Source organism: Saccopteryx leptura, chromosome 4 (assembly GCF_036850995.1).
Source record: "Saccopteryx leptura isolate mSacLep1 chromosome 4, mSacLep1_pri_phased_curated, whole genome shotgun sequence".
Taxonomy (NCBI): domain Eukaryota; kingdom Metazoa; phylum Chordata; class Mammalia; order Chiroptera; family Emballonuridae; genus Saccopteryx; species Saccopteryx leptura.
In genome coordinates, this window is record NC_089506.1 from 32448562 (window position 1) to 32520037 (window position 71476).

The 71476-nt window shown below is 49.4% G+C and overlaps 1 protein-coding gene across 1 annotated transcript; it reads right to left on the reverse strand.

Annotated features, from left to right (window-relative positions):
• Nucleotides 1–9855: 9855 nt before the first annotated feature.
• On the reverse strand, nt 9856–51729 carry SFRP1 (secreted frizzled related protein 1). The gene is made up of 3 exons (XM_066380394.1): nt 50906–51729; nt 44377–44454; nt 9856–10547 (listed from the first exon to the last, which is right to left on the reverse strand). Exons 1-3 carry the CDS (start codon nt 51447–51449, stop codon nt 10225–10227), a joined length of 945 nt encoding a protein of 314 aa, XP_066236491.1. The 5' UTR covers nt 51450–51729; the 3' UTR covers nt 9856–10224.
• Between the last annotated feature and the right edge of the window lie 19747 nt (nt 51730–71476).

The following is a 71476-nucleotide window of genomic DNA, read 5'->3' on the forward strand; positions in this document are numbered from 1 at the left end:
AACTGTCCAGAAAGATAAGAGTTGAAAGCATCTTGTAAGAAAGTGCTCAGCGTTCAGGGTCCTGGCTCCGTGCTTTATGAGCCCTCATTCTGGTCCACTGTCAGTTGCTGGGTGCTCTGCCAAAGAAATACTGGAAAATCAGCTTTCCCCTCATTTCACTGGTATGTCAGCAGCTGACGGACACCATCTGTGAAGTCAGACCGACCTTTAACACATTCAGATCTGCTGGCATGGATTCCCCATTTTCCTCTCATAATGGGAAAAAGAAAAGCCAGTTTAATTGAAGACCTTCAACCAATAGTGCCCACAGGAGGTGAGGAGGGGGCTGGCAGGCAGGGCAGCGTGGGAATGCTGCCCGACTCTTCACCTTTTAGAGCTTTCCTGTCTCCTGATGACCCCACATAGGCCACCACCGGCAAGACTTTGAAGTCTGGCTGTCCCCACCCACCCCTCTTCTTTCTTAATCATCTAACACAAGTTATTTGCATAGAAGCCATGTGCAAGTCACAATGCTGAGGTCAAAGACGGCGGTGACGTGGTGACACACTAGTAGTATAGTGGTATAACGCTAGCACAGGGTATTATAATGTATAGTGCATAGTATACTAGTATTACAACTCACGGTGTCTACAAACAGGTTGAACTGATTATAGCATCCCAGAAACAAGAGTAATCAATTCAAGACAGACTTGGCACCACGCAATTTAACATTTTCACATTCCATTGTACTCGAGTATGGTGGGTGCTTGCAGAAGAGGGGCCCGATTTTGGAATTGCTTCACACACACAGACACCAACACAGACTCAAGCACACACATCCCAATGCCAACACCTACACACAGGGACACTGACAGACACCCACACCCGTACACAATGCACATGCACACGCCCTGAAGAGAGATGCACTCCTGGCACACAAGTTCAGGGAGAGATTTTTTTTTTCTTTAAGTTTCTCTCCTGAAATAAATGAGAAATGAGCAAAAACTCAAGGCCTGTTGGGTGGCCCATGAAGGCACGTGAGGCTGAATTTCTAGTATGTCATTATCCTCTTGCCCCATTCCAATCAGGTTTATGTGCATCCCACAGGAAACGTACCCCCAGTTCCAGGAAGGGCTGGGTTTCTAAAAGAGTAACAGAGTTCATGGGAGGTGGTCACTGGAATTTCAGGTGAAGAAGAGGCAACACAGGGTGTTTATCCCCAAATTCCAAGCACTCTCTGTAGTCACACGTTAATTCCTGTAAACAGATGATGGGCTTTCTTTTTATGTGCTCTGGCTCCTTGTCAGCACAGGTCAAGTTCAGACGCTCTGTGCTGCCTGGAAAGTGACTGGGCCGTGAGGAAGTCCAGGTGGTTCTGATTAGGTCTAGAAGCACATGACTTGTCCAATATAGAACCCAATTGATTCCAAAGGTCTATGCTCCTGTCCTCTCCATCCAACTTTTATTCCTGATGGAATGCAACTCCCCAGTTCAAAGAAAAGCTTTGATTTCTTCTTCCCATCTACCCTATTCACAAAAAGTCGTAAGGAAAAAAAAAAAACAAAAAAGAAAAAAACAAATGGCTGGCTTGAAATAGAGGCCCTGGAGGTTTGTTTGGACATCATTCGCCCTTTGTATATCAACATTTTAGTGAGCTGAGTGCACACGAATCAGAAACACAAGGGCCACACTTCCTCTGAAATACTTGGGTTGGGGTGCAAAATACACTCGGAGTTTAGCCTAATCCAAAACCAGGGCCCGGCCAGGCCCTAGTCAAGTCTCCCTTGTCCTAACATTTGGGCCGGCAGCCAGGAAGCCCAGCTGGGTAGAGGCTCACAGGCTAAATTCCTGTGGCCGGCCCGGACAGCCCAGCCACCCGCCGGACTGCCTGCAAGGGGACCCGCACTGAGCCCCATAATCGATACCAACCGTACCAAAGGCGCTGTGATGGGCCTTCTCCAGCAGGCAGAATATGAGGCAAGCGATAATGAGAACAATGAAAGGGTCTGACATGGAAATTTCAGTAGGAAACAAGCAATTACATGAGAACAAACATGCCCAACGCCACTCACAATCATCTGAACACATAACAGTGATTAAGGAAACGAGAGCACAAACGCAGACCCCGAGCAGCCGGCACTTCGGGAAGAGTCCTGGGGTGGGGTGCGGAGGCGGAGCAGGGACCCTCCGGGCGCACGTACATGACAGTGTGTGGGTGTATGCGCGCGCACGTGTGTGAGTGTGTGAGTGTGTGTGTGTGTGTGCGCGCGCGCGCGCGCATGCATTTGAAACACGTGAATTTCATTTGACTTGATTGAAAGCTGGATCTCTTTCCCCTGCAGTGGAAACCACTTCTCCTGAACAAACACATTTCCATCCACTAGGCGGGGAGGAAACAGTGAGTCAGAATAGAGAGGATTTTCTCTGGACCTGCTGAAGATGCAGTCTGAGGGGTGCTGGGGGGGGGGGGGTGCAGACCTGGAGAGAACAGTCTCCCCATCCACCCACCCTCAGGGAGAGCTGTGCTCTCCGGCTCGGGACAAGAGCTAGCACGGAAATGAGGATGGTCTAGCATGCATATGTTTTGCTAGGAGTCCCACTGACGGGAACACACAGCTGTCCTTTTTGGCTGTCAACATTTAGGGCACAGTCAAGCCAGTTCTGAGAGTTTTAAAGGTGAGCTCTTTCTTTCCAGCCCGTGGAGTGGAAATAAAAGCAAGTCTGGGTCCTGGTGTACATCTAAGCTGTCCCTACTTCGTCTCCATCGTGGGATGCCTTCATCACCCATCTTCAGTCTCCGTGTCATAAGAGCTGTCAGCCCTGGCACTGCAGAGAGGAGGCATCTGGAATAAGGACCCAACTTGAGAAAATTAGGAAAGGACGCAGAGAATTTACACGTGGTGGTCAGCAAGTTGGGGGCAGAGCTAGGAAGGCTTCGTGCTGACATTAATTGCAGTTTACAGGCTGGTCCGTGTTTTTTCTCTAGCCTACTACAAGCTGCCTCTGCCCTCGTCCCCGTCCTTCCCTGCCTCTTCTTCAGGGGCTTGGGGCCTTCCCCAGGCCTGGGGCAGGTGCAGGTCAGGGCCTGATTTGCCATGCCAGAGGGAGAGACTGCATCTTAAAGTCACTGAGTCACCTGCCAAGACCAGCAGCCAAATTCAGACTTTTGGTGGCCTCAACTGCCAGCCTTGGGCGGCAGTGCTGACCCCGGAGGAATCCAGCTAATTCTGTGGAACCCACCCTGGCTGTCCCTGGGCAACATTGTGAAATAGGCACTTGGGTTTTGGCCTGTTAGGCCTTTGTTCCATCAGATTATGGGCTTAAATTTCTAGGTCAAGAGACAATATAACCCAGATCTGCATAAACTCTCCAGAGAGCTAGACAGCAAAAATGGAACCGGAGGCCGTTAGCCCACCTCCTACCCCCAATCCATCCCAGGTTCAAACAGTAAGAGGTGATGCTGGTGAGAATGAATAAAAAGTACCACATGGATGGGGTTGTACACAAAGCATTTCAGCAAGGGTCTCCTCTTTTCTTGCTCTTTTTTTTTTTTTTTTGAAAGGACATCTAATGTGCAATTCTGGGGTGTGATTGCTTTATCTTTAAGTCTTGACATCTATAGACTCTCAGAGAAGCCGTGGCACAGGACCCCAGCCGGCTAGCCAATGAGCAGGCTTCCCGAGCTAGCACGGTTCTAGAGCCCAGGGCGCAGGCCCTCCAGGGAAGAGAGGAAGTGAGACCCTTTCCTTGGAGCTCACAGCTGCCCATAGCAGAGCCTACCTGACCCCAAGGACAGGACCATGAGAATTCCACATCCTTGCCCCCGGCTCCCACCCACCCATTCTGGCATTCAGGTGATAGGAAGGTCATCCTAATTAAAACCACTTGGTGGGGTTTCAGCCATGGAAAATTGCTGGATCCTTTCTCCTTCCTCCCACCTCCTCTTTCTCTCCTTGAACACACACATGCAACTTTCCCTCCCTTTATTTAAGCAAACAACTCCCTCCATGATTAAGTACAGCCCCTTCTTATCTAAATAGTCCACAGATGTATAAAGACACAGGAGCTTTCTGCTCCTATTTGGAGCTTGTTCTGGGACCCATCTTCTCCAAGCCTACAGAAAGGCAGCCTTCCTCGGCCTTCGCTGACAGAAATTCCTAATGCCTGTCCCCCCAGTAAATCAGCCTAGCTTGGCAGGCTGTCCTCAATTTATCAAAGAGGTGGGATTTCCCCTCCAAATACTTCAGTCCCCCCCCTCGCCTTGTCTTGGCTTCTCCCATAACCTGAGCTTGAAACTGCCCAGATGTGAACAAATGGAACATGAAAAGTCCCAATTCTGTTGTCAAAGTCTGATATTACTTTAGCGGTCAAGATAAATACCACCAGTTGGTTAACTCCAACGACCCCTGGTGGTCCAGGACAAGAGACTAAAAGTAAAGGGCAGAAACCGAATTCTAAAAGTTTGCCAAGGAAGAAAAAAGCAAGGGATTCTGTGAGTTTCCTAAATAAGTAGAGTCTGAGGAAAAGAGAACCGACCCTCAAGACCAGGACAACAGTGAGATGTAGTGGGTGGGCTGAGGGATAAACCCCAGTCTCGGGTTTCTAACTGCAGCTCTTCCAGTTTGATCGTTTTCTTTCCAACCCAAACCTTGGTTAGTATTTTGAGCCCCTAGGATGTGGGGACCCCAGAGATGGCTTTATTACAACAGGGACAAGGACACTACTGAGCCCAGGCAGCCCTTCTTGCTTGCCCCTTAGTCTCGCCACTCAAAGTGTGCTCTGTAGACCAGCAGGTCAGCCTCTGCCCTCGCCAGGAGCCTGTCAGAAATGCAGGACCCCTCAGACCTGCTGGATGGGTCAGCCCTACCCCAGGTCTCCGGTGACTCATATGCACATTCAAGTTGGAGAAGCGCTCCCTGGTCAGTCAGATGTACCCAGCTATGAAGGAGTTAGGCTCTGTCCCTCCCTCGTGTACCTAACTGACCTCTATTAACTAATACTTAGTAAGAAAGCTCACAAAACTTCCCAAAAGGCTGCAGTAATATGTGGGAAGAGGGAAATGCCAAAAGGATCTTATTCTCATTCCCGAGCCATTCATGTCCAATTAGAATGTTCTGCAAAGTGAGATCCAGTGGACTGTAGGTGTCCGGGAAGCCTAGAGCACTGATTCTAAGTCCAGAGCCTAGGGCCCCACGGCAAACCTTGTGAATCTGAAATTCTGGAGAGTGGAAGCCCACAATTGCATGGTAGCAAGTTCCCCTCAGTGATACATACTAAGATTTGAGAATGACTCTTTATTACTCTTGGATGATTGATACAGATTTCTCTTTCTCACAAGCGAAAATGAAATGCTGGCCCTTCTGATTCATTGTGGGGAGATAGCGTTAGAAGTAAGACCAGCCTTAGTTGGGTAACATAGTGCCTGACCCTTCCTCTCCTGCCCCTAAATAGCAGCACACCGGTATGGTTCCTTCAAGAGGCATGGATGCTCTAAGTTTGGAGCAAGGCTGCTTGCTACTCTGGTGTGGCCAGCCTCACTTAGGCACAAGGTTCAAATGGTCCTGACCCTTGGACACCCCAGACTCCAGGGCAATTCCAGCAGCTGAAGCCGAGATGCCTTTGCAGACACTTCATCAACCTTTTGCTGATTTTTTTTTTTAAAAATCAGCTTGACCAGGCAGTGGCGCAGTGGATAGAGCATCTGACTGGGATGTGGAGAGCCAGGTTCGAGACCCCGAGGTTGCCAACTTGAGCACGGGCTCATCTGGTTTGAGCAAAGCTCACCAGCTTGGACCCAAGGTCGCTGGCTTGAGCAAGGGGTTACTCAGTCTGCTGAAGGCCCACGGTCAAGGCACATATGAGAAAGCAATCAATGAACAACTAAGGTGTCGCAACGAAAAACTGATGATTGATGCTTCTTATCTCTCCATTCCTGTCTCTGTCCCTGTCTATCCCTCTCTCTGACTCTGTAAAAATAAAAAAATAAAAAAATAATTCAAATAGCAATGGGGAAACCATGGGTCACGGCGGTGGGGTGTCAGTGGGGCAATAATGACCTCTACACCCAACCTAAAAGAGATTTTTTCTTCGTATTAACCACAGGAGAACTAACAGGAAATGCCGGTATTTCCTTTGGCTGGGCCAGCGTTATCACTAGTGCACCAGTCAGGTGCATCGGTATGGGAAAACCTGTCCATCTCGGAGCACAGCTTTAATGGAATTTTTACGTCCTCATACCATGCCTAAAAAATGGTGTCTCTGTGGTTAGGTGTGCTTTTGTGTGATGGGAGAATCTGCTCATTTCAAGGTAAAATTGTCTGAAGTTTGAAAGTGCCTGGTTAAATCAGGGAATGACATCAACTGAAGGCGTCATTGTAATTGCTTATGGAATTAAGTCACACCGAACAATTCCTTAGGCAAGAAGCATATACCCTGACACAAAACGGCGTGGGCCTGCCAAGGGCCACACTCTGGATCCAAAGGGAAGTTCAGTGGTAAGCCGGACGATGTTGCCACAAGACAAGGACTTGGGAGCCCCGGATTCCAGTTCCAGCAACGCTATTGACGTGGGAGCCCCAAACTCCTTAGGAAATTCTAGCCCATCTCTCATCTTAGCTTCTCCACCTGTAAATTAAAAGATCTCCTTTAAGGTCTCATGTGGGTCAAAGACTCCAGATACCACAGAGTTTTCAAGTTTTTTGTCAGTAATTTTAACAGTGAATTGGCCGGGGGGGTAGGAGGAAGAGCATCTGAAACTAGAGAAAGAAACTCAGGCAGGGAAAAACATGCTGGTAGAGCAAGTGTTCAACCTTTCCGATCTGAAACACACAGCCAGGAGACACACTCCTGGAACTTATTCATGGAAGCAGATGGTCAGCGTGGGATGGGGGTGAGGGTGGCCTGCGGTGCCTCCAGGTGCCTCCCCGGCCCGCCTGTGCCCAGTTACCCCTTGAAAGCTATTAAACTGAGACCAGAAAACATGACTGAAAAAAAAATCAGGAATAGGGTATGTGTGCAGTGGAAGGGGGTGAATGGTGTATTATTGGGGGGGAAAAAGTCACAACTCACATTATCATTGATTAATTGAGTGATTTTAGTCAAGTGAATATTGATACATGGCAGGAAAAGCATGAAAATAAAATGAACACACAGGAATTACTATTAACATAAGTGATAACATCAAAACATCTGGTAAAATGCAGTTTAAAAAAACAACACAAATGAAATGGAATGTAAAATATTTTCACAGTATTCAAAGCTTTTGTAAAAGATTTAGACTCTAAAAGAGGAGTGCTACAGGAAGGAACTAAAGGGAACAAGAATCTTGCCCGTGTCTTATGTATCTGCTGGTGACAGGTTGCAAGGGCCAGTCCAGTATTCCATGGGAGTTACCTAGGGTGCGCTTCTAAAACAGGTTGTCTGAGCCCATCACAGACATCTAGCAACTAGTTTCACCTGGAGTGTGGTGAGAAACATGGGTTCTAGGTTTGGGGCAAAGGTGTTTCTGTAATTTACAGATGCAGATGAACACTGGCGCTCTGATTGGATTCTGCCTTGGGGAGAGCTTGGTGCTAATTCAGTGTTACACAGAGGATAGTCTAAAAAGTTCTTGGAATTCTCACCTCCCTTTCTATCTTCTACAATAACTACTAATATTTTTTCAAAGATTGAGCGGACTTCTGCTAATGACCTCACAGGATGCTACCCAGAATGATTATTTTAAACCTTTACACATATGACCTTTGTACTGGCGATAATTACCAAATCACATACACACCTCCTCTTTTGGAAACCAATGACCAAGCCAATGAGTCTGCACATTGGTTTTGTTAAAGCCTTTGTTGAGCGAAACAAAGGTTTGTGATAGCAATGCAGCTTTGGGCCCAGAGCCTCCCTCTTGGCCCTGAAATTGCTGATGTGTTACACAGAGCTGGCGGGTGTCTCAAATCCACTGTAACACTCCAAGTCCTAGGCCGCTGCGGCGGGGTTAAAACCTATAGCTGCAATTCACATTTTCAATTTATTTTGAATTTTCTCTGAAAATATCACCTTCTACCTGAGAATTTCCATTTAGAGAGTTGCACAACACGGCCACCTATTATTCTTCCATAACCTTTCTGCAGTAACTCTTAACACCCCACACAAACCCCTCTCCGAGGCCCCTGCCTTACAATGAGGGTCCAGTTGTACGATGCGCTCTTGTCAAAACGAGCAGAAACGTCAGATACATGGGATCAATGAACTTGAGTGAATCAATCAAAACCAAGACCCAGATCCATGCACTCATGTAACTGCTCTGAATTTCCGTTGACAATATGAAAGAATATTTCTAATTAACTAATATATATACACTTTTTTAACCATCCAAAATTACAGGCAACTCACTTAAGATCCCCAACACTTTATGAATAAAAGTCAGAGAGAACAACAACAACAAAAAAGGTGTTACAATGATGGGATCACTAAATTGTGAGAGGTTTAATCACATCAGGCTAACCCTCAGGTAGGTAATAAAGTTGGCAGGCTGATTTTCAGACTGAAGTCTTCAGAACTAACAGCATCTTCCAATGTTTCAGTGTCCGGCCAGGGCCAGGGCCATGGCCACGTGGGTGACACTCCCTGGCCTCTCTGCAGCATCCATATTGGCTATAACCATTCACCCAGAGGGTCCTCGAGCTGTTACAGAGAATCAGGAACCAAGCTTGAGGAAGAACATACTTCCTACACACTGAACAGGAGGAATGAAGTTGCATAAGTGAACAGGTTTATGTACATACATCACTTATTAAACACCAGGGCTTTGAAAAATATCTTAGGGCACTTGGGAAAAACTGCAGAGATGGGTTGCCTTTGAAACTCTCTCCTTGGACGGGGAGACACTGTGGCTTAACATTCTCTCTGCAGAAATAGAAATAAATTTTTTAAATGCAGATGGACAGGCAGAGTACGTGTGCCACATTTCTTTGACCTGCAGGCAATCAAGTTGAAAAAACTCTATTTCTTCACAGGAAGGAAAAGCATGGAGAGCACTGTGAGTTTTGATTAGCGTTGTGTCAGAGCCACAGCAATCCCGAATTCCTCGGGAAGGAGGACCACACCCTATGCTACCAGCTGGACCCACCTCCCACTCAAAATGCCTAGTGATGGCGTTCTCTATAGAAAGCAGCCTCGGGTGCACCAGGAGACCCTGGTCCTAACACACTTTTCAAACGCTCAATGGAGACTCTAAAAAGAAATCTTAAAAAGTAAGTGGGTTTTGGATTGTTGCTCTTTTAAAACAATGCGAAATGAACAAACAGATGACATTAGAATGTTCAGCCCTTCACCAATTACAGTTCGCTCTGACTAGCAATTTGCTGGACTGTTCTAAATTTTTTTTATTTCTTCTTTAACTATGTTTTTTTGCAAACCACTAACCATTGCCTCCTGGGTCTGAAAATCATCATCTCTCTCATGCCGGCGGTCTGGTACCCACGGTGTTTCCTTTTCCTCACACAAAGGCAGGCACGTGCCACCTTCCACGTGTGTGGAAGTTCCATCATGCACTGAGGCTGATGTCAACTGCCACTCACATGGCATCTGAGACTGGCTGATTCCCAGCAAAAGACAAGCACATGGAGGGGCAGGGCGGGCAGACCTCCCTCTGCTGTCACTATTGCCTCCTGCCCTTGTGCTTCTCTCCTCACACCTGTCACCTCTGGGACTGACCCTAAGTTGTAAGTGTGCTGGGCGTCTCCGTCTAAAGCAGGCAGAACGCAAAATGACTCTGAGACCAAAAGCAATGTGTCTTCCCAACAGCATTTTCTAATTTCAGAGGAACAGATTAGCTGATCGACCCACGGGCAATTTATAAGGACACAAAGAGAGTTCCAGGAATTCATTTTTGCTGCTGTCTTTTACTTTTTGCCTCCACCCCACCATTTATTTTTTTCAGTGAAAAAAAATGTTCTTTTATAGCGAGTGTGTCTCTGGTTGAAATGGTTTCACACCTCCTCGTGCTCAGTGACATGCTGTTCCGGACTGTAGATCTTACAAGGCTTCCTAATCTAACTGGGTTTCCATACCTGGGTGTGCGGCCTCAAATACTGCTATCCTGGGGTCTGGAGCGTGGCTGTGGAGGGGAGGGGGGCGCTGCAGGAAGAAAGCCGGCGGGGTGACAAGGTCCTCCGCCCACAGAAGACGCGCAGTGAGCTCCAGGGTTGCCCGCTCAGCCCCCCCCCCTCACCCCCACCCACCCCGGGAGATTCACTTAAAGACCGACTGAAAGGTGGGACACTCGTGGTTTTTCATCTTCTTCATGAAGTTTTTGAACTCCTTGTCTTTCTTGTCCCACTTGTGGATGGCCGTCAGCAAGTACTGGCTCTTCACTTTCCGGCCCATGATGAGGAAGTGGTGGCTCAGGTTGTCCAGCTGGTGACAGGGGCAGTCGGCCCCGTTCTTCAGGTACAGGACCAGCTTCTTCAGGTCCTTCTTCTTGATGGGCCCCAGCTTCAGGGGCTTCTTCTTCTTGGGGACAATCTTTTTGTCACCATTTTCTTTTTTCACTTCTTTTATTTTCATCCTCAGTGCTGGAGACGGGGAGGGCAGGAAGGGAGGAGAGAAGGGGAGAGAGAAAGCATTTTAGAACACAGCTCTGCATGCCCGACAGTAACCCAAACCTACGGCCGAGGAGTTGGTTTCAGAAATAATACAGAGGTCTCGGTTTACCTTCACTCACCGATTTTGCCCCCTGGCTCTGCGGTGCCCCATGGTATCTCAACAGTTGCCACAAGGTGCCACGAGCCTCAAATACATTTTCAAAACCAACTCATATTTCTCTTTTTTAAAACTCAGTGACTCAGTATATCACACCATGCTTTCAGAAAAGGGGACTGTATAATCCAATATAATCCATATAATCTAAGACTTTAGACCTCTGCATTAAAAAAAAAAAAATGCTTACCCTGGGGTGTTTTTTAAGAGAAAGTTATTGAGGTTTTTTTAAATTGGTTTTATTTATATTTTTTCACCGTCCAAGGGTTATAAAATTCCTTGAAAGCTGTGTCCACTAAGTGAGACAGACAGACTACGTGTACACACCCAGCAAGTGGTAGTTACAGGATGCTTCAAACTGTCATGTTCAAGTGCACTGAACATCAATGCCCAACTTCTACACTGAAGTAATCGGGAACCCCGCCGGCCTACCCGTTAGGGAGTTTTGACAGCAGGTACTGCTAGTGCTTTATCAACCACTATCAGCCAGGTGCCACAAATGTTCAGTCCACTGAGTAGACCCACACGGAACCAAACTCTATTTTGACTTCCTGATAGATTAGAGCAAGTCCCAGTGAAGTCCTGACAGGTAAATCCAGGTGCTGACCCCTCTAGTCTAATGTGCTACATGAGCTCCTGTTCTGAGCACAGCCCCCGCAGAGAGGGAAAGCCCGCATGTCTGCCGACTCTGCCTTCTCTTCTCTTTGTCTCTACAGACCCTGAGTTAACGTATGTCAGTGTTAACGTGTGGACCAGATACTTTGACGATGAAGACAAATCAGTGTGGAGGCTTCTAGAAGCTGTCAGTGCATTAACACCCCACCTCGAGTCCCAGTCCACTCCCTTCAGACCAGCCAGCCCCGGGCATGTCCAAAGGGGTTGGAAACCATCTTCTAGACGCTAGTCACCAGATACTTTCTACATTCTCTGAATTCTTCTGAATTCAAAATTACTCAACCCCTCTTAATAACACAAAGCTTCCACCCACCCTCCATGAGGAAGGGCTGGAAGCTGGACTAAATAACCAGAGCTAACGATGAGGAAAGCATGTGGCATCCCAGGGAGCGTGCTGAGCACTGGCCGTGCCGTTTCCTTAAGCAAACCTCACAACTCCATGAGGAAGGGGCGATTATTTCCCCCAACGAACAGATGGGGAAACTGAGGCAGAACGGGTTAAGTTTACCTGCCCGAAGTCACTAATCCGACGTTGAAACCCATGTCTGAATGGGTACATTTAATCACTGTGCGGCCCATGCTGACTCTAGTGTTGCAGGTTCTTTATAATGAACCCAAGACTTAAGAGTGCTGATTAAATGGGCCAAGAAAACGAGGGGCAGGAGCTTGGACTCTCTTCCCAGTGTCACCCACCATTCCAAACGACTTTACTTATGAAATGGTGCAAGAAGAGTTCCTCCTGGCAGAGGAAAAACATGCATTTGTGAAGCCTTTTATAATTTAATATTTGGCTGATTAGAAAGCACACCCTTGGCCTAACCCAAGAATGAGTACGGAGAAAATGTCCTAGGAACAAACCTTTAATGAATGAGTCAAAGTCAGTAAATTAAACATGTTCCCACTGATTCTTTTTTTTTTTTTTTTTTTTTTTTACAAAAAGGGCTCCAGACGTTGCAGCCTACTTAACCACATAAAGTACCCTAGACCTGGTGTCCCTTATGAAATGCCTCGCTCCCAAGGCTGGCAGGGTTCCGGAGCTGGGCACCAATCAGCAGAATGCTCTCGCTGAGGATTAGCACTGCCCTCGCAGCTGGCCCAGGTTCCACGCACACGTGGCAGTGAGCTGAGCACCTTCCCAGTGGGCTCCTTTCTTTAACTCTCCCCCAGACTGAACCAGCCATTGCCCAGCGCCGCCGCACCACCAGTTATGCTGCAGTCCCAACCCCACTGCGGACAGAGTGTCATGAGACCAGCGGGGTGGGGGATGGGGGGCGGTGCAGAACAGAAGGCAGCAGAAACCAACCCTTCCAGGACCTCCCCCCAGACATGCCCAAACAGGCCCACACCTGGTGCTTTAGCCTCCCTTGTTGGCTTAAAATCTCATGCCTGGGGTTCACTTGAGAAAAGACTTCAACTGTTCTAGTCGGGGGCTCGCTAAATGAACAAGGTTCTCAGCGGGGCTGCATGAGGACTGGCAAGAGGAGACTGACTGCTCAGGCCCAGGCAAACCAAGTCTCCATCTCTGCCTCCCCTCTGCCAAGCAGAGCAAACGGGACCAGGAGAAACCACAAAGAAAGGCAGTAAAAAATGCTGCAGGGAGGCAAGGTAGTCGGAACAATTCTCCTTCCACAAGAGCTTCTAAGAGCTGGCCCCACACGTTAGATGAGTCTCAAGCTACTTCCTAAAGTCGCAGGCTGGGAACCAAGTGTTGCCATAGGAGTGATCAATTCCATCAACAGGAAAGGGGAATGTGTGCTCAGCTGCCATTGTGGGTGTCCTCTCTGCAGAGAAGTGAGCGGTCCTTTTTAAGGTCCTCACCACGTGCCAGGCTGTCCACGGGCCCAGGACAGGTGCCATCCGTGCGGCTCCTGACCTAATGCTCACGGCATCCATGTGAAGAATCCATTACTTATTACAACCAAGGAGAAGGACACAAGTTACGTAGTGACAACATGCGGCCACCATTTGTAAGAGACGGCATCAGAGTTAGAACTCATCCCTAACCCCAAAGACCCTGCTCTTTCCTGCTATACCATGACTGGGTTTCAAATGATATTGCTTCAGTGGAAATTATCTCACTCTTTTGATTGTATAGCTTTTAATCACAACTCAAATCAAAAATTAATGGTCCTTTGCCATGACCGTGTAAAGGAATTTGGTTTACATAAGTGAGGGGGACGGCGAGGGGAGAGGGGAATCAAATGGTGGAAATGTGTTCTGCATTAGACTCTTTATTCCTTGCCATTTGGCTCACTTTCTTTTTTGAGGTGGGGAGAGTAGGGAAGGAGGCACATATGGCCAGAAATTACTAACATCTTTCCATCTTTCAAAGGTTTATTTTAGGGATGCAGATTACCAACAATGTTTGGACAGGCGATTAGCTGTCCGAGGTTGATTTCCCTGTGCCTGTGGATAGGTGGGCAACCCCCCACCATGCCTCATCCAGGTGCTGCAGGGACAGGGGTGAGTGCGGGCCCAGGAGAAGCCTGGGACTGACCACTTCTTCCTCTCCTCCTCGCCCCACCACACTAAGGCACTCCTGGACGCCAGGGGTTATGCTCCTGGACTACACTCCCAGTTTGCAATGCGCATGGTGGTGGTAGGCAAGGAGGAGAAGCCTCAGGAGGCAGCTGGTATGATGGGCAGAATCCTGGTGACCACAAAATCTGGTCTGGAGCTCCTGACTGTCTGTTTTCCATCTATAAAGTGTAGAGTGAGGTCTGCAAGCCTAGCAATACTCCCATCCAGAGGCACCATGCTGGGCAATGCCGGGACGGGGTATGGGGGGGGCAGCTGAGCTCATCTCCAGCCTCCTCACACTGCACTCACTCTTCTCTGCCCTCTGGTGAGCCCAGAAACAACGGGCAAGAGTTCTACAGTGGCCTTAGGCCCTGACCTCAGCTACCTGTCACAGCAGGGCTCTGACCTAAAACAAAACAACAAACAAAACACTTCTTTGGGGGTTTTTTCTTGCTTGTTTTTTGCAACAACTCAGCATCTTTCAAAAGTAGAATATTACTCTCACCTTTCACCTCACTGGAATTCAGAAACCTAGCAACTTTGAAAACCCAGAATTTAAGGTTACAATCAGGGGCTATGTAGGACTTTCTCGGGAATCTTAAAATAATCCCTATATTCATGTCGATCCTTAATGTTTCACGCCACTTCAGTCACCCAAGCCATACACACACACACACACACACATTTTTTTTTTTGTCGCTTACAAATTACACTTCCTTGGTCAACTTCCCAGGAGGCTTAGCCATATTTCTGAGGCTAACGTGAAAACAGGAAACTCATTAAACTCAAGACAAATCCACACTCTCTTCAGAACCATCCCTTCCTCCTAGATCTGCTTATACAAACGCTGCTGCTATTCTTCTAATAATCTAGACAGAGTGCCTGGATGTAGGACAACCATTAGGCAAGGGCCAGTCGTTTATACAACCAACAGCACAGAACTGCTGCAGGAACACAAGAAAAGTCGGATGGGAAAGGGGGGGGGGGATAGGGTTGAGTTAGTAATCAGATTTGTGACTCATCTGATTCCAGATAGTTGTTACAGTGAACAGTAAAGAACAAAAAGAATGAGGGACCCCAGGAAGCACCTTCATAGGGGTGGGAGGAAGAACAGTTATTACAAAAGTCACCACAGGCACAGATGGAAAACCAGGCAGCCCGTGTCTGAGAAAGCACATGAGGAAGGTGTTTTGAATGGACAAAATGCTCCTTGATCCCTAACGCTGCCAAGTTTAAGAATGAGTGTGAGACTAGATCCTTCGACTCGGCAATCAAGGGGTCCCTGATGACCTGTGGGAGGCCAGGATCCAAAGGGGTGCGGGTGAGTTCCAGAGAGCTCAGTGGAAAGAGAAGGTGTCCATACTGACAACCACCAAGCTTCTGGAATGTTTGTGAAAATTTACTGCTGTCCACTGCTAGCCAAACATATTAGACTGAGCACACACAATCATTTCCGCTCCTTTCCAAAGTCAGTTCAAAATTATAGGGGAAAAAAAGTTATAAACACATGCAGGAAAATGGTAAAGGGAACAAGAACATATCAACATTTAGTATGACAGGAAGTAAATGGATGGTGGAACGCGGCTTGATGGAGAGGAAAAGCTGCGACCTCGCTGCCAGTAAGAAACAAGTCAGTGTGCACGGTGGGGCCCAGAAATGTTCGTGGGCGGAGCCATTGGGTGCGTCCGCACTCCGTTGCAGAGGCTGCGTCACACGCGGGAACTGGTAAAACATCTGGATGAGGACACTGACGTCGTCCAGTCTGGGCCATAAGTCCAGCTGCCCATCCTTCACCAACTCCAGCAGCAGCCAGGAGCGCTGTTCTCTATGGGACGTTTGAACCAGGCAGACCGCGAGCTTGCAGACCCGGACGGGAGGGCAGGGTAGTTGAGGTGCTGCACTAAGTCAGTCTGCATAGTGAACAGTGAGACGGACCCTCAGGTCTCAGAACGCTACACTTATGTCTCTCCCATCAGGGGATCGAAGGGGTTCTCTCTAAAGGAACTAGGAGCCCAAAAGAAAAGACCTACAGCTCTCACAATGAAGTCTAAAGGGAGGCCCCACAAATCACAGGCCATGCTCACACACAGAGCTTCCAGTGTAGTGCTTCGCTATTGAATTCAAATGGCAAGACAGGCATTTAAGGAAGCCTCTAAACGCGAACAGATCCCAAAACATGCAAAACAAACAAAAAATAATAATTCAGAGACGACAGAGACAATGCAGGGAGCATTAAAAAACCCTTGTACCAAAATAATATTATGGTCACAAAAGCAGAACAGAAAGTTACTAAAAGGAATATTTACAGAACAGAAAGAGTATTTGGAAATTTAAAATGTAAGAGCAGAAGTAAAGAATGCAATACCAAGTGCTTTCAGATAAGGTTAAAAAAAATCCCTAGAAAGCTGAACAAAATGACTCAGAGATGGGAACAGGAGAAGAAGAAAGCTAAGATAGAGGATCGACCCAGGAGGCTCAACATCTGAATAGAAGACGTTATGGGAGAAATTATCAAAGAAATAATACAAGAAAATTTCCCAGAAATGAGGAACAGGCATTCTGAGCTTAAACAGTCCTCAGCTCACTCAATCATGACATTTAGAAAAACCAGTGATAAGGAGAACTTTTAAAATCCTCTAGAGAAAAAGAGAGTGTACCTCTAATACAAAGAGCAGGCATCAGAGCGGCACTGGACTTACCAACAGCAACACTAGGAGCTGGAAGATAATGGATCAGTACCTGTAAAATCCCCTCACTTGGTACTGAGTGAGCCTGACTATCAATCAGTGTGTGATTAGAATAAAAACAGTACAATAAAAACATCTTCAGACATTCAGTGATTAAAGAAAAATTAATTCCCACGTCTTTTCTCAAGAAACCACTCCATGACGTGTTCCACAAAAACACAGAACAGGAAAACACAGAATTCAGAAAACCAAAGCTCTAACTTAAAATAAAAGCAGTGGTGCCTTAGGATGTTTTTTCCAGAACAATTGTATGGCAGGCCTAAAGCTCAGCCAGTCCCAAATGAAGCAGGAAGAGGGAGGATTCAGGCCGATCACCTGCAGAAGAGTTTGGGGATGAATTTCTAATACAAACAGAAGAACTGGGAGAATGAAATGAGGCAATTGCCAACTCAAAAAAAAAAAATCAAATTTTAACCATGTTAACTATTACCAAAAAAATAGCTAAAATTATTACCTCTGGGAATTAGCAGTGGAAAGCCATGGGGCAAGGGACGGCACTTTTTTTGTTAAAAACCTTCTATTACTACTTGACTTTTTAAACTGCATTTATTTTGAAGCAAAAAACCTAAATTAAAAAATATATATATAGTCTCTAAATAATATATACACGACTCAAATAGAAACAGACATGGATACATGGGACAGACAGACAGCTATCAGAGGGCAGGGGGTTTGGGGGACTGGATGACAGAAGGTAAAGAAATTAAGAAAAAATCCCATCTGTGTGTGTGTGTGTCTGTGTATATATATAACACAGAGACACAGACAACAGTGTGGTGACAGCCAGAGGGAAGGGGAGGAGGGGCGGGTGGAGTCAGGCACAGGGGGGGAGATGAGGGAGATGGCTGCACCATGCAGCACACCTGAAACCCGTACCCCGATAAATTATACCTTTGTTATACATATAACATATATATAAAATCAGAGGTTGATTTAACAGCGGGCGCACCGGATACACGCCGTGGGCCCCAGCTTCTGAAGGGCCCCACAAAATCCCAATTTTACACTTTTTTCTAATGACACCAAGTTTGGTTTCATATGTGCAATTTTAACATTAATAGTACATAATATTTTTATTTATTTAAAAATACAGTCAATGTGTATTTTTACTTTCCCTGTCTTTTTTTTAAGGGGCCCAATATTTTCTTCTGCGCCTGGGGCCTCAACTGACCTTAATCCATCTCTGTATAAAATATGTTATATATATATATACATATATATATGTATATATATGTGTATATATATATTACAATATATATATATATTACACACACACACACACACACACACACACACACACACTACTCACAAAATGTGAGACCTTAAAAGAAACACAAAGATTACATTTCCAGGTCTTCCATTGGTCCTTCAACTAGAGCAGCTTGGCATTAGTTAGGGCTTCTCATGGGTTACATTTTTATAAAAATTCTGCTTTTTCCATTGTTTTTTAAGGGGAAGGGGTGACCTAGAGATATAATCAATCCCCTTCATGATTCAGATTTAAAAACTCAATTAGTTTAGCATTTGAATTATTTCCTTCAAGCTGGAAAGGGTGTTACAGCTGGAGGCTCCCCTAGCTCTGCTGAGAAGGGCTCCCTGCCTCCCCACTGAGCTCATTGTTGTATTCCATAGTTCCTCCAAGCAGAAAGGCAAGAGGGGAGGAATGGTGTCCCGGAAGATTCAAGGGACAGTTGGACAAGCACATGGATCCATTTTCTGTCATCCACACTCATGAAAATCCATCCCACAGCAGATAACAGAGTGCACACCCAGATTCCCTAGGGACTTGCTTTTTTTTTTTCTTAAATTGCTTTCTCCTTCCCAGAGGGCTAAAGTCCCCAAATAGATAATTTGAGAAGCAGGGGGTAAGACTGACAAACTCTGTACAAAGTGGCCTGTTTCTGGGCCCTTGGGTCAGGAGGAGCCCACAGATGGGCACCCGGGCATCCGCTCTGTGGCCTCGGTTCACACCCCTCACCCCACATAGAGCCTCCAGATTAAAAAAACAACAACAACAAAAAAAAAAAACCTGTTCAGATAACAAGGTGTCACTAAGCAACAAAAACAGAGAGGACCCGATTTGCTGCTTCCCACCCCACTGCCACAAATCTCTTGGGTGGGTATCCCTGAGGAAGAAAGCCCCATTCCCAAATCCAACTGTGCAAATGAGATTGGGTAACAGCGCTGGGTCCGGCTGGGCTGTGAAAGACCGCAGCCTCCTTCCAGCACTCAGCAGAGGGCCCGGCACCGTGGCGAGCTGGCTTTGAGGCGTTAGGGCCAAATGAGCCCTACTGACAAAGGCCCCACAATGGCAGCTTAGCAGATCTCTCTGTTCCCAGCAGGAGCCAGTGTTTGGCATCATTAATTCGTTTAGCAAAGAAAGGAGCTCCCACTTGGTCACGATAACTCAGGCTCTCTCCCCTGACCGCAAACCACACGCTGCATACTTACATGCATTTACTGACTACAGGCTGTATGTTACCAAAAAAGAGAAAAGAAAGATCGCAAAAACAAATCCCCCTCCTCAAAAAAGATTGAAAGCAGCTTTCTTCTTTTCTCATTTACAAAAACAGTAGAAAGTCGCTGCTTAGTGACTTACTTGGGGCAAATTATTTATTGACGTTGTTCTGTTTTCTGGACCCCAGACATCTTGGGGAGGTGGGCAGGAAAGTGGAGTTTTACAGGCCCTCCCCAACACACACACACACACACACACACACACACACACACACACACACACACACCACAACAGCACTGATGTTCAGCCAGCCGGGATCCTGCTGCCTAATTGCTTGATTTCATGGATTGTGTTAAGTCCCCACTGGTTTAAGCTAATGGTGCAAGATGAAAACCCCACTTTAAGAGCAAAGAGCTGCCTGGTGTGGTTTTATTTGGGAAGACGTGTGCATTGGCAGCTCTGGCAGCAGGGGCATGGGCCTCAGAATGGGACAAAGAAGAGCTCTGGGCCCCTTCTTCCAGTAAGCACTGTATCTCTCCTCTCCACCTCCCCAAGCAGGAGGCAGAGAAGAATGGGAGAATCGCTTAAATCAAGTCAATCACTAGGATTGATTGAATCTTGGCTCCAAGTCCAGGCAAACCTGCCAAGGCAAACAGTTTTTCCTGCCGCAGGGTCACTGGTTTTCCATTCCTCTCCATTCCACCCCCTGCTATTCGCACAAATGACAAGCTGGAGTGTGGAATGGTCTCTTGGAAGAAAAAAGTGGGGAGTGGGTTTCACAGCCAACGAATCGGAAAAGCCATGAGCTATCCCTAGCTTAAGAGGGGGGTTCTAGAACTTTAATGTCATCAGAATCACCTAAGGACTTATTCAAATGCAGATTGCTGAGTCAACCCTTAAGTTTCTGATTTGGTAGCAATGGGATGAGGCCCAAGAATTTACATTTCTAACAAGTTTCCCAAGTGTTACTGAGCTGCTAATCCAGGGACCACATTGGAGAAGTACTGGTTCAAAGAGTTTGAGGGGATGGATAAGGTGGGCTTTCTGACTTGTCACCTTGGTTATTCACAATGGTGCATTCTTAGGACTCTTTCTTGGGTGGTGTTTAAATACCCCAGAGGCCCAGGAGAGCCCTCCGGTCTCACAGAAGCTCAGGCTGAGGTCAGCAAGACCAACATGGGCATGTCCAAAACCCAGCAGACCCTGCGAGAGCTAGTCTAGCACTGTTTTCAGAATTGCAGAGGTCTGTGGGCCCCTATCCTGGAGTGGGGGATTCTTGCAAAGCCAAAGCTGGGAAAACAAAAGCTTTGATAGCAAGAGGCACACATTTTAGAGGAAAGTCCAGAGTCAGCAGAATGAAGCTTCTGGTTCAGACTCCATCACTCACCTTCTCTGCAAATCTGGCTAAACCACTTTACTTCCCTGGGTCACTGCATAGCCATTTGGGCCACGTAATCTCATTTTCCTTCCCAGCACTTGCAATCTTTCTGAATCTTCCTATTTCCTTTCAATGTCTTGGAATTCAATACAGAAACACTAACCATATAAGGGAAAGCATATCCCATCTTAAGTGGTAACTTGTTCCCATGGCCTGTTCACACCAACTCACAGTGAGCATAGCCCAGGACTAGAGTGAACACGATGGTGCGAGAGTCCAGTCCTGGTCATGAAGGCATGGTGGAGTCAGACGTGTTTCCATCTAACAGATGGGAGAAGAGGCTAGATGTGCCCTGACCCCTTGGCTGACAAAAGCGACATGTCCGGTGCCTGGAGCACTAGCAACAGGCACACCCAGCTCTTATCCCTTTATTGACTTCTGAGTTGATCCCTCTGAGGATAGAGGGTGCATTCCAGACTAAATTTATGTTTTTCCCACCCACTCTTCCAGCCAAGCTACAGACCGTCTTCTCCCTGAAGCCTTCCCAGCCTGATCCAGCCATGCCCAAGGGTGAAAGCATTCTAGGTACAAAAGGATTCGGAGAGGGACACACCTCCCAGTAATCACGGACTTCCCGAAAGAACCAAGCTAAGAAAGCACAAAAAAGCAGCCTACGTCCCAAATCCTTCATTCTCACCATCACAAGATTCGCTCTGAAGCAGAAACAGAGGTTCCGTATGCAGACCTCGGCCACCCCACCCTGAAATGAAGGTTTTTCCTCCCGTCTCACATTTCTGATGCTATATATCTGTCTAACTTTCTGTGCTGGCGTTTTGTTTTTGTTTTGTTTTGTTTCGTTTTTTCACCCTTTCTAGGCTTTGTGTAAACAGCAAAGAATCAGAAGACCCAGTTGCCCTGGCAGCCTGCCAGACTCTGGCCCCTAGCAGACACCGAGGTCTGTTGTGAGCCTGGGCCACAATAGACACCTTGCCTGTCTGGAAGATGGGGCAGGACCTGGCCTCGCCAGAGTCCCAGGACAGGGTGACAGAGCACATGTGGTTCTTCTATCTCCAACCCAGCCAAGCCCCACTGGAAACAGACTTGCCTCCGGTTGAATTACAATGAACAGCAAACAGGATGGAAAGTGCTGGGCAAACAAGTTTGTGACCAGTGTTTTTTAGGTTTCCTGGCTTGCATTGGGGCAGCACCATGTGTGTATAGTCTATGGAAGGCTGCGGTGCTTGCCCTCAGGGCAGCAGATTGCAAATTGTGGATCGCCCTCCTGCTTGGGAGGGGTGATTGTTTGCTGGAAAAGGGGTTTTCTCCCCCAGTCTGTTTTGCTGGAGGGTGCTGAGGCTTGCGGGGGGGCCTGGGAGTTCAGGAGAGTCCAGAGAGAGAAAGGGAAGTGGACTTTCTTGACTGTTTGCTCGTCTGCCATTACCAGACTTTAATAAACGGAATGGCCCACCATTTTCTGGCTCCACGGTTCCTTTACCATCTGCCCAAATCCAATGAGAACCTGCATGATCACGGTGGCAGCGGCTGCTGGCCCTACAGAGAGGAGTGCTGGGCCCCTGAAGGTGACATCTGTTTTGGCCTGAGGTAGGTCTGATTGAAGCCAGAAATGTAAAAAGTGAATGGGAGCCGGCCCCCAGTCCGAACTCGAGGCTGGTCTCCTGTTGCCCAGGGTGTGCACTCTGCCGGGCTCTGCCGCACACACTCGGGGTGGCCGGGTGGTGTCCACCCTGAGCCGGATGTCCTGACTCCTGCTTCTAGGTCCTCTGACCTTCACTGACTCCTTTCTCTCCACTCATCTGGAGCCTCACACGCCAGTCACAGGGCGGAGGTTCCGAGAGCCTAAGGGGTGAGGGACGCAAGGGACTCAGAGGCAGTGGGATCGCAGGCATTCCCTCTGTGCCCCCTCCTTCTCAGGAAAGCCACTTCCCGAAAGGAGACAAAAACAGAAATAAATGAACAAAGAGACTTCCCCATGACCCTGGGGGCTGAGGTGGCCCCAGAGGAGGGACAAACAGCCCCAGGCCCAGAAGAGAGCCACATGAAGTCTGGTGGATGAACAAGACTCAGGGTACCACAGAGAGAGCTTAGCAGGAAACAGGTGTCCAGACCACACTCTGGGGTCCTGTCCCCCACTCCCAAGGCAGGCCTGCCATTCAGGCAGCACCTGCTTTCTGGGTGTCTACCGAGTTCCTGACTCCAGAACTTGCAAGTTTGCTTTGAATAGGCCCTATTACTCTCTACGTACAGTGCACCCTTTCCTACAAAGACAGTCAGTCCCCAGAAGACAGGGGCAATGGCTCTGGCTTACAACTCTCTGAGAGTCCTGTAAGCACCCAGCTCCCCAGCAGGTGTGCCCATTTACTGACAGGGGTTCGGGGAGTTGGCCTCATGTCCCCAGTTCCTTTCCTCAGTTCTCGTGCCACCTGCCAAGTGCCCCTACATCTTGTTCATGGGCTTCTGCCCCACCCAGGGAGCTAGGGAGTGTCCCGTCTCCTCTCCAACCCCTCTCAGGTCCTGCGCCCGAGGACCCTCATCGCACCCTCGCCACACAAGCCTCGCCCCAGTACCAACCAAGAGACGTCCAAGAGGTTGGGCAGCTCCTTCCAGATTTGCTAAAGAAATAGAGTTTCAGCCACCCTCCCTGTCTCAGCACAGGAGGATTGAAGTGACAGCCACAAACCGAAGATGAGACGACGTCGCCTTCCATCTGACCAAGGCAGTGCAGCCACTTCAGAACGCAAAACATCTGAGCTCATGGCTACTACCATCTGAAGATTTCAGAAGAGCTGGGAAATGGGAAGGCATCATGTAGACTGTCAGGTGCTATACAACACCAGTACCGGTTTAGATTTCGTACACAGCTGTGTATAGAGACACATCATGTAATTAGCAGCAACGGTGCCAATTTGTCATAAATTGAGGGTTTGCTGTGAAACCACCCTTAACACAGCATGTGCATCGTGGCTCATTACGAGGGGGAGCTGCCGGCCTGTGTGCAGCGAGCGCTCAGAGGAAACGGTGCACCCTGCGCTGAACAAGCATCTCGGGTGCACGTCCCATCAGGAAGGACGCAGGCCCCGGCTCTCGGACCTCTGTGCCATGCAGCTGACTCTTCTCCGGACAGAGGCATGGAATAGATTCTCCCTCGGATCCTCCGAGAGGAACCAAGATTTTGGACTCCTGGCCTTCCTGAACTGTGAGAGAATAAAATTCTGTTGTTGAACTCGCCTGGTTTGTGGTGACTTGTTTTGGTGGCCCTGGGAAACCAGTACGAGCCAGGCTCAGCCACTGCATCACTGTCTCTCAGCAGATGCAGCCGGTCAGCTGGGAGAAACAGCAGGGTGTGCTGGAGCGTCCGATCCCTGCGGCCTGCCCGTGCTCCCTGTGTGACTTCCGCCTCTGCTCTGTGACTCTGAGCAAGTCACCCGCCCTCTCAGAGCTCCATTTTCCTCACCCTAGAGAGGGGATAACAATGCTTTCCACATCTCTCCCAGGTCATTGGTGGGCTCGGTAGGAAAATAAGCTCCTATTTGGGAAAGCATTTTGAAAAAGGCAAACTTACTTTCAAATCTCTACTATTTCGTACATTTTTTATCTTATACCATGTGCATATATTGCCTTTTCAAAACTAAATTACATATTCAAAGTAAATAAGTATATACACATAGATTTGTGTTTTCATTCACACTCGATTCATTTATTGTGTCCACCTAAACTTCTGCCCAGTTGGCAAGCCCGCCTCTGCCTCCGAGAGAAGGAGAAAAGTGCAAATCGTTTTCTACTGCGTTTGGGCAAAATCACTCTAGCTTGAGAATGTGGGTTCATTTCCCTATGGTCTTTCCAGAAGCTCTCTGTGACTATGGTCTCATTGTTCTTCACCCTATTCCTAAGGAGGGAGTGGGGATTCCAACTCTACTTCACAGATAAGAGCCCCGTAGAATTTCAGTCCTTGCTTCTCGTTCTGTGACCTTTGACGACGCGTGCTCCCTGCCTTGTTTCTCCCTCTCCTTCTGTTGTTTCGACTTGAATACCTTTGTTTCCTGAGCTTCAGGACACAGCCAGGTCTCTGCTTCTTTCCTTCGCTGTAACAAAATGTATGCTTCACTAAAAGGTGTCAGAATGAGAGAGACTACTGGGTGGCAGTCCCCTGTAGGTGTCGCCTCTGCCTGTCCCCCTTCAAAGTTGGTGGCTTCTCCCTTTGAAATGTGAATGGAATGATCTTCAGGCCTTTTCCCTGGAAGTATGTCAAGGGCTCCGCGTCAGACAGACCTGGGTGGCGGACGGGTCCGGACGGGAAGCCCAGTGAATCTGTCCTTAGAAAGAATGTGCAGGTCCCAGGCTGCTTTTCCAGCCGTTCTCAAGGTTCACTTCAAGACTATCCAATGCAGGGGTCCAGTCAGACCAAAATCAGCAGCTGAGCCTGTAGAAACCTCCCAGATCAACACTATTTTTTCTAGAAAGAAAAAAGTCATTCCTCCAATTTTCTTATACCTACTGATTATAGTTCAAATAATATAGAAAGTTGATAAGCGTTTGTTCCTTCACTCAGACCGACCGCTCTGCCAGCCTATCCCTGGGCACGGGTGTCCTAGTGGGGCCACAATTGGTAGCAGCACCGCCTGGCCTCCGATGCCACCATTATTACCTGTTTGCATGAGCTCGGAGAAGCTTTATGGAAAAAACAGACCCGTAAGTTTCTCAGTGAGTGGGATCCATACGCATGCAGGAACAGGCAGAGGAACTGCTGAGAGTCACATCACCGAGAGGACGTGAAGCCGCCGGGGACATCCAGGAGGAGCCAGTGTCTGGCTCGTTAGCCCAGATTCAGAAGCGGGGTCTGAGGGAAGGAAGGAATCGTGGCTCGGAGTGCAGCACAGTGCTGTCACGTGGACCAGACACACTGGGGACCATATGTGCTGTGGGAAGCTGTTAAAAAGCTCTTTCACTTGAGGCTGGAACACAGCAGGACCCAGGTAGCCCAAGTGTAGGGCTCCTCCCCCAGAGCACCCCCTCAGGGCCGAGCAGGGCCCTCCTACGCTCTCCGAGGACGGGATCCCCAACTCCAGCCATCTTCTGCAGTGACCGCCACCAGCCTTGTGCAGATGGGGGGAGAACTTCAACAAAGGCAGGCTGCCCGGCTAGCAATTTGGGTGGAAATGTCAACCTTCGTACCCACAGGCAGACCAGGGGACAACTGGTAAAGGCCCCAATGTTCCACTCAGGAATAAAGTACAGGTGTGTGTATCATTGGAGAATCCAGCCCTTTTCCCCTGAGGTCGCAGACTCAGTAACTTAAAAGAGTGTCAGATGTGCCCCAGGAGTGAGAAGTGGCCAAGCCAGCCCAGCTCTGGCCCCTCCTCTTCCAACCCAGGGGCCCGTGCTGACCAGCTTCCTGTAGTAGATTTTAGGGTAACATTTCCTTTGAAAAAAAGTTCTGCTTCATAGAATGCGTGTGTTTAAAGATCAAAAAGTTAGGACACAGAAGCACAGATTCTTAGAATGGGATTTAAGAGGCCGTCCCTCCAAAGTCATTTCAGAAATCTGAAAACAGGAAATTACCAGCCTCACCTGTCAGCCGCTGCTCAGGAGCTGAAGCCTGGACCCCGAGTCCCTGTGGCCCCCGTGTTCCCCCTCGTCCCCAGGCACTAGTCCCTCCTGTTTGTGTCCTTCACACACACACACTTACTCAGAAAGCCGAGCCCCCAGCTTCCCGGCTCCAGCCCCACGAGCTCACACAGCCTCCCTTCCCCCTTCTGCAAATGCAAGCCACCCTCTCCCTGTTCCAACGCCGGAACAAATGCGAAACAGAAAACGGAGCTCCCTCCAGGCTGAAGAAGTACAACCCAGGTCACTATCATAGAGTCACTTCCTATAAGGAGCGAGGCTGTGGGGCAGGAGGAAAGCCGGACCAGAGGTCCTCCTGCCAGCCCTCAGCCCCTTCAGGGAGAACCGGGCACGCTGCCCAGCCCCAGGTCACTATCACAGAGTCACTTCCTATAAGAAGCGTGGCTGTGGGGCAGGAGGAAAGCCGGACCAGAGGTCCTCCTGCCAGCCCTCGGCCCCTTCAGGGAGACGGGCACGCTGCCCAGCCCCAGGACCACCGCTCCGACAGAACAGTGGGCTGCAGCCCCACACGCAATCCACTGACGATCCCGGGGCCTGACCAGGGGAGTCCCCACGCTACCTTCCTCCAAGGAACACTCAGCAGTGAGGCAGGGACCGAGAAGGAAGGATGCTTGCCTGTGAGCTCACTCCATAGAGAGGAGCCCCGGCAACGGGCTCCCAGACCTCACTCCACCAGAGAGGCAGACTTGGGGATGCCAGCGATCCCCCCAGACCACTTCAGAAGAGGCTCTCTGTTGTGTCCCGTGCCAGAGTGTCTGGGGTGTGGGCCCTCCAGAACCCCCCACCTGAGGGCTCCATGGACAGGACAGGCAGCTTCTCCCCTCCGGCCTGGGTTTCTTTCTCCGGCCCCCAGAGGGTAAGGCAGGAGTATGAGGAGGGGCTGGCTGGCTGGCTGGCTGGCTGGCCGGGACCAGAGGCAGCTCACCGGCCGACCCCCAAGAGCATCGGGACGGGGCCCTGGACGGGACGATGAGCGAAAGAAAGGGCAAGTGCTGAGCTCCCCGCCAGGCTCGACTGCTCTCCGCTGGAGGAATCATTCCAAACAAGGAGAGCTGCCAGAAGACACATTAAGTCTGTAAGAAAAGAAGGCTGCAGGCGAAGAGCTGTCAGTCACACAGAAAAACCAACAACACAATCTATTGATTCTTCTCCTTTTCCAGCGAAGGGGCAGCTTCTCACTCACCACCCTCCCCCTTCACACGGTTATACAACTGTGAAGGCAAAAAGGGGTTTTTTAAAAGTCACCAGGAAAACCGACACCAGGGAGTGGGGGGTCGACCAGACGGTCTTGCTTGTATGAAAGAAAGGGAAGGACAGGGAGGCAGGAGAAGAGAGGCCCAGCCGGGGCCAGCGCGTCATTCCAGGTCCGTGGGACCTCCTCTCTGGCAACTGGAGGACCATTTCCCGAGAGTCGTGACCACCAGAGTGCTCCAAGCCATCTGGTCTTCGTCACGAAGACATGCAACCTGGGAATGAATTCGAGGCTCTGTTTTTGCACACCCAGGAGCCGGCCCTTTCCTGGCTGAAGAGTGGGTCTGCACGTGAGGATGGAACTGACCGGAAGCACACTGCCGAGGGGACGGTCCATGTCGCTGGGGGTCCATGTCGCTAGGTGAGCTCATGAGCCGGGGCCCCAGTTTATTCCTCCGCCTTCTTCGGGAAAACAACCTGATATCCCCATGAGAAGGAAGGTGCACCTGCCAACACAGCCACCTCCCAGAGGGAAAGCGAGAGCCAGCGCTCCATACATCACTGACTCGTGGAATCTGCAGGTTTGGACAGGACCACAGGTCATGCCTTCAGGCTTCCTGCCCCATGCAGCCCTTTCTGGTATCGCAGGCAGGAGACATCCAGACTTGGAGTGGCTCCTGTGGTGGGATCCTCCCTATCTCGTTGGTCAAGGTTTTATTTCCGCACCAAGCCAGGTTTATCAGACCCACGCAAGTCTGCCCTTTGCTGGACCAGTCTCGGCTCTCTCAGCTCCTGTCCTTACTTACACTTGTAGTCCTGAGGGGCGGACATCCTCAAACACACAGGCTTACCCACTGGAAGGGGGATACAGGAGAACTGCCAGGCCCCTTAGAGACTGGGAAACATCTGACCTGTCTGCAGCCTCCAGATGCAGGGCTGATGGCTTGGCAGCTCCGTTTCTGACACTTCACAGCTCCTGTATGTGAAATATCCACCATCAGCCATGACGGGCCGACAGGAGGCTGACGCTTCTGCATGCTGGTATCCGGGCAGAGGGACAGCACAGAGTGGCAGCGAGAGCACCAAGTCACTCCCAGACCGTGACGTATCTGCCCCGGGGCGTGCCATGGCCACTGTCCTCTCTTTGGGGCCAGGCCGGCATAAAAATGCCTCAATTTTCCAAGTTTCCTCTCCCACCCCTTGGGTTTGGATCTCAATCTTCTGATAATACGTGCTCCCTTGTGAGCCCAGAGATGCTTAGGGGTTAGATCAGCCTATCTGTTAAGAATCTCTAAAACTCTACAAACTCCTCTGATAGAAACATCACTCACTATTACTACCCTGGTTCAGGCCTGGTGTTATTTGTAAAATGCTTTCACTCTTTATTTTTTCTTATTAAGGAAAGCAAAGTGTGTGGCTTTGGTTATCAATGCTTTAGGGGGAAAGTGGCCGTGTTGAGCCAGCTGACAGCCCTGCTCGAACAGAAAGCCCTTCCTGGGAATGCCAGGGAGCTGGAAGACGGCACCTGTGGACCAGCTGCCACGGGGTGATTTGTGAGATGTGAATTTGCACTTTGTCATTTACAAGACACTTCAATAGAATCTCATGGGATCCACACACCAGTTCTGAGAAGGGTGTACAACTATTCCTATGTGGCAGGTAAAGAAAACCAAGGCTTAGAGAACTAAACTTGGCCAAAGTCGCATGGTTGGTACAGTGTGGAGCTGGAAATAAAACTCGATTGTAAGGTTTAGGCAATGTTTCTTAAAATCACTTGCTCCACATTTCCAATCTGCTTTCCCATCAGGCTATGTCTTCCCCATGCAAGCGAAGAGGGTCCTATGACCTCCATCCCCGTGTTTCTGAGTAAACACAGGGAAGAGCGAGAGCCTCAGAGACAAAGTCAGGAGAGGGATCCCAAATGTGGGATCGGTCCAAAGAGCTGAGGTCAGAATGTCCAGAAGCCCTCCAGGCACTGTCGGGGAATGCTCCTCTACAATGCAACAGTGCAACAATGCATAGTCCTTTGTGGTGGTCCGGCAACCCCAACTCAACTCTGCAATGAAGGCATCCAACTCCCTTTTCATCTGCTGCACACTCAGATACCGGCTTCTCTTCTACCTACAACGAAGGCCATGTGTTCCCAAGTGAACACTTCTAGGGAGCAGGGAGGTGCCAATGAAGATATTCTATCAAGAAACATGCCACATTGCCCTGGCCCTGTTGGCTCCATGGTAGAGCGTTGGCCCAGAGTGTGGATGTCCTCGGTTTGATTCTCGGTCAGGGCACACAGGAGAAGCGCCCATCTGCTTCTCCACCCTTCCCCCTCTCCTTCCTCTCTGTCTCTCTCTTCCCCTCCCACAGCCAAGGCTCCATTGGAGCAAAGTTGGCCCGGGCGCTGAGGATGGCTCCATGGCCTCTGCCTCAGGTGCTAGAATGGTTCCAGGTACAATGGAGCAATGCCTCAGATGGGCAGAGCATCGCTCCCTGGTGGGCCTGCAGGGTGGATCCCAGTCGGGCGCATGCAGGAGTCTGTCTCTCTGCCTCCCCACTTCTCACTTCAGAAAAATTAAAATAAAAAATAAAAAAAGAAACATGCCACAGAGTTTTTGCAGAAAACCATACAGTTTCAGGGCTGGAAGGCCCCGCAGGCCTGACTAATGCTGTAGCGGCCGGGTGATTACAGGGCTGGCCCCAGAAGCGCTGTCTGCTGCCGGCATGGGCCACTAACAAGGTCTGGAGGGAAGAGTCATGGCAGTTCATGGGCCTTAGAGATCACCTAAGGTAACCCCTTCAATTTGCTTAAGGAAATAGGCTCAGAGACTTGAACATAATAGCCCGAGTCACAACACCGTTTAGTGGCAGTGCTGAAATCAGACCCCAGGACTGCAGAATTTGTGCTATTGTCTTCACAGCACATGTTATCTCCTTGCACAGAATTTTTGTTTTGTGATAGGTGGATAAACTGAGTCACAGAGAGGTTAAGTGGCTTGCCTGAGCTGACACAGCAGGTGGTCAAACCAGGCCTTGACCTCAGTTCTGTATGACTCCTGAAGTCAGGCATGTTCTTTCCATTCTACTTTTTAAATCCTCGGGATTACAGCATGCCCTTTATGACAATCCCTGCTAACCACTGGCATCCGCTAAGGAAGTCACCCCTGCTCAGAGAACCAGCAGTTCTAAATGGACTTGCTGCAAACACTAAAACCTAAACCAATGAGGCCAAGCTGGTATTCGGAGTAATAAACAAAACATCAAGCCTGTAGGAGTGTTCCCCAGACACACAGGACGGGTTTGCATCGTGGCATGCTGCAGAGAAATCTTTATGGGCTTCTCCAAAGCCTTCCTGAGCCCAGGGGAATCAGGGCCACGTTCTGGAAGGCCTCCCTCTGAGGCCATGGGGCCAGGATTAAGCCTCTGACCTCACCAGTGGAGACTAAGGACCTGAGGCTAGGGGAGCTATACGAGGTGTTAGTTTTGCAAGCAGCTGGCTGCCATGGTTGTGCTTGCAGGGCAGATAGGCTATGAGCACACAGAATGTCACACCTATGTGCATATGCACATGGCCCATTGTACCCACAGGGCCACATGCTTCTACATCCACACCTCAGACCCACCCACACACAGGCATAAACACACACACACTACACACACACCCCAACCGAGGCCTCTCCCTTGTCCTGTATAGTAGCTATAGCCTCTCTTGGCTCCCTCCTCCAGAGAACTGACACCTGAGCTGCCCCAGCCCCGCAGGCCTGACTAATGCTGTAGAGGCCGGGTGATTACAGGCCTGGCCCCAGAGGCGCTGTCTGCTGCCGGCATGGGCCGCTAACAAGGTCTGGGGGGAAGAGTCACGGTAGTTCATGACAGCTCCTAATGACAACTGCTCCTGGTAATGACCAGCTCTGCGGTGACCCAGCTCTGAGTTGAAGACGAGCTCTGGCTACTGCTCCACACACCCAGAACAAAGGTTTCTTGGGGGCCCTGACCACAGCAGATGGTCTCTTCCCTGGCTGCTCAGGCCATGGGCTGACCTCATCGGCCAGCCTTCAGGGGCTCCTTCAAGGGGTGGCCCAGAGCTGGCTGGCCTTGACTGAAGAAATGTGACTTCAGGCACCCTCTGTCCACCTCCTCACCCTCACCCATACATGTCTCCTGCCCCCAACCTCTCAGCCCCGATGCCTGAGGGGCTGCTGTTGTACTTCATCACATGCACGAATGAGTACCTTCCCCTTCGCTGTCCTCCTTCTCTGTTGTACTTCATCACGTGCACGAATGAGTACCTTCCCCTTCGCTGTCCTCTTTCTCGTCCCCTCTTCTCCCCACCCAAGGTCTTCTTCCCAGATGTGAGTGACCATTAGAGTTTCAAACAGGCTCCTGATGCTTCTCCACTGCCAACAAGACAATTGCTCCATTTGTTAGCATGGCCTTCAAGACTGCCATGAGCTGGCTTCTGCCAACTTTGTTAATTTCCATCTCTAGATACTCAGCACCACAGACCTATAAGCTGATCAGAAAAAGATTCACCGCACCCCAATGTACAGATAATGTCATGCCTCTATTTCTTGATCTCTCCTGGGCCTGCAATCTAGCATACTATTCCTACACCCATCTCTTTGGCCTGGCAAACCCCTGTCGATTCCTTGGAGGAAAGCACAAGGTATCCCTTCTCTGGAGCTTCCCTGACCCCTCCCTAGGAAGAACTGTTCCTCTCTGTGCTCCCATGGCTCCCAGTCCTTACCTATTACAGGAGTCTCAGCATTTGCTAACACGGCATTATGTTTACGTTCTTCCCTCTATATGCTCTCTGGATGGTGAGGACAGGCACCACATCCCAATCATCCTGCACAACCATTTTTATGTCCAAGACCCAGTGCTGAGTCTGACACACGCTACATCTGCAATGCAATTCCGCTGGCATTTGTCCCGTCTCTAACACTAACATACAGTCGAGTTCACCGACGCAATTCCTTCTCTAGGGCCGGAAACACCACACCGGGGAGCACAGAAGGGCTGGGTGTCAGTGCCTGTGAAGCCAAAGAGAAGTACCTTGAGGAGGTAGTGACAAATGAAGCTGTGACCTCAAGCTGGCCCAGCAATGGGGAGGGCGAGGTGCCCCAGTTCCCATAAGCTCACCCACAGATATTACCCTCACCCTCACCTCTCACCTCCCCCACTCCTACTCAGTCAAATAGAGGAATGCTAAAGTGGGGTGCTCTCACCTCAACCAGGTGGCTCTGTGCAAGGCTCTCACTCAGAATCCAGCTTAATAGGCAACATGCAACAGGATACAGCTGAACCTACTAAAACTCTCCCCCACCTATACTTATGTGCCCAAGTGAGACTTATTTTCTTTTTTATGGCCAACTAAGGTCTTTCCTGCCTTGCCAAGGACTCAACTCAAGGCTCAGAGCACCTGGAGGGAGGAGGCGGTTGCTCTCTCTGGCTTTGACTATGGGGACTTCCCTCTTCCTAGACCCTGGAAAGAAATGATACAAACACTCTCTTCTGTACAACTGACGTTTCTTTGGGTGTTGATCGCAAGGTCAGAATATGCAGAATAAAGTGTAAGCTGGACCATGTGCTCAGTAGACAATCGTCTGTGGAATTAAATCTGTACAAAAAAATGCATACACCTGTTTTTAAATGAACATGTGTTTAGAGTAAAGAAGTTGTAACCCGAGAGGCTGGGTACTGGCTGGCATTTGGCACCTTGCACGTGTGCATCTCAGAACAAAGGCTGTGACTCTCCGGTTAGCCCTGCTCCCTGTGGGTGGAGGCGGCTGCGGGTTCTGGGGAGGTTAGAGGTGCCCTCATTGGCCTGTCTCGCCCTCCCTGCTCAGCACCTTGCCCAGAGCAGACAATAGTTCTCACTGACCAATCGCCTTCCCTCCTGCAGCCCTGCCCCGCCGGGTGGTGTCTCTGACTCGAGCCCATGGCCACAGTGAATGGGTGACCACTGTAACACACTTCATTCCCACTGCTGCTCATTCATAAGGAGCAGGCCTGGTGCCACTGGGACCCCGCCTCGCTCCCCGCAGGGCACACAGGCAGTGGTGAGTCTGAAGGAACAACTCATCTTCCTCGCACCTCAGTTCAGCCTTCGAGACCCCCATCTCTGGCCGGGGCTAGCCCTTACACAAAATGCTGACTTAGTAGCCAAAAAGGACAAATGGCATTCTTTACCTACATGTATTTACCCGACTTAAATTTTGTCACTCTAAGAATTACTATTTGTTGTGAGTCTTCACTGCCTTTCCAGCCCTCGTCCCCTGACACCAGGAATGCCTCTCTTTAACGTCTCCATTAATCTTAAGCCTCAAGTTAGGCTGTTCCTCTCCTCTAGGAAACTTGCCTGCATTTCTCCAGCCCCCCAAACCCCCTGCAAAAGATACCCTTCCTCCTTCAGGCCCGAGACCTGGGACTCTGTGCTGAAGCATCAGAAATCACCGGGAACAGAGACAAATCAGCATGGCCAAGGCCTGCCTCATCCATCAGAGTCTTACATTTTTGGAGGACAGGAGCTGGGTCCTCAATACAGAGCTGAGACCACATGAAGCCGGAGACACAGGCCATCTCTGCCACAGACACGGTACCTGCATCTGAGACCCGTGCGTGGCAGCTCACACCACCCCCCACGCGTGTGCCCCAGGAGGGACTTTCCTCAGGTGCCAGCTGCTTCAGAGAGTTTAAAGTGCTTGTTCCAGGCCCCCATGTCTAGCTCTGCTGCCAGACAGAGTTAGGGATTACCTTCAGCCAGAACGCCGTTTCCAGAAGCTGAATGGGCCTGTTGTGGAAGACATGCCGGTGTGAACTGATTTTCAGAGGGCTCACAAAGAGAGAACACATCAGAGGTACTGGGGCAACGTCCTGGGGAAAACGCTGACGGAAGGGCAGAGAAAAAACGAGGGAGGGAAAATCCTCCTCATAATCCTCCCTGGAGAAGCCAGAACACGGTTTAGGGAAGCTGGTTCCTAATTTCTCCCCACTGCCAAAGTACCACGTGGGCATCTCTGTGCGACTCACAGGCATCCTTTCAGAATTTGTGAGCGATTTCCCTTCAAGCCAGCCCTAAAGAAAAAATACTCCTTTATATCTGTAAGCCAATAAGCACCTATGACCTGCACATCAATCCTGGGAGCTGTCAGAACAGCCTAGCCTCACACATCCAACCTGGAAGGGCCGTTTCCTCTCAAGGCTCAAACCTGAGCACAGATGCCCTGCACATGAGCCCAACCCAAAGAGCACTCACCAGACAGACACAAATGTCACCTCTCCTCCAGGGTACCTACTGTTGCCCCTCCCTGACCCACCAGGGAAGTCGGGAGGAGAGGGGCCGAGGATGGGGCCTCAGTTATGGAAGGTGCCCGGTCCTGCACTAGGGACCCTGACCAAGACTACAGTGACCCAGAAGCTCCAGCCTCGGGGACTGTCTGAGAACAAGCAGTTTGTTACTCAGCGGTCCCTCCTTATAAAGCCATCATGAACAATGAGCACCATCTCTTCCTTTCAAAGATGGAGAAGGCTCTATTTCCTCTCTTCTCCATCATCACCTTGCATTTGTTCCCTCACTCATCACTCAGACAGGCCCTGGACACTCACTGCAGCACTCAGAGCAGGACCTACGAACGTATCTCTCACAACCACCAGTGAGCAAAGCCAGGGACCCCAGGGAGGCGTCTCAGGGCTCTTGCCACGATAACTCCAGCTCAGCAGAATTCACAGTGATTTCCCCCTCCCACCAGGCCCCGGCCCCAGCTCCCAAATCCTTCAACACACCCCAGCCCCCTGCCAATCAGGTTCAACAAATGTCTATTTTCAAAGAAACCTAAGCCGGCTGCTTCTGGTTCACCTCCTTCATAACTCATCACAGGCTGTGTGTGTGATGTCGAGGGAAGCCATCCCAGGGCTTGTCCCCTCTGAACCAGGGAGTCCCCAGCGCCAGCACTCAGTGGCCCTCGAGGCCAGGGGCCCCCACAGCAGGGGTGGTTCCTGCACACACAGGCCTTGCCAGTTCTGGCTGCCAGTGGCCCGGCCGGCCAGGCTGCAGTGCCAGGTCCTCCCAGGCACAGTCAGAGTGACAGCGCTGGTGACAGCCGGGCCTCTTACACCGCAAAGCTGTAGCTCAAATATTTATTGTATGTGTCTGGCTTTCACACGGAATTTGCAACCTGCCAGTTACCAGTGTTTACCTTGGTAGAAATTCACGGGAAATCTTAGCCTGAACAGGCCCAGAGTTTATTTTACTGCCAGATAAACAACTTTCTTTGATAAATCATCCATGTGACAGTGTTCCTGAAAGACTAAACAAAGATTTCAAGCGCAATCTATAGGCCTTTGAGAAGCCTTCCAAAGCTAATGCACGTTTAATTGGCTGCCCTAAGCCGGCTGAGGCAGCGCAAGGGCCTGACATTTCTTTGGCCATTTGTTCTCCTATTAAAAAAAAAAAAAATACAATTGGAGCTTCTGGTTCATTCCTGCAAAACTAGACAAAATTTACCAATCTATAAATGTTTGGTTGCTTCTCAACATAGCCTTTTTTTCAGTTGAAATGAATACATATCACAGTGACAGAAAATAATTTGACTTTGGGTGATGGGCATACAACACAATCAACAGTTCAAAAGCTATAGAAATATTTACCTGAAACCTACATACTCTTATTGATCAATGTCATCCCACTAAATTTAACTTTATAAATAGTATTTTTAAAAAAAGAAAAAAGAAAGGAGTACATAGCAAACATCACAAGGCAATTGCTGGAAAAGAAATTAAAAACACCCCCGGAGACACTGCTTGCGAAAAAGGGAAAGGCGAGGGAAAGCCCAGCACGCAAGACCTAAAACGCCTCTTACACAGACCCTAATAAATTATGAGTAGAAAAAGCTCAAATTAGAAATAAGATTTCAAAAAAAACACCAAAAAACATAAGAAAAAATGTCAGTGGGCCTGTCCTGTCATTGGTAGGCTCAACCTAAGCTCCCTGTGTCCTGCAGTCCTAATTATCTAATGACATCCAGCTTTACAATGACCTAAGGGTGTCATCTAACTCAGTGGTCCCCAACTCCCGGGCCGTGGACCGGTACCGGTCCATGGGCCATTTGGTACCAGTCTGCAGAGAAAGAATAAATAACTTAGATTAATTCTGTTTTATTTATATTTAAGTCTGAACGATGTTTTATTTTTTAAAAATGACCAGATTCCCTCTGTTACATCCGTCTAAGACTCACTCTTGACGCTTGTCTCGGTCACGTGATACATTTATCCGTTCCTCCCTAAAGGCCGGTCCGTGAAAATATTTTCTGACATTAAACCGATCCGTAGCCCCAAAAAAGTTGGGGACCACTGATCTAATTAAAACTGCTAGTATCTAGGGGTTTTTTTTGTTTTGTTTTGTCTGCTTTGGTTTGCTGGGTTTGGTTTGGCTTGGTTTCTTAGCTATAGCACCTTGAAATTGCATAAAGCTTTTTAAAGTTTTGCCAAATGGGCTTTTACAAAGGCTTCTTCACCCTGGGCAGTGGACTCCATGGTAGAGCATTGGCCTGGCATGTGGAAGTCCAGGGTTCGATTCCATGTCAGGGCACACCAGAGAAGCGGCCATCTGCTTCTCCACCCCTCCTCCTTTCTCTCTCTCTCTCTCTCTCTCTCTCTCTCTCTCTCTCTCTCTTCCCCTCCCACAGCCATGTTTCGACTGGATTTAGAGTTGTCCTCCGGCACTGAGGATGGCTCCAGGGCCTCTGCCTCAGGCACTAAAAGTGGCTCCGGTTGCAACGGAGCAACGGCCCAAGAAGGGCAGAGCATCACCCCCTAGTGGGATTGCCAAGTGGATCCCAGTCAGAGCACATGTGGGAGTCTTTCTCTCTGCCTCCCCTCCTCTTACTAAAAAAAATGAAAAGAAAAAGGCTTCTTCCACTTAATTCTCTGTTAACCAGAGAATTAATCAGGACATTCCATTCCATTTCCTAAAACTTTTTTGCCAAACCACACAATTTCATTAGTGCTAGGATCCTCCTACCTAGGCTAATTTCCCTCCTGAGACAGTCCTTTTGAATAAGAGATAATTATTATGGATGGAACATCCACTATATTCTAGAATCTGTACATACTTGACTAATTCAGTTCTCCCCACAGTAATGCAGGAATCGCCATCCACATTTTGCAAGTGAGGAGAGAGACTCAGGGAAGTTTAGAGACTTCCTCATGGTTGTTCAGTTTATCAGGGTGGGATTTAATCCAAGCCTCTCTGGCCCGAAGCTTACGTTCTCTCTACTCTACTACACTGCCTGCTTCTCTCCACGAAGAAAGGAATCAACAATGGCTGAGTTCTTTCTACGGGTCAGGCACAGATATCAGTCCATTTACAGCCCACAAACTCTGGCGGTAGTGAAGGAGCCGCCTACGCCCCCTTTTGAGAAAGCCTCCCCTAACCATTCCTGGCAGGACGGGAGCGTGGCGGGCATGAGGGAACACGAAGGAGGAAGGGGATGGAATCTGGACTGGCTACCCAGGTAAGCGCTGTCGGGAACCAAAGCGGGATGGGATGCCAGGCAGACCGGCCTTGGGCCATCCAGGGACTCACTCCTCCAGCTGAGCCTACTTCCCCCAGTCCCTAGGATGAGAACCTGACCTGGCTGATCCGAGGTCCGACCATGCGCAGTCTGTCTCCAGAATGACTAAGGGGTACAGGAGAGCAGGACAACGCTCAGAGAACCGGGCCACTTGTGTGGGCTGTGCACAGGCACCCGGCCCAATCTCAGCCTTTACCTCTCTTTCTCCAACCACTCCCGGCAAAGCTCCGGAGAACAGGGGTGAACTTGAGGGCAGATCCTCCTTGCTCCCCTTCTCCATGATAGTTTATATATACATCAAATGATAAAGAGGATGTTTTGTTGAGTGAAATAAGCCAGACACAAAAGGACCGATGCTGTAGGATTCCACTTACCATGCGGTACCTAGAACGAAGTCCTAGAGACAGGAAGTGGAGTGGGGGTTCCTGAGGGGGAAGGCAGGGGAGCACCGGCAGGGAGTGTTTGGATACAGAGTTTCAATGTGGAATGATAGAAAATACCCCAAGTTTGGACGGTGGTGATGGTTGACAACAATGTGAATGTACTTAATGCCACCAACCCATATACTTAAAAATGGTTAAAATGGTAAATTTTAGATTATGTATATTTTACCACAATAAAGTTTTTTTAAAAGATGAAGGCTAGGTGGGGGGGGCGGGGCGACTCGCACAGAGAATTACAGGGGACAACAAAGGACTCCCAAACCGCACTGTTTGGCAACTGATGGCCCCAAAAAGCAACCTAGTCAGAACCGGACTTACCCACGAAGAGAGAGAAGTCACGTGTCTGCCAAGCCTGAGCCGCCATGCCCGTACCCAGATCTGTCTTGAGACAAAGAAAAGCGGCCATTCCAGCTGATGCAAGCAGGGCAAAGGGCTCAGAACAGAATTCGGTTCTAGAAAGATTTCAATAAGTAAGCGCAGAGCAGAGATGCACCTCTCACTTCTCCGGTGAGTCATGAAGGAGAGGCCTCGTCTGCCCCGACAGGTCGCTGGGTTACTGCCGTCCCTGCAGAGCACCAGAACGAATGTTTAGCGAGTCTGGCCCATCTGCAGGGCCCAGGGCAGGCTCCTCACACACCATCTCATCTGCTCGTCACTGGCACCTGTACCTGGCTACCAGTCGTTGTTTCGTAGAGGGAAACTGAGGGCTGGCGAGGTCAAGAGATTTGTCCAGTGTTGTATTCATATAGAGATCAGGGGAGGACTGAACTCAGTCCCAGAGAACCCGTGCCCTATCCCTGGCTCAGGTTTCTGTGTACTTTCCATACTTAGATACACTTTCAAACATTCAAAGACGCTACTAAAGATAAGAGCTTCTTGTTGAACTTCGCTTTCTCTAAGTGTCTTCCTGCCACACGTAGAGCCAGGAAGGAATTAGAGAAGAGGCAAAACGTACCCCGCTCGCCAGAGCAGGGAATACGGCTTTCCCCGGCTTCCCCGCAGCTCCTTCTGACTTCGGAATATAAAGGGCTGCTGATACGACCTCCATACAAGCTGCCCAAGATCTGACTCCTCTAGCCAGAACCCCAGCTTTGGGGTCTAGTCAGGAACTTTCCTATGTGACACTGCGGGTGAGCCAGGAATGACATTACAACTCGCCCGGCCACCTGGAAGGCTTGATGGCTCCTGGTTCAGCTACAGTGGGCGCCCTGTCCAACCTGGCCCCATGCACAGGAAGAACAGACTGGCACTCAGGTTGTGAGCTGGCAGTTACACTTCCAGTGCCCAGCCCCACGTTCTCCCTCCCAGGAGATGCCGTAACTCCTTCCGAGCACTTACAGAGCTGCGGGTGGAATGTGGATTTTAGAGCTCGCCAGTGACAACTGTTACCCTGCGGTGACAGTTCCTTCTCCCCTGTCTATTTAGTTTTACTTCGACTGAACTAGGTTTCTGAATGTTAGGGCTTTTTTTTCTTTTACACGTGCGCTCAGTCACCCAAAACAGGGCATGTAATTATTCCTTGAACGTAATCAACAAGTGGCACATATTCACTTGGCAAGGAGCCTTCTCCTTTTATACATATATATATATAAAAAGGAAGTTCAATATCCAAATCCCTGCCATCTCCTGTCATTCATATTCTCATCTGACAAACATTTCTTTTATGTGTGTCTCCATGTCCAAGACACTGTGCCAGAGGCTGTTTCAACACAAGCCGACCTTGTTTTGTTCACAGATCATTGCTACATTCAAACACTAAGTATGTTCTTTCTGTCAGTGGTACAAAACAAACAGTGCATCTCACAATTAATGGGCATCTTACATTAGGTAAAATAGGGTTCAAGATACAGACCCTGCTCTCAAGCAGCTTACAGATGTTGCAATTACTGTGCTGGCAGCATTTCTTCTTCTGTGGGAGGAAGCTCAGGGCTTGGTTTGGAAAGGCTGAACCTACTCTTTGCAACAGATCAAACTGTCCTTCAGAGGAAAACACTGTGCCTCCAAACAGCAGCACAGCCAAGACACCTTGAAAGTGGAGTGAGAACAAATTAGCAAAGGTGCAGGAACCTCCAAAAACATTTCTTCTAGAAAATCTTCCCAAACACTACCTGTGAGCGCTGATTTTTTTTTCTTTCCCATATGACTCATTTTAGTATTACAAAGTACGGTTTTACTCTTTATGAGGAAACATATAAATGGGGAGGGGGGTGGAAATCCTTCCAGAAGGCAAGGAAAATTTCTGGGGGCAAAGAAATCTTTTTCCACAGTGAGCAAATATTGGGCTAAAAACATCAACTGAACCCTCAAGCTCAAAAAACAGGAGAAGCCAGTACAAGAGAAAGTTCTAAACTACCTTAGCAGAAATATACCTGGTCATGCACATTTTTACCAAAAGAGTTTAAGGGTGTTTGCAGATACTGGAGAAGCTACAGATAGTGGCCAGAGGTGGAGTCCTAACCTCACAGCCATTAGGAATCAGATCCTCACATCCCGAGGATAAGTTCACCTGAAGACAGGTACGGGTACTGAGTTGTTAACAGCAGGATTGTTAGTACGGCGGCTTGCAATACCTTGGTCTGTTTAAGAGAAGAGAGCGGCACCCTGGTGTCATTCAAAACGCAGAGAGGACACAAAGCAGATCAGTATGTCCTAAGTTAAGCACAGCCAGCAGGCTGGCCACCATGTCCAATTCAGAGACTTTGCACCATCTAACTTTTGGCTTTTCCACATCTGGTGCTTGATCCAGGCTGATTCAGTTGCATTCCTGAGCATCAGCACACAGGTGTTTCTGCTGATGCTTTTCCCTGCTGGGGGAAAATGCGTTCTGAACTGGCGGGGTGCCGTGCAGGGGTGGGGAGACAGTGGCCAGGCAGACCCGGCGGAGTTAGAGAGGCACTGCCCACAGAGGAGGCCATAGACTGGGTGTGCAGGGGTCCGAGGATGAGCTGACAGCAGGGCAGGTGTGCGTGCTAGCTCAGAATGAACGCACCCCTTGCTCCCGGAGCTCAGTGAGCCCTCCAACAACCTGATGTCTTCCCAAAGGGGATGTCAGGGCCGCTTAAGGCGAAGTTCGATCCCTGAAGGAGGGAGTAAGATGTTATTTTTCTTTTCTGTTGTGTCAGCTTACATGCCGAATTTCTGTTTCCTGACTGAATCCTAATGCTGTAGCTGACTGCTTCATTTACTTGAAATGTACGAAGATGGTACATAAGTACCTCAACAAAGCCACCTTCTCCAGGGTGCTGAGGACAGAGCTAAGCTCAGCCCCTGCAGAGAGGGGGGACCCCCATTTATTGTCTTAGAAGAATATGACAAACAAAAAAACCCACGAACTTTCTCCTGCATTTAGATTAAAGAAGCATCGAACACCATACCTGTGCTGGATTGATAAATGCTTTCACAGCAAAGTTCAATGGCTGGTTGTCTTCTCTTATGGGAAAGGCAGCAAGACAGAGAGTAAAAGAACTCCAGTTGGAAAAGTCAGATTCCTTATTTATGAAATAAGTGAACCTAATAGCATCCTGTAGGGTCCAGGAAGAAGTCAAAAGTTCTATGAACCCAAAAAGAAAATAATCTCAGACCTAAAAGAACCTAGTCCCAAACAGCTGGTCACTCAGATTCACCAAGACCTGGATGGTAACTAAAATAAGAGATGGCCCTCCCTCCTGTAAGCCATGAGCAGACGCTTGCTAACTCAGTAGGCACCTACTGTAGTGAGGAAAAGACATCCATCCCCAGGTGAGTGACCTGAGCACCTAGACGGTGACCCTACATCATAAGGTCGACCTTCCCCATTCAAATTCTTTCCCAAGGCTTGCCTCTTCGGCTCAGGTCTAGGGAGTGTCTCCAGTTTAACCAGTGACCATAGGCTCCCGCTCCCAGAATGCCGGTGGGCAGCAGGGGGAGATTAGAGGAGGCCTGAGGTCAAGTTCAGGTTGGCATGTTCCAGACAACAATCGGAATAATAACCATGGGTTCTCCTCTTACAGCTCCTTGGCGTTAACTTTGGCCTTGAGTTCCCACCAGCCTCTCTCCAGCCGGCAAGTTATAAAATGAATCCAGTTTCTGGGAAATCAAGGATTAGTGTTTGGTCAGGATTTTACTTTTTTTTTTTTTTAATTAAATTTTAATTTACTCTAGGTTAAGTATTTTTGGATATGATGTCTAGCACAGTCCTTTGCACTCAAGAAACATTGAATGAATAGATACACAAGTCAATGAATAACTAGACAGATGCACTGGGTTTGAGCTCCATGATAGGAATTCATCACCTGCCAGGCACCTCCACACACTCAATTCCAGAGTTTTCCAGTACACTGCCCTCAGGAGCTGAGCCTGAGAGAAGGCACATGAGCATACACATCGGCTAATATATTACTTTTCAGAGTTTAATAGGTCGGGGGGGGGGGGCGGCATTTCTAAAAGTATGGTGATTTACAATGTCTGAAGAGGATCAATGAAATCAACAAGATTATCCTTAGTTATTCTTCCCAAGGATCCTTTGGAAACACAACCATACCTGAGCAGATTCTCCTGCCCCAGCCCCGCAGCAAAGAAAGCTTCTCATCAGAATATCTGAGAATTTATGTCCTTTTCCTTCACATCCAAAGGCATCTTTGGGAAGACAGCTTGTTGCTGAGGCGGTGCGGGCTGTGCGCCCCAGGCTTTACGGCGGGAGGCCCGCCAGGCTCAGCCTGAGAAGCAAAGGCCACCACGGTCAGGGTAACCAGAGCCCTCCACAACAATTTTATTTGAGTTCGTTTAAAATGACAACAAGGAAAAGTACGTGACAAACACAAGCAGCAAGATGCAGAGCAGACCGGATCCCCTCGGAGGTCCTGCTGGGCTCCCCTGTGAACGAAGGAGGCAGGCAGAGGTTCCCAGAGCGGACACAGAGCCCACCAAACGCATCCGTTCTCAAGAAGCTGTCGGTGGCAAAGGGTCCGAACTCTCCAGCTTGTCTTCAGTCACGGTGGCAAATACCCCGAGAGCAAACCTGTCATGTGTACAACCTCCTTCAACTCGTGTGCGCACGCACATATGTGTGCGGCTCATTCAGACGTGGCACTCTGCCAGCACACGGCCCTGCTGTGTACTTTATGAAGTTTGGTGAATGAAAACACAGAGTAGGTAGCTCTAAATGAACATAAAGACTCGCATGAACTACCATTCTGCTTTTCCTGGTAAGAATTTTGTACAAAATCCAGCCTCAGGGATACATTCCCTGAGCAGGCCTGGCCAACCCATTCTCAGCATCCATATAAACAGAGGCAGGCATGACCCTTCAAAGCAGTTACCATTTACTTTCCCCAGAGGAGAAACTCTCGGGCTGTCTGGGGCATGGGTCTTCCATGGGGCAGACAACAAGGGACCATCCCTGAAAGGCCACCTGACATTGGCTGCCCAGGCTACATCCAGCCTTTCTCCTGTGTTGATTAGAAACTCCCTTTTAACCAGAGCGATTTGGGAAAAGGGGAGAAAAATTCCAATACTGTGTGGATGTCTATTTTCTTTGCCAGGAAGGACCTGGTAGGGGTCCCTCGTCTGAATGTCTTTGGGCTCTCACCTCCCCGAGACGGCAACCCCACTGTCAGCCACTTCAGATCCTGGGCAGAGTGGTGCTGACACCTAGGGGTGGACAGAGAAAGAGCCAGTGCAGAGAAGGCCGGCCCAAGCCGCCTGCTGTAATCCTGGTCACGTCCGAGGAGTGGTGCTTTCCCCTCGCTCCTGTCCACCTGTCCCCAGGACTACCAGCCTCACTCTTAGAGGAGGTCTTCACAAAGCTGTCCAGTGATCTCCCACACAGAAAGAAAGACCAAAGCAAAGTTTAATAAAAATCGGCCAGTCCCCCATCCAGTCTTGTTTTCCATCTGCCTAAGAAAAGCAGCCATTCGGGAAGGTAGAGGTAGAGGATATAAAGCCCCCAAAAGATGCATCGACAGGCTCTGTTCAGCAGGGACACAGACCAGGGGGAACCGGGGAGTGCCGAACCTCCCCAAGGCGCCTAGGGATGCTTTCTTACCAAACTCGCTCGCACAGAGATGTTCAATTATGGCTTCCGATTTCAACTCGTTGTCACACGGAGGACACACAGTGGTGCCTAGGGAGGGAAAGGAGAAAAAGGAGCTGTGAGTTATGGGCTTAGTTGAGGCTGCAGAGAGGAGACGTCCCTGGGGAAGAGATCAACCTGCTACCAGCATGAAAGTATTTAAAGGTCTTCCAGAATTTCTGAAGGGCACCCCAAGAAACAAAAAGTCCTTAAAGCCCAGAACTTAAAGCTATAAATAGACACATGGTTTCTTCAAAGTTTGGGGACTAGAGCTGTTGAATATAGCACAAGTATTTAGAGCAGGGGTCCCCAAACTTTTTACACAGGGGGCCAGTTCACTGTCCCTCAGATCGTTGGAGGGCCGGACTATAAAAAAAAAAACTAAGAACAAATCCCTATGCACACTGCACATATCTTATTTTAAAGTAAAAAAACAAAACGGGAACAAATACAGTATTTAAAATAAAGAACAAGTAAATTTAAATCAACAAACTGACCAGTATTTCAATGGGAACTATGGGCCTGCTTTTGGCTAATGAGATGGTCAATGGCCGGTTTCATATTTGTCACTGCTAGCCATAACAAGTGATATGACGTGCTTCTGGAGCTGTGACACATGCGTACAGCATCACCGGAAGTAGTACTGTACGTAAGCCCAGTTCCTGAACACCTCTCTCCAAACGGCTACTGCCGCGCTTTGTGGTACATACAGTACACATACAGCATCCGCATCCTGTGCCCCTCTCACTGACCACCAATGAAAGAGGTGCCCCTTCTGGAAGTGCGGCGGGGGACAGATAAATGGCCTCAGGGGGGCCGCATGTGGCCCGTGGGCCGTAGTTTGGGGACCCCTGATTTAGAGCAACAATATCTAGGGCTGGGTGGGGGCAAGTCTTATGAATCATGGCTTGATGAGGTACAGTGGGTCACTGGCAAAAGTGGACTTATAAACCAAACACATCTATTCCAGTTGTTTGTTTCCTGTTCTTTCCCCTCTCCTTTAAATATCCCTCCTTTGATTGGTGCCCCTTCCCATTGCCAAACTCCTATCGAGACAGCAGATCAATCTGGCTCTCTGGGAGTCAAGGAAAAAAAAAAAAAAACTCAGCCAGACTCACAAAGTCTAAGCCCAGTTCCTGAACACCCCTCTCCAAACGGCTACTGCTAGCAAGAGCTGCCAAATGGCAGTGAGGGCCACTAGTAAGCTAAGCCCCAAGGGCAAGAGGCATCTGAGGCCAGGCCCAGAGGTCTCCTCCAAGCCAAAATGCTACTGATGCTGGACGGATCCCGGGGAGATAGTGTCTCTGTGGCAGGACAGGGAGAAAGTGGTACAGTAGCATCACCAGAAGGATGCAGTGTCTTATCACCAGCACCACCATCATCATCGTCATCATCCCACCGCCACCGCCACCTCCACCTCTACCTCCACCATCATCACCATCACTGTCACCATCTCTCAAACAACCTGGAGTTCCATCTGTGATCTAGGAAGACATTAGCATCTTCTAAGGCCACTCCATCCTAGGCACAGCAATGGAGGAGGCCAAGCCAGGCCAGAGCTACAGGAAAGTCACCTCAAGAAAAGATGTTGCCTGACCTGTGGTGGCACAGTAGATATAAAGCATCGGCCTGGAACGCTGAGGTCACTAATTCAAAACCCTGGGCTTCCTCTTACAAGAAGCAGCTGCAGAGCTGATACCTCCCACTCCTCCTGCCCCCACCCCCACCTTTCTCTCTCTCTCTCTCTCCTCTCTCTGAAATCAATAAATAAAATCTTCAAAAACATTTAGTAAGATGGAAAAAGAAAAAGAAAGAGCCCTGGCCGGTTGGCTCAGCGGTAGAGCGTCGGCCTAGCGTGCGGAGGACCCGGGTTCGATTCCCGGCCAGGGCACACAGGAGAAGCGCCCATTTGCTTCTCCACCCCTCTGCCGCGCTTTCCTCTCTGTCTCTCTCTTCCCCTCCCGCAGCCAAGGCTCCATTGGAGCAAAGATGGCCCGGGCGCTGGGGATGGCTCTGTGGCCTCTGCCTCAGGCGCTAGAGTGGCTCTGGTCGCAACATGGCGACGCCCAGGATGGGCAGAGCATCGCCCCCTGGTGGGCAGAGCGTCGCCCCTGGTGGGCGTGCCGGGTGGATCCCGGTCGGGCGCATGCGGGAGTCTGTCTGACTGTCTCTCCCTGTTTCCAAGCTTCAGAAAAATGAAAAAAGAAAAGAAAAAAAAAAAAAAAAAAAAAGAAAAAGAAAAAGAAAGAAAGGATGGTGTAGTGAGCAGCCTCTGAGCAAATACAAGGCTCCTGGGGTCTTCCTCCTTCCCTTCCCTCTCCATAGCTTCGGGGACAGCATCTCCTCCTCGGTGAGATCCCTTGTGGCTCAGTGAGACAGGCAAAGCCTCCCAAGATGGAGAATACGCCGGGAGCTTGCCCAGCCCTCCAAAGCCAATGCTGCTCCCAGGACACAGCTGGTACAGGGCTGGCTACCAACTCTCACTTCCAAGTAAGGTCTCTACATGGCCCAGCAGAGACCACATACCTTAGACTTTGAAGACAGATTCCTCTCCCATCTTGACTCTATACCCAGGACCAAACATCGCCCAGATTCTCAGTGCAGCAAGAACCACAGCCATACATACTCCAAGCAAAAGACTGAGTGACTATCTTTTGGCCCAGATGTTAGAAATTTGCTTTTTACCCAAAAGCAAATTTGAGATTGGTAGTATTTCTAACAAAGGGAAAAACTTACCTGGAGTTTTACACATGGTTCTTGCTTCCATGGGGAGAAAAACAGGGAAAGGGGTCTCACAATAATGGGAAGGGCTGTGTTAGTTACAGTGGGAGAGTCAACCGTGCTTTGGGGTTTTCCTTGCTTAGGTTGTTGTTGTTTTTTTTAAGTGGAAGCTATCACATTGCAAGGTTCTATGAATATAGAACCTTGACCCAACAAGTAGCAGGGCCAGGGCTATCCGAATATAAACGCCAGGTCTCCCATCTGCTCCGCACACTCACATCATCTCATCTACACGCTCTGTCCCTGATCCTACTGGCGGCCAGCAAGGGCCCTGTTCCCCACAGAGGCCCTTCCCTTAGTGCCAGCAGTTACCCTTGGCCTTCAGTGCCTCTCAGGGCAGCAGGGGCTCCTGGAGGTGAGCTCTGGGCTGCTTTCCTCACAGCCAACCGGAACAGCAGCGGCCGACCCAGAGGAGGGAGGAATGTGTGATGCTATGTTAATCTTGTGCCCCCTCTGATGGTCCTTGGGCCCAAAGGCTGCCTCAGCAGGACAAATCCACCCAGTCATCTCTCTGAGAGGTGGAACTAAAGCTAGCTCTGTTTTACAGTGTATTTAAAATAATCTTTAAAGCAAGGAACCAAAAACTAAAATGTTTTGTGTTTTATAAATATTTAACGGAGAGTAGCTCGACCTGTGGTGGAGCAGCGGATAAAGCGTCTACCTGAAACACTGAGGTTGCTGGTTCAAAACCTCAGGCTTGCCTGGTCAAGCACATATGGGAGTTGATGCTTCCTGCTCCTCCCCCCTTCTCTCTCTCTCTCTCTCTCTCTCTCTCTCTCTCTCTCTTTCTCCTCTCTCTAAAAATGAATAAATTTTTAAAAATCTAAAGGAGAGTAGAAGAGAAAGTCTAACACTGGAATCAGGATTAAGTGAATGTTTAAAAACCAACGCGCACACATGCACACAGCACATTCTTGACTCGTTTAGTCCCCCCACCCCCACCCCACCCCCACACAGCAGGTCTTCCCTGGTCAGCTCCTGGATACATGAAGAAGGAACTCTGTGGAAGGCTCTTGGGCATGATAAGGGCACTGTGCCCTCTGCAATCTGTGACGGCCAGGCTGATTTAACATACAACATGCCTAAACAACAACAAAACTAAACTAGAAGTACATGCTTGTTCATACAACTTCAATCACTCAAACCTGGCAAGGAGAGAGAACAATGACTTACCAGGGGGCACAGGTCTAATGTAAGTGAAGTGGTAGAAATACTTTTCCTGGAAAAAGAATCACTGCTTCTCCCGTAACAGACGCTTGATGCAGCTTGGGCAATGGCCTTTTGTGGGGGAAAGTGTCTTTTGCCTCATTTCTCATTATTGAGTTTATCTTTAATACCACACGGCCACAAAGGGCAGCCCAATACCCCAAAACTGTGCATGCCTATGTAAACAGAAACCAGCCAAATCATGCAGAGATCTGATGCTGCTTTGAAAACTCATTTTAATTTTAAAGAGTGAAATAAAGAATAAAAGTATCACGTGTGCTTATTGTCATACAAAAGTACCAGTTCTTATTGGGGTGGGCCCCAGCCATAAGGTTTTAAGGACCGGTGTTGCAGTCCATCTCAACCTGCCCCAACACACACACACACACACACACACACACACACACACACACACAGCCCTCCCACCTCCACACTCAGCCGACAGTCAGTGGCCACTCAGACCCAGAGGAAGTCATGTGGGTCTCTTTCCCACTGAGTGACTGCAGTCCTGGGGAGGAACGGATGCCTTTTCAAGGCAGTGCCTCTCACCAAAAATGCTGAGGGAGAACCAGTTCCCCAGTCCCCCTCCTGACTGGTCCTGCCCCAGCTTTTCTCTTCTCTGTTCAACAGCTGGTCTCGGGAGGGTGACCACCTGGGCACTCCTGGGGTGACGGAGAGAGGAGGAGGTTACAAAGGCCCAGACAGGAGGTAGCGGACCAGTGGCACAGCAGCCAAGGAGTACAAGGCTCAAGAAGACACCCTTGCCCTTTGGGGTTCAGCAGGGAGGGTTCTTTCCCCTTCAAAAGTAGTCACTGCACCCAGTCCCCTCATCTTCCCTTCAGAAGGTGTTTCCCCAAAGGTCTCCATATCCATCAACTAACTGTCCCGGAAAGACAAATGGACCCAGCCCAACCAGAGCTGGCCGCGGCCTCTCGGGAGAAGGCTGGGCTGGGTTGGACTGGGCTAATCCCGCAGCGGTGGTGGAGGAAGGGGAGAAGGAAAATCCTGTGGGCTGCAGGGGATGGCTCCACACGGAAGAACACAAAGTGCTTTGTTTGCTCTAGGTAATCGCTCAGCTCTGGCTCTCAATGGGCTGTGCTTCCCAAAGGTTAACCCTGTGCAGACACCCAGGAAGCGGACAGCAGAGGTGCACAGGCTTTGCCGCTGCAGGCAGGCTGCTGCTGCCTTGCCCACACTGCTGGGACACATTCCACCCAATGTCAATGACATTAGACTGACCTTTTCCCTCCCTAGAATAAACAAGTGCACTCAAAGTTCAGGGCGCAACTTTTCCCATACCTACCCCACCCTCGCTCTGGGGGAACATGCCCTTCAATGGACATCTCTTTTTAGCATCACATTAAGATGGGTGAATTCAGCAAGCAGCCAGTCAGCACCCAAAGCCTCCATCTCAAAAAGCCTTCCAGACGTGCCTGCCCCCGTGCTAACTGTACCTGGATATGGCTCCCCTTCTCAGACTATCTCTACATCTTTGAATCTCAACTCTGCTTTCAAAGAATTCAAGGTTGAATTCACTCCTATAAAAGTCAAGGCACTATGCTGGGTTGTTTTTTTTTTGTTGTTTTTTTTTTTTGGGGGGGGGGGTTGCTTGTTTTGTTTTCTTACCTCTTAGGGATTTCTTTCCCCCAACTCAAGAACTGCCCTTTAAGTGGGAGGGAGTTCTTCTAGGAACCTGAGGCTGTTTCCCTGATACAGTTAGGAAAGTCTTCAATTTGCAGAACCCCACTCCCCAAGGAGAGATGAACAATGAACTAATTACATTTTTATCTTTCTAATTACTTGAGGATTTGTGTAAATGAGAGAAGCAGGGGGTATGCAAGAATAAGAATAGAGAGACTTCCACCCCCCAACCCTCCCTAAGCAGTTACCTGAAAGGTGAAAGGGATAGAGAAACGCAAATCCCCAGTTTCTAAACTTGCTTTCTCAGACAGAGCCGCAGCTTGGGCTACTTAGCTGCATGGCCAGTTAAGAGTTGTTTGTTAATTTGTTTTCAATTCTCATGGAACCTATGAAAATACAACTGCATCCGCCTTTCTGAGCTTTCTACACTTTGGGCTTTGGTTTTTTCCTCCTGGAGCATTCCGGAACACTTGGATGGGTACTCTGTTTCCTCCCAGGGGAGAAACGGGCTCTCCTTTTACTCAGAGTTGACGGCTTTGTTTCAGGTGTGGAAAAGCGAGACTGGACCCCAGGAAGAGCCGCTGTAGGGGCGGGACCGAGTTTGTGCAGGGTCGAGGTGCAGCCGCCGCTGCCCCGCAAGCCCCGGGGCCGTGCACCTGGGTGGGGAGAGGTGCTAAGCAACACCTCGGACGGACTAAAAGCTTTGAACACTCATTCTGCACAGCTTGAGGGCAATCTCTAGGGAGCACGTCCGAACTCCAGGGGGGAGCGGCAGCCGAGGGTCAGGGTAGTAGGGGCTTTCCCGCAGCCCCCGCTGCAACCCGGCGGGTCCCGGGGTCCCCAGCGGCTCGGGTGTCGGAGAGGGTGGCCTTACCTTGGGGTTTGGAGGCTTCAGTGGCATTGGGCGGGGTCATGGCGATGCAGACGTCCCCCTCGGGGAATTTGTCACACTTGAGCATCTCGGGCCAGTAGAAGCCGAAGAACTGCATGACCGGCTCGCACGAGTCGCGCACGGCCTCGCAGAGCCAGCGGCACGGGTAGATGGGCCGGTCCAGGCACACGGGCGCGAACAGCGAGCACAGGAAGACCTGGGTGCCGATGTGGCAGTTCTTGTTGAGCAGGGGCACCCAGCTGCTGGCCTGCTGCTTCACCTCGGCCATGGTCTCGTGCTCCAGCAGGTTGGGCAGCACCATCTTCTTGTAGCCCACGTTGTGGCACAGCCGCAGGTCCGCCGGGATGTCCACGCACTGCGGCGGCTTGGTGTAGAAGCGCCCGCTCTGGTACGAGCCGATGTCCGACTGGAAGCTCACGTAGTCGTACTCGCTGGCCGAGCCCGCGGCCAGCAGCCCGGCGGCCAGCGCCAGCAGCACCCCGCCGGCGGCCCCGCACCGGCCCCCTGCGCCGCGCCCGCTGCCCATGCTGGCTCCTCGCTCTCGCGCCCGCGACGTCGGGGCTGCCTCGGCCGCCTCTCCGCGCGCGTCCCGCTGCAAACTTCCAGGAGTCCCGGGGGACAAAAGGCGCCGTCCCCACCCCGGCCCGGGTCCGCGGCCGCGCGCTCCGGCCCGGTCCTCGGCGGGTGGCGGTCCTCGGCCTGCCGCGGGGAGGGGAGCGCGCGCGGCCTGAGTGCTGCCCGGGCTCCCGGGCGCGCGGCACCTACTCCCGAGGCTGCAGGACGTGAGTGCCCGGTGCTCCTGTTGCAAAGCCTCTGAGTCCCCCGCGCAGCCAATCAGCTCCGGGCTGAGCGAGCCGCACTCATTTAGCACGTCAGTCACCGGCGCAATTAGCCAATCGCTTCACTGGCAACAGGGTTCGGTTTACTAGAACTCAACACAGGTCAACACCCCTTAGAAAACAATCAAAAAATAAATAAATAAAAGATGAAGGAGGGGGAGAGAGAAAAATAGGAAAATAAAAGGAAGAGGAAATAGAACGGTGGGGTGGATAAAAAGAATGTTTAACGCTGTAATTAACTTGCATCGGATCGCAGAGAAGCAAGGAATTTAACAGTACTTGCAAATCCATGAGATAATGAAGTTTTTTTTGTTTTTGTTTTTTTTTACACTTTTTCCTCATTTCAAACAGCAGCCCACCAGACAAGCAGGTCACCTCCTCGGTTTTGTTCTCTGTAGCTGCAATACAAAGACAAGTCGTTTCCCGACAAACCCGGGCTCAGGAAGGCAGAAGCAACGGAGATCTGCTTTTAAATCCCCAGCCGGCCGGGCTCCGCTCCTGCAAAGACCAGCGGAACGTGTGTGGTGGGGGCTGTTTGCTGGTTTTTTAATGCAGCACTTTTCCAGGTGAGACAAGCGACGGTGGCCCTCCAACAACACTGGAGGCACTGAGTAAATGCTGCTCGGTGTGGCGGGAAATACTGCCTGCAAAGGTGTTAGCTTTGCGAAGACAGTTTAAAAAAAGAAAAGAAAGAAAGGAAAAGAAAAAAAAAAACACTACTCAAGTCCCAGCCCGACAGCATGTCTGTGTGTGCACGCATATCCACATTGACATGTTTGTGGTGTAGAAAGCCAAAACATTAAAAACACATGTGCACTTATCAGCGTGGTGTGTGTAAATATCAAATCCATCACTCAGGCACACATGCTACATTCAGAGCTGGCCCAGGAACCTCAAGTCAAAACCGAGAGCTCCCATTAAGGCAGAAAGCAAGGGGAGACTATTAGCACAAACACAGCTGGGCCTTCTTGCCTAGCCCCCCCAGAAAAGAAGTCTCCCTGCCACCCTCTACCTCAGAGTTCCTGGGAATTCTCTGAATGTTTCAAATCTCTAGCTGTGACTACGACTGACACCGGGGACAGAGGACAACAGCAAGCAGTTCATGAAGTATGCTGGTTCTGTGCTGCGTGTGCCCTGAAGCGTGGGAGGAAGGAGGCAAAGGATGCTAAAAAGCCTGTATCTGAGCAGTGTGGTGCCCCCTCCCCCCGTGAGGCAAATGGGCCATAGACCTCACTGCTCAAGGCAGACACTGTAGGAGGCGCTGCCTTGCCAGCCGGCTTGTTAGTAAGGCTCCAGGGAAGCTTGCTTTGGACTCTGCAGACCAAATTTCTTGATGGACAGATTCCAAGTAAAGCTACTTGAGTTTGTGAAGAAGCGAGACTGTTTTCTTAAAGCACTCGTGCCCATACAGAGATTGTGACTCCACTGTGCACACAAAACACACCTGCAGATGGTCAAATTCTGTGTGTTTTCTAGGCTAACGAAAGGTGCGCCAAAGCAAGAGGAGCAGATGGAGGGAAAGAGATAGAGAGAGATAAAGCAAGAGTTCAGATGGCAAAGGGTTAATCCCTAAACAATTGGTAGTGCTCAGCGGAAAAGCTGGGGAAGACATTCCTCACAGAGAATAGACCGCAGGAGACCGGGCAACTGTGTCTCAATTCAAGGGGCATTTAGAGAAAAATGCGTTTAGTAGGGGGTCCTTTTCTCTCCTACATCCATCCAGGCCCTCAGTCCCAAGCCAAATGTGTCTGTTTACTCACTCCTTGGAAAGAGCTGTGTTAGTAAATAACATCCTCTCACCCCCGAATCCAGGCTTGGCTGACCTCTCGCTCATGTCTGCAGTTTCCCTGAGTGGTGGAAGAACCTGAGTCTGTCCACCATTACAGTTCTGGAAATCCATCCAGGTGACTGCACCTCCACCAGTCCTGGAGTCTCAAGTAGGGAGTGAAGCTCACAAATCCATTCAAGGGAGGACTCGCCTGTCTCTGGGTGATTCCCATTGACTCTGATCACCCACAATCCTCAACTCCCCACCGACTCCAGATCGGCTTACTGCTTTGGAAAGAGGCCTCTTAGGCCATGCTGGGGACACACCACTGTCTCAAAGAGAAATGGAGTGTGGGTGTCAATAAGACCCCAGGTTCCTAAACCCAGTACATTTCTGGCTCCTTCGAAGGCCCAGATGGAAAGGAAAAAATTAGGTCTCAGTCTCATCAACAGACTTGAACCTACACCTGGAATTTTGGAGGGTGACAGCCAGTCAGTTCGCAGACTGTGTAAGGTGCCGCGCAGAAGAGCCTGAACACTTACTATTTTAGTGCTGTGTACGGTTGTTTTTTGTTGATGTTTTTGCCCTTTTTCATATTGTCAAAACTTTGAACTTCAAAGCCCAGTCTCCCTTTTTCTAATGGCAAAAATGTGTGTATGTAGAAGAGAAATTTCTAAAGCAATGGTTCTTTAAGCATGCTATGGACATGACAGAGCTCCTAGAAACCAGGGCTCTTGAATATGAAAAAAAAGGCGAAATACAACTTTCAACTTGTGTTTTTCATTTCAAAAGAGTTTTGATTTTCCCACACTGCCCAATGCCCATACATGAAAACTGGAAGTGCGTTGCCTGTTGCATCATCACACCCGCTCAAAGAAGCGTTCTTCAGTTTCCTATTGTCCAAAGCTGACTGTCAGGCCGAGCAGAGCCACCAAAGGGCCTCCCAGGTGCCTTCCTGGAGGCCTCTTCTCACACACAGAGCTCCTTCTTGCCCTCTCCTAGAACTGGGTGGGGGAGATGGGAGAGGCGCCTTTCTACCTTCTTCATTTTATTCTGCTCCATTATCATATCATCAGTGATTTTTATGACACTCCAAAGGCACAACGAAATCCTCCCCATCAGCCAGCAGTGGTACAGCAAGGCAGGGGGGTTTCCTGTCAATGGCTGGGTGGTGGTGGCTTTGGTGCCATGCAGAGAAAAGCACTCTGGCCCAGTCAGGAAATACAAAGTATGGCCTCAGTTCTGTTTATGGGCTGGGTGACTCGCACTTTATCCCTCTGGCCCTGAAGTTCTCATCTGTAAATCAGAGTTATAATGCCTGCCCTGCCACCTCATGAAATAAAATATGTGAACTATCAATAGCTAGCTAGTGACAGGGAAACACATAGTTAGGCTCCGGGCTGCGCCAGCCACACTCATTTAGCACGTCAGTCACCGGCGCAATTAGCCAATCGCTTCACTGGCAACAGGGTTTGCTTTACTAGAACTCAACACAGGTCAACACCCCTTATGAACAATCAAAAATAAATAAATAAAAGATGAAATATTTAAAGTGCTATTCCATATACGACATCGTGAAACACAGTAATGTTCTTACTCGGACAGGCTTCATTTCTGTTCTGCCTCTCTGGAGGTTCCAATATCATGCCAACCTTGTTGATCCGGAGCCTTTCTCACTCAAGAACTGGCCTGACCTACCTGGGGGTTTGGAATGTCTAGGAAGACTCCTAAAAATTCACAGTTGAAGGAAACTCCACTCCTAAGCGGATTAGGCGCTGTCTCCTACGTGCACCCAAAGCGCCTGTGCACCCTGCATTAGAGCACTTGACTTGATGTTTTATAACTGCTTGCTTTGTGGTATCTACTACGTGACTGGGAGCTCTTGAAGGGCCAGCATCCTGTCTTATTTTGTATCACTTATCCCTGCATCCTTGCATCCCTGCATCTGGCATGGTGCCAGGCACACAGTGGGTGTTCAAGAAGGCTCTCTCCACCAAGAAATGCATAAACATGTAGTAGACCGAGGAGATATGTGAAATATCCAGGCTAAGAGAGGGACTACACTTGAGCACTGATTTTGCACGGCTTCCTGAGAACCAAGGCAGTAAGTAAGCCTGAATCACTCACACAGTTCTCTTTGTCTGCAGGGAAGGAAAATCTCTCTTAGATCTGACTCTTCAGGAAACTGATCACTGGAGCCTTTTATTACGACTGTAAACAGAGTGTGGGACTTTGTATTGGCTCTCCACCCATCCCAAGCCCACCTGTGGACAGAGGCAACCTCCAAGTCCCCGTATCCCCCCAGCGCCTGCCCTGGTAGGCTGCTCAGTGAGAACGGATTGGTGAACCCAATGGCCAATTCCAAAAGGAGAACAGAACTTCCCGGGCATCCTCCGTGGACACTGACCCCAGACCCTAATGCAGGGGTCCCCAAACTTTTTACACAGGGGGCCAGTTCACTGTCCCTCAGACCGTTGGAGGGCCGGACTATAAAAAAAACTATGAACAAATCCCTATGCACACTGCACATACCTTATTTTAAAGTAAAAAAACAAAATGGGAACAAATACAATATTTAAAATCAAGAACAAGTAAATTTAAATCAACAAACTGACCAGTATTTCAATGGGAACTATGCTCCTCTCACTGACCACCAATGAAAGAGGTGCCCCTTCTGGAAGTGCAGCGGGGGCCGGATAAATGGCCTCAGGGGGCCGCATGCGGCCCGCAGGCCGTAGTTTGGGGACCCCTGCCCTAATGCAATCCTAGGTAAAAACAGGAGCTGACGCCTAGAAGGCTGGGGGTTCTGAGAGCCTCGGACAGCAGGTGGGACTGAAGCGGAGGCCAGAGAAACCGGAAGGGGGCTCTGCCTGGTGAAGCCTGGTGCCAAGTCCTGGTTTCCAATCTCCAGGCTTGGACCTCAGAGCGGAAGAACTGGGTCTTCAGGACCGCCGATGCCGCCACCCCGCCCCGTGGTCCCCGGGAGTGAAAGTGAAGTGGCACATGCTTCGGCGACGGTGACGGGAGGCCCGTAAATCTGCTGAGGTTGCTGCGGGGAGGCAGCGGAGGCAGCAGACACAGTCCCCCGGGAGCCCCGGGCTTATTTACCTAACCCTGCGTGGCAGGCGCGCCAGACGGCTCCAGCCTTTCTCAGGGGCTGGAGCTGAGAGCAACTCGGATATAAATGAGGTGTTGGGGGGAGGAGTGGGAGAGGGCCCATCATCACACTCCGTCGCCCTTCAGGAGAGCCTTGCCCTCGCCGCTGGGTCTGGTGACCTCACCCTGGGCTGTGAAAGCCTCACCTCCAGGTCTCCGTCTGGGCGGAGAGAGGCCTCCTCCTGCCAGGCTCCCTCCGCCAGGCTCCCAGGCTCCGCTCAGCACCGGGTCCCCTGGGAGAGTAAGCTACCTTCCCCGCAGTCTTTTTCCGTTTGCACTCTGTACGCGTGATCACACCGGGGCCTCTCAGAAAGGCTCCGAGCCGGCAGTGAGGACTGCCGCTGCCGCCTCACAGGAGAAGACAGGTTGAGCTCGGTGGGACCCAGTCCACCCACCACCGTGCTCTGCTGCTGCACAGACTGTCAGGAACAGGGAGCTTGGGGTTCCAATCTACTGACTCTGCGCCGGGCCTCACTGCCTCGGTGAAACACCAGTCCCTGGGGAGAGAAACCCAGAGAGCCTTTAGCTGTCATTAGCTTCTATCCCCAATCCATTTGTCACACGCTTCCAAGAAGTCAGCTAGAAGGAAACAGCGGTTCTGAAGGAGGGAGAGGACGGAGAGACAGGTCTGCAGTGTGGGCAGTGCATGAGGCCTCTGTCTTCTTGTGAGGTGCTGGGATGGAAGGAAACCAGCGTGAAGTAGCGAGTGCCTGACAGGTGCCCGGGCCAGTCTCAGGCTGGACAGGGGACCTCAGTGCCCTGTGCAGGCAGCTATCAATAAACCGTGTGTCACTGACCTGCCATCGTGTGGACGCCCAGAAGAAACAAACGCTCTAGGGGAGAAAAGACTGTGCACCATGCAAAGAGGGCGGGCTCACTGTACGCCCACGAGAGAGAGAACAAGAGCCCTTCAAGAGCTGGGCCAGGGTGCAGGCCGGAGGGCTATGTTCCTCTCTACGATTGGACATTTTGAGAATTCCATGGTCTTTCTAGAGGTGATATTAAAAATATTTAAAACCCAGTATGATACAACCAATCAGACTATATGTTAGATGAAAACCACCTGTGCTGCCTTGCCCTACAAGTGTGTGAGGGCTGGATCCCAGCCCTGGGGCAATTCCCACAGAGGTGAGAGGATAGCAGGTCCCAGGATGCACCAGACTGCCTCCCGCCTCTGTGCTGAGCTCATGCTGCCCCCTCAGGCCAAGCTGTCCTCCCAGCCTTCCTTCAAGACGCAGCTCTCCACCTGCTCTCGGCTGGCCGCTCCCGGAGGTCTCCTAGCTAGAAGTACCCAGCTGCCCCCTCAGGCCAAGCTGCCCTCCCAGCCTTCCTTCAAGACTCAGCTCTCCACCTGCTCTTGGCTGGCCACTCCAGGAGGTCTCCTAGCTAGAAGTACCCAGCTGCCCCCTCAGGTCAAGCTGCCCTCCCAGCCTTCCTTCAAGACTCAGCTCTCCACCTTCTCTCAGCTGGCCGCTCCCGGAGGTCTCCTGGCTAGAAGTACCCAGCTGCCCCCTCAGGCCAAGCTGCCCTCCCAGCCTTCCTTCAAGACTCAGCTCTCCACCTGCTCTTGGCTGGCCACTCCAGGAGGTCTCCTAGCTAGAAGTACCCAGCTGCCCCCTCAGGCCAAGCTGCCCTCCCAGCCTTCCTTCAAGACTCAGCTCTCCACCTGCTCTTGGCTGGCCGCTCCAGGAGGTCTCCTAGCTAGAAGTACCCAGCACGGCCTTCTGTCTGCCCCCAGCACCACAGCTCTCTCAGCACCTCCCCTTATTGTTTGCTTGCTTACATGCCTGGAGCATCTCTAGAAGCTGCTTCTTCTTCTTCTTCAATTGATTTGAAAGAGAAAGCCAGAGAGTGTGTGCGACAGAAATATTTGTAAGTGCCCCAACCAGGGATCAAACCAGCAACCTCTGTACCTCGGGATGAGGCTCTAAGTGAGCTATCCAGCCAGGGCTATAGAAGCTTCTTAAAGACAAAAACTATGTCTTTTTGTCCTCATATTTCTAGTACTTAGCCCAGTGCCTGCCACACAGTAGGTGCACAGACATGGCATCACTGAATGAAATTGGTCCTATGACCCAGTTCTGAGCAGTGAGAAGTAATTACAGATCGGAAAATAGGGTACAAACAGCCTTAAAGGGCAGCACCTTGACCCTCTCTTCTTCCTGTCTAGAATTCAGATGTAATACCAAGAGACAGAGCAGCTATCTTGTAACTATGAGACCACAAGCATACAGAGAACTACCCACTAACCAGGGTGGAAGACCAGAGAGATGGAAAGAACCTGGGTGGTAAGGAATGACCTAAGTAGCCTACCCAAGAATTATTGTTATGTGAAAACTACAATCTCTCCCCCTCACTTGCTTAAATCCAAAGTCATTTTGGGTTTTCACTTTCATTCAGCTAGAAACAAACATAACCGATGCGGGTCTGTAGTTTAGGGAGTCTCTCGGCAGACAAGAAATTCAAAGGTTGAAAGTCCTCATTTTTACTGTCTCCTAGAATGGTTTAAAGTGTGCTCCCCAGACCAGCGGCATCAGTCGCTTCTGAAAACTTAACAGAAATGCAGAATCTCAGGCCTCACCCCAGATCTACTTAATTAAAATTTTCATTTTAACAAGACTCCTGGATGAATCCTGTTCATATTGAAGACCAAGAAGCCACATCCTAAGAACCACTTCCATGTGCCCAGAAGTTTGTATATCCTTCTTCCGCGTTGACTCCTATAGCTGTGAAACATCCTATTTCTAAGTGTCAGTGGATGTGTCGCACTCATTGCTCTACATCCCCTGACATAGCATCTTACTGGAAGGGTCTTATGAACCCTCACTTTTCAGAAGAGGAGACTGAATCAGAGAGGTTCATTGGCTATCCTATGTCTAGGACAGGGGTCCCCAAACTACGGCCCGCGGGCCGCATGCGGCCCCCTGAGGCCATTTATCCGGCCCCCGCCACACTTCCGGAAGGGGCATCTCTTTCATTGGTGGTCAGTGAGAGGGGCATAGTTCCCATTGAAATACTGGTCAGTTTGTTGATTTAAACTTATTTGTTCTTTATTTTAAATATTGTATTTATTCCCGTTTTGTTTTTTTACTTTAAAATAAGATATGTGCAGTGTGCATAGAGATTTGTTCATAGTTGTTTTTTTTTTATAGTCTAGCCCTCCAACGGTCTGAGGGACAGTGAACTGGCCCCCTGTGTAAAAAGTTTGGGGACCCCTGGTCTAGGACGTTCACACAAACGCTTTAACAGTGAAATCAAGTTCTCAGGGTGGACAGACAATTCTTTTCTTAAGGAAACAGTGTTACAGGAGTGTTACAAAGTCAGAGAATATGTAGCAAAGAAGCCCTGCCCCTGGGCCCCTCCGAGGCTGACTGCAGCAGCGAGCAGCCAACAGACCCTGCTTTCTTCCCCATGCACTCTGTAACATAAGCAACTGTGTACCTGCAGGTTTCTGTAATCTTCCAGCAGTTTCACACTCTATCATATTTAATTTCTGTCACTCTACAAACATTGCCTTTTCGCAAATCCTTCTAACACTTATAGTGTTACAAGCTCCCCGCCCCAAGAAAAGTATAATTTGTCCATCAAACGCTTTTGTTCTTTCTTTATTTTTAACTGTAGTCTAGACCACCAAATTGCTTAATACACAGTATAAAGCTCCATAAATAACAGCTTCCCGAGTACAGCCACTCAACCTTAGAGGGTTTTCCAAGTTCTGCATTAACTCCTCGGGTGTGAAGGATTTTCCAGCCATTTCGGTCCATAAATATATAACCGGCTGCTTCCTAAATGGCCATATAATCCTTACCGCCATCACTTATGTTTTCTTTTATTGCCATTATCCTTGGCGCCTTGACAGAAGAATAAAATATTCTTTCTGGAGGATAAAATGCTCTACGTCCTGCATGATTTCAGCTCACCCAAATTCCCCGATTTTTGGTTGTATTTCCATCCCCACCCCAAGAAAACTGCCTACTCACAGTTAGGGGAGATTTCAGGTTGGAATTTACTTCCATCCTCTCTTTTCTCCAGACATAACCTTTGCCCGGACTGAGTCAGATGGGAGAGAGGACAACTAAGACAGATTATCAAAATCCTGAAATCATAGAGGTGGGGAAGAAAGATACACATCAAAGATGACCACGGGGACAGAGTACACAGAGCAAAGGGTTGGGGGGAGTGGATATGGGAAAAGCTTGGGCTGAGATGTCACAGTTAGTCAGGACACTGTGATTCATCCTGAAGCATTTGTCTGCTCGCCCATTGTCCAGCAACTCAGAGAAACCAACAGACACGCTAGGCACACAGACCCAGAGCAAGCCTACCATGAGCCCACCTCACTTCCATCATGGTATTAGGCACAATGAGATCCCCATATTCCTCAAGTCTAACAATTCTGTCAGACTGAGAGACAACTCTCTCTGTTTCCCCATCACTTTATACACACACACACACACACACACACACACACACACACACAATCCCGTCACGACCCCTGCCCACCTCGCCCACCGTATCCTAAAGAAGTAGGTGCTCAGCCTTCTGATATCTCTCCTAAAGATTGGGTAGTGGTCAATGAGGACAAGTATACTTGTAACCAATGAAAAGGGGTGGGGGGGAGGAAAAAACAGGAAATGCTGAAGTCCAAAAGGGAGAGAAACCTCTGCAGTACGAGCTCACCAAGCCCTGAGGCCAGAAGTCACAGGTCTAACCTCTGTCTTGTCAGGAAAGACACCTAGGCCGCAGGGTGAACCCGGCCTTCCCTCCTTCCCGCCCAGCTGAGGTGCCCTGGGCTGTACGGGCCTTCCCTCCCTCCTGCCCAGCTGAGGTGCCCTGGGCTGTACGGCCTTCCCTCCTTCCCGCCCAGCTGAGGTGCCCTGGGCTGTACGGGCCTTCCCTCCTTCCCGCCCAGCTGAGGTGCCCTGGGCTGTATGGGCCTTCCCTCCTTCCTGCCCAGCTGAGGTACCCTGCGGCTCTCCAAGAGGAAGGGCAGTGCTGGGTGGAGGCTTAGCTTTGTCAAACACAAGAACCAGAGGTAGTGACCCGAGACTCACACAAACCCTCCTCCGTGCTTAAAAGGGCACATATGATAAATGTGTGAGCCCAGGCTCCCTGTCTCCAAACCCCTCTCCCCTTATCTTTCACACATCATATTTCTCCCGGTGCAGGCATAACTGACCCTGGAATGAGAGAGATCGCAGGCTGCTCAAATCAAGTCCCATGACCCTTCTTGTCCTCTGGAGGAAGAATGTTCCTGGTGGGAAATGGGTCACAGAGGAGAAGGGGCGGCAGACACCATGGCGGGATTGGTGAATGCGCCCTGCAGAGTGGGGGTGTGGGGTGTGAGGGGCAGGGCAGGGACCATGTGCCCGGCTCCACAGAACACCCCACTGACTCCGGCTCCTCTCAGCGGCCAGGGCTGCCTCTCCACGTCTACTCCTGGCTCTCTTCCTGGACTCTCTGCCCCTCTCAACACCCTTTTTCCCCGCCCAAGGGTCCAGATGGGGTGTCTATCCCATAGCTGACAGGCGCTCTTCCTGGGAGGGGAGATACCCACTGGCCCATGGGCTGGCGGGGCAGCTCCCTTCTGGGACCCAGGGTGGGGAGGCTGGAGAGTACAGGGCTGGGGGAGGGGTCTGTGGAGTGCAGCCCTCTCCTCAACACTCAGAGGCCATCCTGAGGGGCCTAACAGAATGCCTTCTCCCACAGCCCATTCAGCTCTGCCTCTTGAGGAACAATGGTGGCAACTGAGCTGATTTTTGCCAAATGACTGGCTTTAGTACATTCTGAGCAGAGCGGAGCCCACCAGACAAAGTCCATATTCAGGGCTTCAGAAGGGGTTGGCTAATGGACACAGGGTACCAGCACCAGGCTACTTCCTGGGACCCACACTCAAAGAATGCCAGTGCCCAAGAAAGAGCCTTGAGTCTGACACCAGCCACCCAAGCCCTTCCTGAGACAGAGCCTGCGCTGGTCCGGAGGCAGGCAACGAGTTACTGCTCTGAAAACAAGCAAGACAGATTTCGTTTTGAATTTGAGAAACCTGGTACCAGCGATTGATGCAAAACAATCTTTGTTGTTCCGAGTTTTACACAGGAAAAACCAATGGGCTGATGGAAGGGAGTGATGTTGTAATTGCATCGACCTAGGTGAAACACCTGCTCTTACGGACAGAGCACTGGACTAGGAGTCTAGTTTTCCAACCTGAGGTGACTGACATTTGCAGTCTACCTCTCTGAGCCTCAGGTCCTTAACTTAGGAAGAAGTTAAACCAGATAGACTCTAGATTCCTTCAAACTTTGATGACATTTTATGTAAAGAAAACTCTGGCCACCCTTTCTTTACTTTACCACCTCATACCTGTATCAGGAACTCTGAAAACACCAGGACTTGGAAAATTAAAAAGCCTAGTGCAAATGTCAGTAATAATTATGACTTTTGACAAAGATCAGTGTGAACAGAGCAAAACCAACACCCAAAATAAAGTGGGATCTGTTTTATTCCTATAACACAGTATACCCAAGTAGAGAGACAAGAGAGCTGCCATAGTGGTGTAGCTGTGACAAGCAGGTTTGGGCAATGTCGCCCCAACCCACCCTGCCTTCCCTCCACTCCTTCTCTTTTCTGCAGTGGACACACACTGATCACCTTGAGGGAAAGACCCAAGACTTGGTTGTAAGCTTTTACCACTTTTCTCTGTATTTTTCTTACTATTTACTGCATTATTAATATGGCTGATACAAGAATTTTGTGTAAATTTTTTTTTTGTGCCCCTGAGAGTGTCATTATAAGCACCCAAAGGTTAGATATTGAAACTAGCATATTTTAGGGTAGAATATTGCCTGCCTGTTTGGACCCAGACATCACCTACTTGGTGAGATCTTTCTTATTCAAAATGCACCCAGACTTGTCCACCGCTCACTAGCCCCTTCTACTTTATTTTCCTATCTGCTTCTTATGGTCTTCTAACGCACTACATAGTTTGTTCATTTATTTTATTTTCTGTCACCTCATCACCAAAATTTAAGATTCCCAAGGGAAGAGATTTATATCAGTTCTGTTCACAACTATACCCAAAAGAACAGTGCCCTGCAATCTTTCAAGCACTAAATAAATAAAGGCTTCCCGAAGGAATGAATGAGTGAGTGAGTGATATATTAGCATGGTTCAAATTTTGCAGAAAGCCTGACCTGTGGTGACGCAGTGGATAAAGCGTCGACCTGGAAATGCTGAGGTCGCTGGTTCGAAACCCTGGGCTTGCCTGGTCAAGGCACATATGGGAGTTGATGTTTCCAGCTCCTCCCCCCCGTCTCTCTCTCTCTCTCCCTCTCTCTCTCCTCTCTAAAATGAATAAATAAAATAAAATAAATTAAAAAAAAAAAAACAGAACAAATTATGAAAAAAAAAACTTTGCAGAAAGAATAGAAAGAAGAAGAGGAGAAAGGAGGGAGGGAAGGAAGGAAGGAAGGAAGGAAGGAAGGAAGGAAGGAAGGAAGGAAGGAAGGAAGGAAGGAAGGAAGGAAGGAAGGAAGGAAGGAAGGAAGGAAGGAAGGAAGGAAGGAAGGAAGGAAGGAAGGAAGGGGAGAGAGAGAGAGAAAGAAAGAAAGATTTTAAAAATCTGAAAATAAGTACACTGAAATGTTAAGTATCTCAGTTGTTGGAATCGTCAGTGGTTTAAACTGTCTCCTTTTTGTTTTTCTTCACTTTCTAAAATTTCTACAATAGCCATATATCACTTTTGGAAAAAATGGTAAAAATATAACTATTAATTTTAAAGAAAAGAAGTGGAGTGAATCGGACAGCATAAGTGTTTTTCTCAGGCAGAAGGAACAGTGTGAGTCTCTAATATTCACCTCAATTACATAGGATCTTAAAAATTCTGCTTCATTTGAGGTGTAAGGTAATTATTGCAAAAGATGTGGTGTGGGAGGGGGGTGAGCGATGGCTCACATTTTCTGGATAATTGCCCCCATTGTCCAGGTCACGATGCCTATGGAGTCATATTCTACGTCTTCCTTCCAGACCACACAGAAGTGAAATATGGGGAGAGAGCCCTTAGGCCAGCAATCAATCAACAAATCCTTAATGAGCTCCTACTACGTGCAAGGTTCTGTATAGGATGCTTGTCCTCTCTTTCCCTCACACACACATCCTCTTCAGCTGCTCCCTGATTACCTCTCACCACCCCAGTGTGCGTTGCTCAGGCCTCCTGCCCTGTTGGGGCATCACAGGCCCAGTCTGGGCATCTATTCATTGCATCATGCATCCCCCTAAGAGAAGAGACTCTGAGCTGTTTCCACCAAGGAGCAGAGGAGGGTTTAAAACTGACTCAGAACTTTAACAGCCTGCTCAAGGTCCTACTGTAAACCATTGGTGGACACCAGGGTCTTAACTCCCTCCCTCCCAGTACATCGTCCTCTGATCCCTCCACCTTCCTGGCCATGCTGGGCATAGAACAAATGCTGCCCGAGGTAACCCACCCATAAGATGGCCATGCCAAGGGGGGAAATTTGGAAGATCGTGTGCCTGTCATACCAGGAGAGTTCTTGGCAGCCACTCTTTCCAGGCTGCAGGAATTTATCCTGTAATAACTTGCCACACAAAACACACCTTTCCCGTATGGACTGAACCCTGTCCCGGGATGGGAGAGAGGAAAACGCCACAAAGAGCACCTGAGTTTCCTGCACAGGCCTGGGGATGTTTGCTTGGAGGAAATGCTAGGCGAGCTGTATGTCACCCGTGAAGAGAGCTTAGTGGTTTGAACATCGGGGAGTGTCTGGGCATGTGGCAGGATCCAGCAAAGCTTGCAAGGATTTCCCGCCAAACTAAGGAGGCTCCTGGCAGAGTGCAGCAATCACTGGCAGGAATCCTGGCTCTAATTGGGATCCAGGCTCGGCCCCTCTGGAGGGCATCAGCGTGTGAGTGCTGGGCCTGTACTCCACCATGAGATCAGCACCTAGCCTTTAGCCCTTCCTTCAGCTACTCTGTGCGGGGCCCTATGCTAAACCTCCAGCCTCCTGGTGAAGACCTCATTTACCTGTCCAGCTGAAATAAGATTCAGACTCTGATTCAATTAAGATTTCCTGAGCCCTGGCCAAGGTAGCTCCTTTGGTTAGAGCATCATCCCCGTATGCCAAGGTTGCAGGTTCAGGGCACATATAGGAATGAACCAAATGAATGCATAAATAAGTTGAAAAACAAATCAATCTCTTTCTCTCTCTCTCTCCCTCCCTTCTTTTCTAAATAAATAAATATTTAAGAAATTTACAGAACGCCTTCCTTGTGTCAGATACTTTGATACTTGTTTATACCTGATTAGCCCAATATAATCTCAGCAAGTCTAGGAGATATGTTTGTTCTGAAGAAACTGAGGGCGAGACATTAAGCGGCCTGCTCAAAGCCAGGCAGCTAACACATAGGAGAACCACGATCCAAGGCTCAGAAAACTTTTAACACAGCATGGGGGTGGGGGTGGGGTGGAAGAGAGGAGCTTTCATTGCAAAGGCTAACAAGTCACTTTGAGCCCCCATTTAACTAAAGCTAGAATTAAAGTAGGCTAGAGATGTTCATTCTTGCTCTGGGCCACACTGCACCCAGGAATCAGTCTCTTGCTACGATGGGTGCCACTCCAGCCACCACTTGCCATAAAAGCTCTGCCTCCCACCCATCCCACCTGTCCCGCCCCATCCTGCCCCGTCCCACCCGTCCTGCCCCATCCTGCCCCGTCCCACCCATCCTGCCCCATCCTGCCCCGTCCCACCGTCTGTCTGCTGCAGGCCCAGCGGAGGACCACGGCACCCTCTGCACTCCTCAGACAGCTATGGCTGCAGAACAGGGTGCCATCTTCTACAAGAGCCACAGAGGTGGACATTTTGGAACTGTTTTCCAACCTGTGTGGCTTTTTCTTTTCTGTGTGTCTTTCTTTCTTTCGTCCCCTTTAAAAAGAAAGCAAGGTCCCTATTGTATCCTATTGTGTGCTGGCTGCCTGGCCGCTGGTTTTTTCTGCCTTGTCTCATTAAGATGGATGGGGTTGCTGCCTTATTAATAATTGGGAAGGTTGCTCTTTGTTCTCCTTTCCTCTCCTAACGATGCCTGTTCCACTGGCTCCGTGAGGGGTCTTGCAGCCCTCAGGGCACACTGGAGCACCTCCCCTGCACACAGGGCACCAGCTGCCAGGGCAGGTCCTTCGGTCAAGCCAGGGAGTCCCAAATGCTCTCACCTCCAGAGCTCCAGAATGACAGGAGGAATTGCTGAGAGTGTCATACAGGGAGACTGGCCAACCTGTCCATAATGACCCACTAGGTGGAATTAAGAACCTCAAGCCCTTATTCTAGACTTGCCCCTGGCCCTCTCTCTACACTGCTGCATCCTTCACTCTCCTCACGGTGCTGCCGTTAACTTTCTCTCATCCATCAGCAGACATGCATTGGTTACTACGCTAAGGGGAAGGAAGATTCATTCATTCATCAGTTTGTTCAGCACATTTTTTGAGGGTCTACAAAGTGCCAGGTGCCATTCCAGGATCAGGGCCACCAGAGTGAACAGGCAAGCAAGTTGTCTTTTTGACTTACTTTCTCGTAGAGTGAAATAAGAAAAAACAAACACGCATAAATGAGATGTTAATAAAGTGGAAAGGACTATGGACAAAAATCAAACAGAATGATTCTATCTGGAGGGCTTAGATCAAGGAAGGCTTCTCTAAAGTAGTGACACTTCCCTTGAGACCTGAATGGTGCCTATGGGACAGTTTCAACACCCCAACAAGAGAGTAAGGCCCTCAGGGGCTGGGACTATCACACAAGGAACAATAAGAGAACACATTGGCATGAAGTCATATGGGACTGACACTTAGCTGGAGGTGTGAGGAAGAAGGCAGAGCTCAAGTTGGGTGACATCAGAGCCAGCTGGAAAAGAAGGTGCTGAATGTTCCAGGTTGGAGAAGGCTGGAGATGGGGCAAGGAGCAGAAAGAACGTGGCCTGCTCATGGACAGTGAGGCATGCAGGTTCAGTATGTGATAGTCACAGACTCTCTGTCCTAAGTCTCTCTGATGTATCTGGGATCCTGACCACCAACACCTCTCCTCACTCCAATTCTGCTGTTCTCATTTCAGATGAATGAGGCTTCCTCCTGGAGGAAGGACCCCCTGTGGGCGTGTCTGGCCTCTGGATCCTGGCTCTTCTTTGTTCGCCCCCCACTGTGGCGTAGAGCCCAGGTTAACAAAGAATAGAATAGGTAAGAGTATCTAGATCAAAGAGGACACCACCCCACCCCACCCCCAGCGAGGTGGAGGCCCTACCAGCTTGCCAGAAGTTTCTTAAAGCCATTGGCTGTATGGATTATGTTCTGCTCACAAGTTTAGACTTCACCAGGCCTGCCTTCTCTGCAGCAGGAGCTCCCCCCCTCCCCTGCCCTCTCCTACTGAGAACATGGGTGTCTGTTCTCAGAAAACACTTCAAGGTTCCTCCGTGGGCACAGAGTCCTCCACTACTGCCCCACTCCCAACAAAAGTAAGAAGAAAAAAGAGAGATGATTTTTTGCTTTTTTATAATACTACTTGATTTTTCTTCAAGTAGCCTTTCTCCAAAGTCCTCCCCCCACCCCACCCCGACATTCTTATGCCCTGGGCATATGAACTAAAGCTTATTCAAACAGCCAAAGAAGACAAGGATCTCTACTTCCCAGGACTCCCCAGTCTGAGAGATTCTAGTCTCCAACCTCCTCTCCCGCTACTGCCATGTCAAGAAGATTAATGCCCTTTCTCTATCCTGTGAATGAGAGGCTGGGCTGTCACGGACTTTCCAAGCAAAGGAAGCCCCCATGGTTGCACGGGACCAAGAGAGCTTGGCTGAGTGCACACACACACACACACACACACACAGGCACAACCACATCCCCCCAGGATCCGCCAGGAAAGGCTTTTATTCTCAGCCCGGTTTGAGGGCTGCATCACAATTTATCACGGCATCCATGAGAAGGAATTAGGTTGATTCTCTGTTATATCTGGAGGCTGGCAGGTCCCGTCAGGGCAGGGATGCGGGCTCAGTCTGTGTTAACCTTACAAGTTTAGTAGGCCTTCACCGTTGCTGCTTTTGGTCCCGATCTCTAAATTTATTGATGAGAAGAGAAAAGCAAATCCAGCGAGCCCTGACTCCGTGTCTCCCACCATGCTGGCACGGAGACCGTGGGGTGAACAAGATGCACCCATGATGAGCCACCCTGCCCCGATTCCACGCTGAGGGTCTGCCCTGACTCCCATCTGTTTTGCTCTCCTGGCTCAGGGTCTGATTGGCTTTTCTCCTACTGATCTCACTACCGAAGTGGTGAGAATGGCCTTTCACTTCATAACCACATAGTCTTGATATAAACACTGGAGGCTAAGTCTACACGTGACCCCTTTCCAACTGCCGGGCCTGTGCTGTGCAGGAGGCACGGGGCAGAGATGCATTACTCACAGATGGATTTTAGGGGGGGGGGGGATTTGTTATGACTAATAATAATAAAAAATGATCAAGGCAAAATCAAAAGGGGTTTGAACTTATGTAACTTAAAGGAGAATAAAGAAAAAGAATCAAGACCACAATAAGCTACACAGCATCACCAGACGGAGAAACATGAGCTGGGCTCTAGAGCCGTGGTTCTCAACCTTTCTAATGCCGTGACCCCGCAATACAGTTCCTCATGTTGCGGTGACCCCAAACCAAAAAATAATTTCGGTGGCCGTTTCATAACTGTAATTTTGCTACAGTTATGATTCGGAATGTAAATACCTGATATGCATTATGTATTTTCCCATGGCTTTAGGCAACCCCCGCCGGGGTCGCGACCCACAGGTTGAGAACCGCTGCTCTAGAGTAATAGCTAGTTAAAGCAATAAAGTAAGAAAAAGAGAATTATGAGTATGTACAAATCTCACCAAACCGTAGAGGAACACATCACCCGACCGGGAGGGCTCAGCCTGGGCTCCAAAGTCGGCCACACCCCACACCCTCCCCCCCAACTCTGTGTGCATCCACAAGGAAGAGTTCTCTAGAGCTTCAGGGGTGGTCTGGGACCCTACCCATTTTATGGGAGAATTTTGGCTAGAAGCTATTACAGGAGGGCCCTTCCTGCATTGCCTCTAAGAACAAAAAAAAAAAAGTCACAACATTTAGAAATACAGGGGTACCTCAGGTTATAACAGTCTCTATATACAATGTTTCAGGTTTACGTGGGTCACTCCCATAAAAACTTTAAAAACTTGAGACATGAGTGTTTTGGCTTATGCTGTTAGAGTTGCACTTAGAGACTACGTAAGCGATCTACTAGTTTGGTTGTATACGGCAGAAGAAAACACGGGACAGTGGACAGTACAGTATATTTATGTCTTTTTCCTTTTTCTGTGGCTTAGTTGTGTTTTTACGTTCTAGATTATGATTTTACCACTGTGTTAGGATAGCTAAGTGACTTAGGCTAGGGTGTGTTTTGACTTACACCAAAATTCAGATTACCTCACTATAGCAGGAACAAAACTGCGCTGTCACTTAACCTGAGGACCCCCTGTAATTAACTAGGCCAGCAGTCAAGTGATAAGAACATCCTCCCCGGCTTCAGGGGAAACTGCAGCAAGACATCTTATCCTACCCTGAGTACATGACTCAGTCCTTCCTGTACCATTTGTTGTGACCCTTATTGTTCATGTTCAGCTGAGTTCAAATTATATAGATATATTATTATATACTGTTCCTCCACAGTGCCTCCTCCTAGCCCTCCCTTATTTGATTTTTAAAAAAAATTTATTGATTTTATTTGTTTTATTTATTCATTTTTATTAGAGAGAGAGAGGAAAGAGATAGAGAGAACAGAAGGAGGACCAGGAAGCATCAACTCCCATATGTGCCTTGACCAGGCAAGCCCGGGGTTTCGAACCAGCAACCTTAGCATTCCAGGTCAATACTTTACCCAGTGTGCCACCACAGGTCAGGCCCCCTTATTTGATTTTTAACACCATTTACATACAGTTCTGAGCATGTTTTCTCAGCCTAAAATAATGATAATCCTACTAGCTGTCTTATAAGGGTGTATTAATACATTTAAATGAGATAATGCATTGTAAAGCATAACAATGCCCTTGCTAGATAGTTTGGTTGGTTGGAGATTTATTTGTTTGTTTGTTTGTTCAGTGATAAGAGGGGAGGCAGAGGCAGAGACAGTCTCCTGCATGTGCCCCAACCAGGATCCACCTGGCAAGCTCATTAGAGGCAATGCACTGCTCATCTGGGGCGTTGCTCCATTGCTCAGCAGCCAAGCTCTTCTTAGCGCCTGACGAGGAGGCCATGGAGCCGTCCTCAGCACCGAGGCCAACTCGCTCCCATTGAGCCTTGGTAGAGCATTGTTTAGATACATAGAAGTTGCCAGTTCATTTCCCAACCAGGGCACATACAGAAACAGATCAATGTTTCTGTCTCTCTTTCTCTCCCCCTTCCTCTCTCTAAAATCAATCAATAAATAAATAAAATAAAAGCATAACAATGTCTGCTAAACAATACTCATCACCTGCAAAATGGTTGCAATGCTTAGTCTTCTTTGCTGGGTGACAGGACCCTTTAAATATATCTACAGCGTGGTGACTTAGATGATCTCCTCTTTACTCTTCTAACCTCAGCTCCAGGTTAACCTTTACACACCATAGATGTTGGTTAAATGTTTGTTAAAAATACTCTGTTATCCATCCAGTTCTGGGTGTTGATCTCTCAGAAGCTGGTAGCAAATCAGGATTTGCTAGACTAAGGAGTCTATTGGTACTGATGTGT

Coding starts and splice junctions, on each gene's coding strand:
- SFRP1 (XM_066380394.1), bottom strand. CDS start 51,449: ATGGGCAGCGGGCGCGGCGCAGGGGGCCGGTGCGGGGCCGCCGGCGGG. Junction 44,455..50,905: donor TGAAGCCTCCAAACCCCAAG/GTAAGGCCACCC, acceptor TTCCCTCCCTAG/GCACCACTGTGTGTCCTCCG. Junction 10,548..44,376: donor TCTCTGTGCGAGCGAGTTTG/GTAAGAAAGCAT, acceptor CCCCGTCTCCAG/CACTGAGGATGAAAATAAAA.